At 33.7% G+C, this 68526-nt stretch overlaps 13 protein-coding genes across 20 annotated transcripts in view; 7 read left to right on the top strand and 6 right to left on the bottom strand.

Moving 5' to 3' along the window:
- Positions 1–5229, top strand: part of LOC107959175 (ATP-dependent zinc metalloprotease FTSH 7, chloroplastic) — a 6381-nt gene extending 1152 nt beyond the window's left edge. The window contains exons 1-15 of one of the 5 annotated variants that reach the window (XR_005927029.1): positions 1–5; positions 778–843; positions 926–1060; positions 1167–1232; positions 1586–1771; positions 1855–1941; positions 2028–2141; positions 2257–2381; positions 2485–2593; positions 2937–3062; positions 3806–4129; positions 4232–4355; positions 4563–4836; positions 4912–5007; positions 5134–5229. The exon at positions 1–5 is cut by the window's left edge and continues 1006 nt beyond it. Coding sequence is in view for 2 of the 5 variants with exons in the window: in XM_016895164.2 (XP_016750653.1) it covers positions 1–5; positions 778–843; positions 926–1060; positions 1167–1232; positions 1586–1771; positions 1855–1941; positions 2028–2141; positions 2257–2381; positions 2485–2593; positions 2937–3062; positions 3806–4129; positions 4232–4355; positions 4563–4690 (1595 nt within the window). In the remaining 3 variants the exon portion in view is untranslated. Of the gene's footprint in view, positions 6–777; positions 844–925; positions 1061–1166; positions 1233–1585; positions 1772–1854; positions 1942–2027; positions 2142–2256; positions 2382–2484; positions 2594–2936; positions 3063–3805; positions 4130–4231; positions 4356–4562 lie in introns of all 5 variants that reach the window. The other 4 variants (XR_005927026.1, XR_005927028.1, XM_016895164.2 and 1 more) reach the window with 4 other exon arrangements.
- Positions 5230–6088: 859 nt separating this feature from the next.
- On the top strand, positions 6089–7071 carry LOC107959176 (josephin-like protein). Its single transcript, XM_016895166.2, has 2 exons — positions 6089–6401; positions 6484–7071. The coding sequence occupies exons 1-2, from the start codon at positions 6318–6320 to the stop codon at positions 6943–6945; spliced, it is 546 nt and encodes a 181-aa protein (XP_016750655.1). The 5' UTR covers positions 6089–6317; the 3' UTR covers positions 6946–7071.
- Positions 7072–9515: 2444 nt separating this feature from the next.
- Positions 9516–10742, top strand: LOC107959177 (josephin-like protein). Its single transcript, XM_041113199.1, has one exon. The coding sequence runs from the start codon at positions 10211–10213 to the stop codon at positions 10592–10594; it is 384 nt and encodes a 127-aa protein (XP_040969133.1). The 5' UTR covers positions 9516–10210; the 3' UTR covers positions 10595–10742.
- Positions 10743–11874: 1132 nt separating this feature from the next.
- On the bottom strand, positions 11875–12679 carry LOC107959178 (uncharacterized). The gene has a single exon (XM_016895168.2). The coding sequence runs from the start codon at positions 12332–12334 to the stop codon at positions 12044–12046; it is 291 nt and encodes a 96-aa protein (XP_016750657.1). The 5' UTR covers positions 12335–12679; the 3' UTR covers positions 11875–12043.
- Positions 12680–14851: 2172 nt separating this feature from the next.
- On the top strand, positions 14852–16829 carry LOC107959180 (cytochrome P450 86A1). Its single transcript, XM_016895169.2, has one exon. The coding sequence runs from the start codon at positions 15006–15008 to the stop codon at positions 16539–16541; it is 1536 nt and encodes a 511-aa protein (XP_016750658.1). The 5' UTR covers positions 14852–15005; the 3' UTR covers positions 16542–16829.
- A 7134-nt stretch (positions 16830–23963) lies between these two features.
- LOC107959181 (uncharacterized) lies at positions 23964–25799 on the top strand. 2 transcript variants are annotated; one of them, XM_016895171.2, is made up of 2 exons: positions 23964–25427; positions 25617–25799. In XM_016895171.2, the coding sequence occupies exon 1, from the start codon at positions 24254–24256 to the stop codon at positions 25415–25417; it is 1164 nt and encodes a 387-aa protein (XP_016750660.2). In that variant the 5' UTR covers positions 23964–24253; the 3' UTR covers positions 25418–25427; positions 25617–25799. The 2 variants fall into 2 exon arrangements, with proteins under 2 accessions (XP_016750660.2, XP_016750659.2); XM_016895170.2 differs by having other exon boundaries at positions 23964–25431.
- A 1285-nt stretch (positions 25800–27084) lies between these two features.
- Positions 27085–30735, bottom strand: LOC107959182 (probable LRR receptor-like serine/threonine-protein kinase At3g47570). The gene is made up of 2 exons (XM_041113197.1): positions 28022–30735; positions 27085–27946 (listed from the first exon to the last, which is right to left on the bottom strand). The coding sequence occupies exons 1-2, from the start codon at positions 28713–28715 to the stop codon at positions 27522–27524; spliced, it is 1119 nt and encodes a 372-aa protein (XP_040969131.1). The 5' UTR covers positions 28716–30735; the 3' UTR covers positions 27085–27521.
- Positions 29024–30727, bottom strand: LOC121203348 (putative receptor-like protein kinase At3g47110). Its single transcript, XM_041111849.1, has one exon. The coding sequence runs from the start codon at positions 30725–30727 to the stop codon at positions 29024–29026; it is 1704 nt and encodes a 567-aa protein (XP_040967783.1).
- A 1448-nt stretch (positions 30736–32183) lies between the features above and the next one.
- LOC107959183 (pentatricopeptide repeat-containing protein At2g29760, chloroplastic-like) lies at positions 32184–34872 on the top strand. Its single transcript, XM_016895172.2, has one exon. It carries the CDS (start codon positions 32414–32416, stop codon positions 34613–34615), a length of 2202 nt encoding a protein of 733 aa, XP_016750661.1. The 5' UTR covers positions 32184–32413; the 3' UTR covers positions 34616–34872.
- A 668-nt stretch (positions 34873–35540) lies between these two features.
- On the bottom strand, positions 35541–37803 carry LOC107959184 (zinc finger CCCH domain-containing protein 25). Its single transcript, XM_016895173.2, has 4 exons — positions 37485–37803; positions 37266–37375; positions 36973–37169; positions 35541–36353 (listed from the first exon to the last, which is right to left on the bottom strand). The coding sequence occupies exons 1-4, from the start codon at positions 37655–37657 to the stop codon at positions 35706–35708; spliced, it is 1128 nt and encodes a 375-aa protein (XP_016750662.1). The 5' UTR covers positions 37658–37803; the 3' UTR covers positions 35541–35705.
- Positions 37804–41795: 3992 nt separating this feature from the next.
- Positions 41796–56673, top strand: LOC107959185 (villin-1). Of its 2 annotated transcripts, none has more exons than XM_016895175.2 (23): positions 41796–41950; positions 42153–42252; positions 42342–42441; positions 42561–42629; positions 43101–43337; positions 43845–44022; positions 44093–44222; positions 44572–44737; positions 45667–45817; positions 45953–46038; positions 46140–46295; positions 47052–47120; positions 47595–47663; positions 47792–47929; positions 48691–48819; positions 49013–49160; positions 49311–49321; positions 49886–50026; positions 50257–50382; positions 51216–51278; positions 54942–55167; positions 55701–55858; positions 56215–56673. In XM_016895175.2, exons 2-23 carry the CDS (start codon positions 42197–42199, stop codon positions 56326–56328), a joined length of 2721 nt encoding a protein of 906 aa, XP_016750664.1. In that variant the 5' UTR covers positions 41796–41950; positions 42153–42196; the 3' UTR covers positions 56329–56673. The 2 variants fall into 2 exon arrangements, with proteins under 2 accessions (XP_016750664.1, XP_016750663.1); XM_016895174.2 differs by having other exon boundaries at positions 41897–42068.
- Positions 56674–58559: 1886 nt separating this feature from the next.
- LOC107959186 (E3 ubiquitin-protein ligase AIRP2) lies at positions 58560–60988 on the bottom strand. 2 transcript variants are annotated; one of them, XM_016895176.2, is made up of 5 exons: positions 60635–60988; positions 59708–59858; positions 59480–59546; positions 59102–59336; positions 58560–58913 (listed from the first exon to the last, which is right to left on the bottom strand). In XM_016895176.2, the coding sequence occupies exons 1-5, from the start codon at positions 60700–60702 to the stop codon at positions 58703–58705; spliced, it is 732 nt and encodes a 243-aa protein (XP_016750665.1). In that variant the 5' UTR covers positions 60703–60988; the 3' UTR covers positions 58560–58702. The 2 variants fall into 2 exon arrangements, with proteins under 2 accessions (XP_016750665.1, XP_016750666.1); XM_016895177.2 differs by lacking the exon at positions 60635–60988 and adding an exon at positions 59932–60589.
- Positions 60989–64091: 3103 nt separating this feature from the next.
- Positions 64092–67985, bottom strand: LOC107959187 (vacuolar cation/proton exchanger 3). The gene is made up of 11 exons (XM_016895179.2): positions 67600–67985; positions 67355–67422; positions 67233–67261; positions 66948–67144; positions 66659–66871; positions 65588–65713; positions 65381–65497; positions 65186–65239; positions 64982–65098; positions 64796–64892; positions 64092–64594 (listed from the first exon to the last, which is right to left on the bottom strand). The coding sequence occupies exons 1-11, from the start codon at positions 67882–67884 to the stop codon at positions 64542–64544; spliced, it is 1356 nt and encodes a 451-aa protein (XP_016750668.1). The 5' UTR covers positions 67885–67985; the 3' UTR covers positions 64092–64541.
- Positions 67986–68526: the final 541 nt, after the last annotated feature.

Genomic DNA, 68526 nt, shown 5'->3' with positions numbered 1-68526 from the left:
CATTGGTAAGTTGATTTTTTTTCTTTGTTGTTATGAAGTTGAGTGACACTAGTTTAATTCGCATGCGCTTTGAAGTTTTTTGAGTATGGTCAACGGTAACTGGATGAATTGTCTGGGTTATGCTGGGGGAACTGGTTCATTTTCGGAAGCTGCTGGCTGGATACAATGCAATTTAGATTTAGTTGAGGGTATCTTCTCTTGCCTTCATTGGCCTTGACTAGGTATCTCAAGTAGTAATCTGATACCTGTACGAGGTGGCGGGAATGTAACAATAGTAGTTGGTTCAACTAAGGTTGGCTATGATTTGGGGAAAAAGATAACTTCAGTCACTCAAAAGTTGACGGAACGGAGATTGCTCATGGTGACACAAGAAAGGATATTTACAAACAATTGGATGTCTTATACACATCAAGTCATCAACTACCTAGAAACAAAATGTCTTTCTCGATTCCTGAAACCAAATATACCAAAGTATCAGTTTGCTCGATGATGACTAGTGGAGGAGGATATTTATGATGAAATGTTGTCTCAAAAAATGGCTAACATTGTCATAGCCTTGATTAAACTGCAAGTTTGGCTTCAAATATGCCTAAAGATTGGTTGTCAGAGCGTAGATGATAGGCAGTTTTCCCGAAGTTCCTAAACTTGTAAATAGATGGTAACCTTAACAAGGTGTGGGGTAACCCCCCCCCCAAAAAAAAAAAAACTCTCTAAATCATGTATTATTATATATCTAAAGCATGAAGTTTTAAATATCTGACTTCCTCTCTTTTGCAGATAGCTTTGTTTTATGTTGCTGTCCTTGCAGGACTTCTCCATCGGTTCCCTGTGAGCTTTTCTCAGGTTTATATTTTCTTGCGAGTTATATGAATGCCTTGCCTAAGAGGCATTGATATGTTCTGATTTGAACCATACATGTATGCAGAACACAGCTGGTCAGATCAGGAATCGCAAGTCTGGGGTTTCTTCGATTTCAAAAGTGCCTGAACAAGGTGAAATAGTCACTTTTGCTGATGTTGCAGGTGTTGATGAGGCCAAGGAGGAGCTAGAAGAAATTGTGGTATATCAAATATTCCTCTACTTCATATGCTACCAGCAACTGATATTTTGTAGTAAATGCTTTTATGATTTCTGGTTGTCTTTATATGGTTATGTTTACTGCACAGGAATTTCTTAGGAATCCAGACAGATATATACGGCTTGGTGCTCGTCCTCCTCGAGGAGTTCTCCTGGTGAGTAGATCGTAAGAAAACTATACTTCATGATGATGTTGACGCTTTTATTCTGTAGAAATCATGCCTTATTTGCAAAACATTATTAATCTTCAGAAATTAGGTTGTACTTCCCGGTTCTGTCTCTTATTCTTTAGAATACCTTCTCTGCAGAAAACTTTGGTTCTCTTAATGCTTCCTACTAGTGTGTCTTGTTATGATAAGCTCAATAAGTTTATACTTGGAATTCAACATGTTCAATGTCTCCACACAGTGCTTAGATGCTACGAGCATGTGATGGTTTCTTTGCATCAGTACCTTCTTATATAAAAATGGAAATAACTTTGGTTTTTATGGTTTTATTTGTGTTATAGGTAGGTCTTCCTGGGACAGGTAAGACTCTTCTAGCAAAAGCTGTGGCCGGTGAAGCAGAAGTTCCCTTCATAAGTTGTTCTGCCAGTGAGTTTGTAGAGTTGTATGTTGGCATGGGTGCATCTCGAGTTAGAGATCTCTTTGCTCGAGCAAAGAAGGTGGCACCATCAATAATTTTTATTGATGAGGTCAGTCTTATCATTTTGCTGGAACTGTCTGTTCAACTTATAGATTTCCAGTAGAATTTTCTGATACCTCTCATTTTGCACAGATAGATGCTGTGGCTAAAAGTCGTGATGGTAAATTTCGCATTGTTAGCAATGACGAACGAGAGCAAACCTTGAACCAATTGCTCACAGTAAGTTCCCTCTGTAATTGTTTTTCTGCTGTGTGGTTCTCTTGGCCTTAGATCTCTGAACCTTGTAGTTTGGGACTGCATTGTAGGAGATGGATGGATTTGACAGTAATTCTGCTGTGATTGTTCTTGGAGCTACAAATCGCTCTGATGTCTTAGACCCTGCACTTCGACGACCTGGGAGATTTGATCGTGTTGTTATGGTCTGTATGGAGCATTGTATTTAGTTAACTCTCTAGATGTCGGAATCTGTTATATAAACCAGCTCCTTGTTGCTAACTATTATCTCAAAGATATCATGTCTCATATGATTTCCAGGTAGAGACTCCTGATAGGATTGGCAGAGAATCTATTTTGAAAGTACATGTTTCTAAGAAAGATATTCCCCTTGGGGAAGATGTTGATCTTTGTGATATTGCCTCTATGACTACTGGTTTTACTGGGTATTTTCTCTTTTAATTTGCCGTATTTAAATGACACTGCTTGCTCATCCTTATTTCTTGTTGATGCAGAGGAAATAACCGTGTCATCTTTTATAATATGCAGGGCTGACCTTGCGAATCTGGTAAACGAAGCTGCCTTACTTGCTGGAAGAAATAACAAAATTATTGTAGAGAGAATTGATTTCATTCAGGCAGTAGAGCGATCGATAGCTGTAACTCTCTCTCTCTCTCTCTCTCATCTCTCTTTTGTCTCTCCTAGAACAACTTTGTTAGTGTATTTCTTACAGTTTTCTGCCATTATCATTTATTCATATTTTGAAGAATTTATTTAAAAATTTCTTTGCCACGAAAGTTCTATCCTGTGATACAATTTTCTCAAGTCTTCTTTTTGGCTTTAATTATCGGTTTTATTGTATACCACACATTTTCTAGTACCATTTAAACAAAATGCAAACTGATAACTAAAAGGAGCTATTATGTTTTCATGCAATGCATTTATATTATGATTATACATTGGATTGCAAATTGAGTGACACAAAGAACTAAATTTCTTAGGGCATAGAGAAGAAAACTGCCAAATTAAAGGGAAGTGAGAAGGCTGTCGTTGCAAGGCATGAAGCTGGTCATGCAGTAGTAGGTACAGCTGTTGCTAACCTTCTTCCTGGACAGCCACGTGTTGAGGTAAATTATGACAATATTTACTGAACGTTCTCAATTTATTTCTTTATTTGCATGCCCTTGTTATCTCAGTATGAAATGTGGAAATGATAAAAGAAAATTATGAAGTTTGAATGGAATCTCATCCTGTGGCTGTGTAGGGTTTGACTTTGAAGACTACATACATGCACTGCCCATGTCGTGTACCATAGATGGTGACAGTGCAATCATTTTTATCAGGTTGTTATTTAGGAGGGGATTGTGTGTATTTATCTATCGCCCTTCTTAGTTGTTAGTTTCTCTGTTTTTAATGCTTGGGAAGTTCAGCCAAGACCTTGAGACATTAAAAGGCTGACCAATTGGTTCTCCATGATTTCCGTTTATGGATGTCAAAACCGGATTAATCTAGTATGCGGTGTCTGAGATTAAATATTTGGATGGTTTTGGGAGTTGGAAATCATAATGTTTGTAAATAATACCATCTTCACCAACATCAGCATACAATGAAAATTTCAGGCAATAATCCTAAACATAAAAATGAAATCTGAGTATTAGGTTCTTTACATGTTATACAATTATTCTTTCTTTTGGTATGTGTGGAGGTTCACTTGGCCTTGTGCCACACTGGGAACTTTGATTTATAAGGTTCAACTCATTATTGTTGGGTTGTTCCATGGATACTCGATTTTCCTAGAATGAAATTACATTATCCTAGTTTCTTTTGTTCACATGAAATTGGTAATCAATTGACTCCTTTGTGTTTGCAGAAACTGAGCATATTGCCAAGATCTGGGGGAGCACTGGGCTTTACTTATACACCTCCTACCAATGAGGATAGATATTTACTCTTCATTGACGAATTACGTGGCCGTTTGGTTACCCTCCTTGGTGGGCGTGCTGCAGAGGAAGTTGTCTACTCTGGTCGTGTTTCTACTGGTGCACTTGATGATATTAGGCGAGCAACAGACATGGCATACAAGGCAGTAGCTGAATATGGTCTAAATCAGACTATAGGTCCTCTGTCTTTAGCTACCGTGTCTGGTGGAGGCATGGATGAATCTGGGGGATCAGTTCCTTGGGGACGTGATCAGGTCCAATTTTACTCTTCAATAAATTTAATTTTATCACGTTATCCCTTTTTTGGTTTCCAATTCCTGCACTATCTATATCAAAGACTGATCCAGAACATACAGGGACATCTAGTTGATCTTGTTCAAAGAGAGGTGAAAGCATTATTACAGTCTGCACTAGAAGTAGCCCTTTCTGTTGTTCGTGCTAATCCAACTGTTTTAGAAGGGCTTGGTGCCCACCTGGAAGGTAATCTGCTGCATCCTGTTCTTTTTTCATTTCTATGTGGTATATGTTCCTTGTTTTGTTGTGGGCATTGCATCTTTTTCATATCCTAGTTTACCATAACATCCAAAATCTTAAACTTTTGAATCTAGTTGTGAAGTAGTTGTTCGGTATCCTTATAAAGGGGAAAAGAGAATAAATTATTACTTCATATACTTGCTTTTTATTCAGAAAATGAGAAAGTTGAAGGTGAAGAGCTGCAAGAATGGCTGAAATTGGTTGTTGCACCGGAGGAACTAACAGTCTTCATCGGTGGCAAGCAAAAGTCTCTTCTGCCAGTGCAAGCAGGCTCTGGATAAAGCAGTTTTGCTCATTTCTCATCAGCATATTGAGCACAATACAGTGTCCACTGCAGCCAGCTTTCTTAATGCTTTGAACCATGTCAATGAGCATGTCCTGGTTACCATCATCATCTCCCCTGCAAATTTTTGTATATTCCAACAAGGTGAATTTTAGCCTTTTTTGTTTTTTCAACACTACCAAGTTTTTTCATTGTTTTTATTCTCATGGCACTTACCAGAAGAAACGTAGATAAAGTGGTAAAGCTGAAGATCTATTTCCTTGTGATCACTTTGAAGCTTGTCTCCGCCATCCTTGACATTATGTCTATATCCAGGTTGGTCTCCAATGTTATGTTGTACATTGACTATTATTTCCATGGAAAAAAGGTATAGGTAGTGGCAAGTGTAACAGTACTTGAGTTGTACACATAATTATTCTGTGAAATATAAGATTATTGCAGATAAAACAAGCTGCGTTCAAAAATGTTGTCTTAACAGCATTGTACATATTTCGCCACAAACAAACAATACATGGTGTTTACAAATAATTTTTCCGACATGGAACCTGAGAAATTGTGTACTCAAATGTCAAATATGTACTTGTACTCTTACATATCCGAATCTGGATAACATAATATCTAAAAGGAATCAATGGAATGCAGGCATGGCAGCTTATATATCTGTTCTGTCGATTTCCTCTTCCTCTTCGGTCTACTGTTACAATGATAGTTTCTATGTGAATTGTTAGAATTCATTATAATGGAGAACCATTTCTGGAAAAGCCATGTACTTATTATTTATCTGTTGCTTTCTGAATTTGCTACTTAAAAAACGGTTGGGTCGCAAAGCCAACTTCATATTGGATTATTAACTCCATGTATTGTATATACGGAATCTAGACTAAAATTGGGCAATGTTGATTTCATCCAAGAAATAAAAAAATATTTTTTTTTTATTTTTTTTAACGTACATGGATGTCTAGTCTATATTTTTTTTAAAATAAAAAAGTAAATTGTAACTCGAATATCATTTTAAAGATAAATGATTTCACTAATCACCTCTTTTAAATTTGATCTATTATGTAATCTTTCATCATTGTAGGATTATTTATAAATAAAATAAAATAAAAATTATCATCTTATCATATCATATTTTTAAGTAGAAAATTTATATTCGAAACCGTGAAAGTGTTATCTCATAGATATTTGATAAAGAATGACATGTTTGAAATCCGAAGATCAGCAATATCTCTAAGGCAAAACTTAATGGAATTTATCATATATATTCCTTTAATTCGAAATAATCCCGAGCTATTCTAGAAAAAAAAAATTTGCAATTAAATGAAGAAAAATATTTATTTACTTTTCAGCAAAACCGTCCAACTACTAAAAGGCGATTTTCAGTGAAACTTAAAACACGCACAAACAATCTCAAACACAAAGACGCTGCTTTTATTTATTTATTTATTTTTTGTTGAAAAAAAAAGGGAAATGGTTTAATCTTTTTTTTGAATTAAGTAAAACCAGCTCAGCAACTCGGGGAAAGAGTTGAACTTCTATTCAGAAGCCATAACCCTTGATTTCGAAGAGCCAATCTGCTATTACGGGTCCCTTTACCAGAATCAAATTTCAACAGCCTTGGATTCATGGCAAGCGAGCAGAACCAAATTTGTCACGAAAAGCAAAGATTACAATTTTGCCTCTTACATTCCCTTAACAATCTCTTCCAGGTACCTTCTTTCTCTCTCTTTTCTAGTATGTTCTTGACAATGGGTTTTCGTCAATAATTTGTAATATTTTGTTTCAATTCAGCAAAAGGATGCATTCACTCGAGCCACTTTGAATTCTATAGCTGAAAGACTCGTTCTTGATGACCCGGAAAAGGAAATTTGGACACCCTTTTCTTTAGTCTTTAAGCCTCACCATAATTCAGTTACTGGCAACTATGATATAAATGTCCTAATTGCTGCACTTGAAGGGAGAGGGAAGACTGTGATTTGGCATGATGGTCGAAATGGGGCTTCGGCTATCGACCTTAATGATGGATTGTTGATGGGAATCGTGGTTAATGTTCCTGTTAGACGGTATGGTGGACTTTGGAAAAGTAGGCATTGGATTGCGGTGAGAAAGATCGATGGAGTTTGGTACAATTTGGACAGTGATCTTCAGGCACCTCACTGTTTTAAGGATTGTGGAGAAGTTAGGGAATTCTTGAATTTTATCATCAATCATGATGGCCAGGTTTTGCTTGTAAAAAATGATAATACACAATGAGCTTTCTTCACCCTGAATTATTTGGAAATTGGAATGTAAACCTTGAAAAGCTGTGTATTTATTTTGTACTTTTGAAAGATTAAGATGCAGTTTACTAGAGAAATTCAATGCATTTACTATTATTGATCTGTTTATGCTTTTTTTTTGCTGAATAACCAATGATGATGAGTAATGGATGTTTGGTTCTGGAACATCTTGTTTGAAGAAATTGTAATGACAGTTGAAGAGGATGTGAGAGGAGACATTGATGTGATGATTTTGCAATTATATATTTGTCATTGAACCATATTTGACTATGATCTTAAGTTTTGGTGCTAAATCGCTGTTGGTACACCAGTGTAATAGAATTCTACTTCAAATTAGACTATGTTCCTGGTTTGGATTGTGTGTCACTTTTAGAGGAAATCTGATTAAAAGCATAGAAAATATGTGCAGACCTTGAGAGCAAATTGCAAAATTTTACTGGTGTATACTCCCTTGGCCTCAAAACAGATGGTTGAAGATTATTAAATTATAGAATCCCACATCAGCTGGAATTTGATTAATTGAAAGTGCTTAATTTTTCAGTGAGCTAGCTTTTTTTTTTTGTGAATGTGGCTTTATATTTAATCGTTTGATTATCTGCTAGTTGTCGCATAGTGCTTCAAATCTGACAGGATCGAAATAGGAAAAAGTAGCTAAGAGTTGGCAAACCAGAAAAACAAAATGAAATGAAAAGAGAAGTGCCTAGGCAACACGTTTTAAGAAGTCTTAGTTAGTGTGTTGCATCATTGCATGTGTCTATTCCTATGCCTTCCCTTTTCTGGTTAACCTATAATCCCATCACATGGACTTTCACCCTTTACTCATCTTTCCCCGCTCTCATCATTTGTGATCTGGTTTCCTTCTATCCTCAAGCATAGGTATACCGGTACCTGCTTCAGCTTTGCTTTATGCCTAAACTTGTGTCCACTTGGTTGAGTGGTTAATTTATAATCTCAAGAAAATGGAAGGGATTGCAGATTTTGGGATTCGAATTTCAGAATTCAAACTTATCAAATATCACACTTTTTAAAAAATAGTAGAGCCTTCTTTCGATAAACTAAACTCGGGGTTCATCAAGAACCTTATTTTAGGAACGACCATCAAACCCTAGAGGAGCTACACCATCATGAGATCAACCTGGTTTGGTAATCACTAAACCCTGATAGAATCTTCTCATTCATGCATCAAGATAGCCAAGAAGTGTAGGGTTTTTTAATTCACCACTAACAAATATTCCACTACTTTAGTCTTGACAAATAATCTCACACTAATTGGTTTTCGGTCATTCGAAATCTGAGTGGACTTGAAATCATGACAGCAATTTGCATGTACCAGAAATTAGGCTTAATTCGGTACTTCTGAATTCCAAACTACATAAATCAGTGAAACGTTTTGAAAGAAAAGGAAGTAGGAAGATTCTATCTTAGTCCAGCTTTCAGCATAGCATTTTATACCCATTAGTTACACTTCCATCTTCAACCCCATCAAGCTTAATAATCTTTTAACTTAATGAATGCTTTTGCATCCAATATTTCAACTGAAAAAGATAATTTCTAAAAGTACAGATGTAAATATAACTTAAAATCAATCAATTAATTGTAGATGAAAATACTGAAGCTAAATATATAAATCACAAATAAAACATGAGATTTAACACTTTTAACATTTCTTTTTGGCATTTGAGATAATCATAATGCTACATTGTAATCATGGTGCATCTTTTGTCATGTCTAATCATACTTTATCCTTTCTTAATGAATTATGTATTTGTCTAAAGGGTTTGGGGGGTTGGGAAATTGAAGCCTGTTATGTCTTTAGCACATCTGGTTTTCTATGGCTTTGTAATTTTCTTTCTATCCAACTTTCACATCTATTTTGTTAGATTTTGGTCCATCCAATTCAATTGATGGAACATATGTATACAAGAGATTGGAAATAAAGAAAAAGGTTGCAGTTATTATGATTGAGATCTATAAATAATGGTTATTTTAACTAATGTCAAAGATTTACCGAAAGGTTATCTCATCTAAAACTTCTTTTTCTAAAGGGAAAATTAAACTTAAGAAAATAGCACAAGGGCCCCTTAGAAAAAAGAATATCCAGTTTAAATATGCCCACCTCTTTTTCCCTATGTGAAACATCCCTTTTAGAGATTCCAATTGGAAAAGAGCAGTGGATAATCATAGAAAACTCAAAGGAGGCTACCCTAACTTGTGCCTTGTTTTTATTTTATTTTATATACTTTTCCTCTCATCTAAAAGCTTATTGCCAACTTCTTTGAACTTGTTTTTTTTTTTAATGGATACCATGATTTGATGTTGGTTCTAGTTTTAGTTTATAGCCCCTCGTGTGTGTATATAAGAACTCCAGGTCCCCGCCAAATATAGAGGACAATGATGGCTACTCATCTTTCATTTGTAGCCTTGCATAGAGGCCCTTCTTTTTAACTTTATTATGATGTTAGCCTTTTGAAATCCAAAAACTACCGTTCATACATACATAGAATTTGATCCTAAAGGCCAGAAGTATGAGACCCCTAATCACTTAATTCGAAATAGTTCCATCAACTTGGAATCAAAATGCTTAAAACTAATTTAAAATAACCTGCAATCTTTAGGGATATCTGTCCCGTTTTTCTTTGTATAACAAGACGTCAGCTTAATTCTTCCGAAGTATCCCACCATTTGAGCCGAAGAGCTAGCGGCGCACTTATACCGTAACTCGAATTTGGCCCAGCAGCCTGGCTGAGTGCTTGCAAACTTTAATTCAGATGTTGCTTGCAATATTTACTGTTTTGCCCTATCTTAGGCTTGGGTGTAAGTGTCCAATGTGAATACATTAAGGGTCGTGTCTTAATATGTATCGAATGTGTACTTAAAAAAAAGAGTCAAAGCAACATAGCTTGAACCTAGATTCTTTTCTTTGATCATTTATCATCATCATGCTTCCCAGGGCATATAAAATGGAAAAATGAAAAAAAGCAAATTTCAGATAGTATCCCATTACAAAAGGAAAGTCCATGATTTTGATTCTGATTACAAAAATCTTTCACTATTAAGTGTTGGGTCATATTTATTCATAACTCTATTATTTTTTTTAATTGCTTTCTCCCCCTTGCCTGGGCCTTTTATATTTGTCAAGCTCTCCCACCCACACCACACCCCATTTTCTATCATCTGCTTTAGCTTCAACTCTATAACCAAATTACCCTTTTCTCTCAAAGTGCAGCTAACTGAAGAAGATGGCAACTAAAGGGATCAACCAAACCACTCAAAAGGAAAACAACAAGCCAAATGGTTCCATTTTGCAGAATTCTAATGATACCACGGCTGCTGAGAACATAAGTGCTATCAGGAGTTGTGGCTTCATGCGATGCAGATCATCGGAATTTTCGCCGGTAAGGTTTTTCAAACACCTCGGTGGCAAAGCAGCAAAAGGTTTATATGTGGCAGTGGTATCCATGAGAATTAGGCCTTCCCATAAGGTTTCTTCTTCTTCATTAGGAAGACCGAAACCATTTGAAACTCCTGTTGATTCTCATAGAAATGCTGCCATTGAAGACTGCATCGAATTTATCAACTCTTCTGCTTCTTTGCCTAGATCAAACTCTGTTTCTGCTTCATAATTCTCACTGAACTCTGTAGTTCATGAAGATATTAAGCAACCTATTCCTAGCAGTTACATGTACATTATCGTTTTCTTTCCAGATGATCAAAGTAAAGGCTTGTTTAATTTACTTATGAAAAACAATGGAGTATCTTATGGTTTGGTTTATCCTACTGTGTACATTCTGTTGGAGGTGCATATTTCAGTGAAGCTTACCAGCAAACTTGCTGTGTTTCATAGGTTTCCAAATCAGTCCAGTTCTAGCTATATTTTATTCGTTTCTACCACTTTTTTTACCAAAAAAGCTTTCTAAATAAAGTTAATAGAATATTCAAAGAGGACGACTCGAACCAAGTGCAAAACGCTTAAGTTGAGACAGCAATCACATGGTATGTTTTTCCAATACCACATGATATTAGAATTTTTAATTAGCTTTTTGACATAGACTTGGCTGAGGAGGAGAAGCTATGTTTTCTTCAAGGCAAATAGTCTATACCAACAGCAGGTGAATATATTTGTGCTACTCTTTGTTGGTCCAGAGGGATGGAGGAGGCTAGGTTAGTCGAAAAACCAATATCAACATGCCAAGTTGTGTCACATACATCCTTATCCTTTGTCATTTGGCACCCAACAATCACAACCTACGTATCCATCACGTTCTTTTTCAGCTAGTCAACTATGACAGAAATGAGTTAGAAATCAGATGTAATAGAATGTAACAAGATCGTAACAGATACAGATCATTGTTTGTTTTATACTTGCGGTTGCATATGTGTGTATATATATCGAGTTAAACCTTACAACTACTCGGAAAGAGGGCCAAGGCCAATCATTATTTATCTTTTCGGTTTTCACCGAATCTTGTTTATTGCTTGGAAGCTATCCATTTCCCATTGGTCGAAATGGCTCCTTAATTTGTATAACCAGCGCCAGCTCTGGCTGTTTCTCTAACTGAATTGTTACATCATTTGTAATATGTTATATTCCTACGAGGCATGAACTTCATTGTCTTCAGGTTTATGCATTAACCATGTAAGAAAACAGAAACAGCAGTTCCTGTTTTAGTCACTGATGCATGAAAATGATGCCGTATACAGCTTGCTTTTTTGCAGATAAATTTTTTCATCAGATACAGTAAATCAAACATTCCAATGTTCTAAATCAAAGAAACATAAATTAATCACTAAAACTTTTATGAGACATTCATCCAAGAAACACCCTGATTTACTAGGTAGAGGTGTTCAATTAAATTTCTTATTGGTGGAATGGCCAAAAATAAATTCAGTAAAACCAAACATCTAACTTCAAATGAATTAGTAATTAATAAGATTTTTAAGTCGTGTGCATTGAAGGAAATCGATAACAGCTTAGTGTTCAAGAATGAAGAAAGGTTCATAATATTGAAGATAGAAAACATGAATTAATTCCAAACCAATGAAACTTCCCCAGAGGCTGATTATAGTATCTTTCATTTCTTGAAAAGCCCTCCAAGCCCAAAGCCACCATTGCCCTTCTTCTTCTGAGGGATTGAAACAGAGTTCTTGCGACCACTGGTAGTGCCACTGCCACCACCATTCTTTTCTTCAACTTTCTTGAGGATAGGGTCAGTTTCATAAAACTGCTCTTCCTTCTGCAAGTTCCCAAGAATCCAATCGAAAAGCCCTTTCTCTTCTTTGCCTCCACCTGCACCTTTTGCAGCTGCTGTTGCGTAAATCCTTGTTTTTGAAGGAACAAAGGAAAATATAGGGAGAGAAGCCATTGTTACTTAGCTTAGAAATTGAACTGGTGTTTTTCTTTTCTCTTCCTTCTACTGAAATGATGATGAACAATAATGTTATTGCTGAAATATACACTTTTATGGGGATAGTGTTAGCAGTGAAATTTGGACCGCTGGATTGGGATTTTAAGATATGATGAGTGGGAAAACAATGGAGTGCGAGTGTTTGTACCACGAGCTCGCCACAAGTGGCTTATCTTCAGTACTGGATTTTCAAAGGTTCTTTTATTTATTTATTTTGGTCTGGGCGAGAATTGATCTTAGCAGATATGGATATGGGGTTTCACGCGTGGCAATTTTGTAACCTCAGCCCAATGAGCCAAATTTTTAGTAAATTTGGCAATTCAACAAATCTAACCTTTTTTATCCTAATAAAGACGAATCTAGCTTTGCCCCATTTTTATTTCAACTTTTACGTAACTTTGGGTTTTTTTCTTGTAATGAAATTTGATTTTATAAATGTAATTGGTAAGAATACGATTGTCATGTTAGCAGTCCTCCTCCTGGCAAATACGGTATTCAGCTATCTGTATAAGTGGTTCTTCTTCGTCGCAGGAACCTTGTTCTTCCACTTCCTTAACACCAATAGCACAAGCATTTTGTCCAATACCATAAATTATTCCCGTCGCTAACCTTCATAGGTTTTGTCTCCTTGTAAATACCCTCAACGAAACTATACCTCCGCTTCTTACTTGGTCTCAAAATCTCCTCTTTCCCGGAATTTCTTCAATCTTTGCTCAAGTCATCTCATATTGATTATGTTTGAAGAATCTCTCTCTTTCATCATCTTTCGCTCTGATTTTCTTGTCGTTCTTATTCCCATTGCTGCTGCTGATGCTGTTGTTATCTTCATCGCTGAGTTGCATCAGCTGTTGAGCGGCTGCAGCCATGTCCGAGTCTGTCATCAACATCCGTTGCAACTCAACAGAAGAGTACTCATATCCCGGCATTGGGCCTCAACGAAATCAAGGGCTAAATGATTTGCTCTCTTCCTTCGGTCTTCTTCTTCTTGTTTTTCAGATTGGTTTGGTTAAACTACTCTGCCAGTAGTTTCCCTGTGAATTGAAAAAGTTTTTTGACCGAAGAACGGAGAAAATGAAAAGAAAAAAAAGTTAAGACACCTGTGGTTTAGGGTAACTGAAACAAAGAAACAAAAACAAAAGCTAACATGAAAATTTTAAAATAATTTTATTATTTGGAAAAAAACTGCATGTTTCCCTTTTAAACTATATAACTTTATTGGGATGTTTAAAATAAAAAACTTTTAATAGTTAGATGATCATATCAGTAAATTATTCTTTTTCTTAATAGATTAATTTTTAAAAAATAAGGTTAATTTGGTTTTTAATAATTTTTTAAAATGTTTTTATTTACTTTTTCATTTTTTATAAAAAAAATTGACTAATTTTCATTATACCAAACATTAAATTATAAATATAATTAGATTTTTTTTTTCGAGACAGGACAAAAACATCCAATTTTGGTAAGAATGATTTTCTTTTCTCATATGTAAATGTAAATATTTAAATATATATATATAGTTAAAATTTTAAATTCAGTATTAAATCTTTTCATTTTATAAGTTTATATATTTTAAATTTACATTTAATTAAATGGATCTGTTTAATTCAATCTAAACTTAACCTACCTCTTTTTTAAGAAGTTTGATAATCTTAAATATACTGAAAAAGCAAATATAAATCAATATTCTTTCAAACAAAGCAAAAAACGGAGTCCAAACAAATCCCATCGGCCATCGCCAAAACATAAATGGATACTCTTACAATAATTGGGCTATAAACCTGGGCTTTAAGCTCACAGCCCGTTTGGGGTTATTTGCAGTTTCCCCCTTATATTTTGTAATTCCTAACTCCGAAGAGAGGAGAAAATCAATAGGGGGTTGGTGAGTTCCTTTTTCCTCGAGGAAGAAAAGTGCAAAAGAGAAAAGTATCTTAAACCCTAGATGATTTTCTTTTCTTTATCCCAAAGTTTCCCTTCTCTTTTCTTTTCAATATACATATATTATAAGCTTACATGTTTTATGTGTAGGTTTTGTGAACAAAAACCCATTTTTCTCAGTGCGGGTAAACGATCTCCAACCACTCGTCTTTTTCTTATTGGAAATTTAGGGTGGGCAGCAATGTATGAATAATTCCAAGAAAAGTAATGTCATAACTGTCAACTTTTGTTTTGTGGGAAAACAATGGCTTAATTACATCCTTAGTCCTTTATAACATCTAGATTCGAACACAAATATGGAATATAAATGCATTTAATGAAAGTATATTTTAAAATCCATACTAATAAATGAAATTTTTACATAAAAAAATCACTCTCATCATCTAACAAACCAGTACCAATATTAATTCTTCCAGAAGGCTAAGCATCCGGATGGGAATTGAATAAATTAGCTTAATTCTAACGACTGCAAATGTAATAAGTCTTTGATCTATGGTACCTACTTGAAAACCTTTTGCATGGTTTTCGTGTAAATTACCTCACGTACGTAGTTCATATCAACCCACCAGCAAACCTCTCTTCAATGGACTCAAATTTCCTAACAACTCTTCCTAATCTTTTTCTCCTTTTCATCACTTTATATATAACATCTTTCTTATCAGTCACTCTCAAAAATTAGTTTCTGTAATACCCCATGGAAACCCTTCAATTAGTCTTCAGCTTGGCTGCTGCAATTTTTGCTTACTCAATCTGGTTCCATTTCCTAGCCAGGAAATTAACCGGTCCAAGAGTATGGCCCCTGGTCGGTAGCCTACCGCTTCTTTTCATGAACCGGAGGAGAATCCATGATTGGATTGCTAATAACCTACGAGCCACTGGTGGTTCAGCAACCTATCAAACATGCACCATTGCTCTTCCTTTCCTGGCTCTCAAGCAAGGGTTCTATACCGTCACTTGTCACCCCAAAAACATCGAGCACATTCTTCGGACGCGGTTTGATAATTACCCGAAAGGGCCTCATTGGCAAGCTGCGTTTCATGATCTTTTGGGGCAAGGAATCTTCAATAGTGATGGAGAGACGTGGCTTATTCAAAGGAAAACAGCAGCACTTGAATTCACAACCAGGACACTCAGGCAAGCTATGGCTCGGTGGGTGAATAGGTCCATCAAGAACCGGCTATGGTGTATTTTGGACAAAGCAGCCAATGAGAAGGAATCAGTGGACTTGCAAGATTTGTTGCTTCGCTTAACGTTTGACAACATTTGTGGCCTTACCTTCGGTAAGGATCCACAGACACTGTCTCCTGACTTGCCTGAAAATACATTTGCTATCGCTTTCGACGCTGCCACTGAAACGACTCTATATAGGCTTCTTTACCCTGGTTTTCTATGGAGATTGGAGAAGTTTTTGGGCATCGGGGCTGAGAAAAGATTGAAGAGTAGCCTCCAAATCGTCGAAGACTACATGAACGGTGCCATTGAAGCACGAAAACAAACTCCATCAGATGATCTACTATCCCGTTTCATGAAGAAAAGAGACGTTAAAGGCAACCTCTTTACAAGCGATGTTCTCCAACGCATTGCTCTGAACTTCGTCCTCGCCGGAAGGGACACCTCTTCCGTAGCCCTCAGCTGGTTCTTCTGGCTCATCATGAACCACCCAGAGATTGAACAAAAGATCATCAACGAAATATCAACGGTTCTTCGTGATACACGTGGTCCAGATCCCAAGAAATGGGTTGAAGAGCCTTTGGCATTTGACGAAGCCGACAGATTGATATATCTGAAAGCAGCATTAGCTGAAACACTACGTTTATACCCCTCAGTTCCCCAGGACTTCAAGTACGTAGTCGAAGACGATGTCTTACCCGACGGCACATTCGTGCCGGCCTTCTCAACGGTGACTTATTCCATATATTCAGTTGGAAGAATGAAGACTATATGGGGAGAAGCATGCATGGAGTTTAGGCCTGAAAGGTGGCTATCACCAGAAGGTGACAAATTCGATCCACCGAAGGATAGCTACAAGTTTGTGGCATTCAACGCTGGACCAAGGACTTGCCTGGGGAAAGACTTGGCTTACTTGCAAATGAAGTCAGTGGCCTCAGCTGTGCTGCTGCGTTACCGGCTCTCTCTAGTTCCTGGACATAAGGTGGAGCAAAAGATGTCTCTCACACTGTTTATGAAGAACGGCCTCCGAGTTTACTTGCAGCCTCGTACACTTGCATAGAGATGGGTTGTCTCAACTGTGTATTTGCTCTTATGGGGATACAAGGAAAGGCATGGAGGATCGTTGTTTCAAGTCAGATTTTGGGGGATTATAGTTTGATTTGTTTTAGTTTCATAAATTTCATAGAATATTTGTTTGAGTGTTGAAATTATTGGATGCGGTAGCTTAAGAGTACACTAAGTTGTCATTCAAAAGAGTAAAATGTATTTGTTATATGTTTATATTCCATATCACATAATATGGGTGTCTATATGCTTATTTAATAATTTCAATAAGTTATACCCTCAATTTTCAGCTCACATCAAATCTAGAGATTTGAAGCTTCAAACTTATCTTTTTGCCGATGTCATACCATGTTCATATATTTATATCGACTATAAATATTTTTAAAAAGTTACACATAGAAGCCTATATTCTATGAACCATCTGATCAAATAATTTCATTGTTATTAATTGATTTGTTTGGTGTAAACCACCGATTTTATAGGATTATTATAATTTATGCTATAGAATTAAACAAAACTTCATAATTATTTTTTTACAAAATATTTTAAATTCATGAGCATCACCAGGTTTAAGAAGGCTGTCATTTATCCTTGTTACTTTTTCTTTTCCTATCTTCTTATACTTGAATTGGGCTGTATGAAGTTCAATGAACTGAGGTCCGTCATGGAAAACCCTGGTGGGCTTAGGTTCATCTAGTTTTGTTCGGCTAATGAGTCTGATTCAGATTTAAGAATAAAATCCATTACGTTTAAGACTTTGCTGTTTTGGGCTAATACCGGCCAGTTTAGCGCACTTTTGAGATAAAAGTATTATTAATATGATATTTTTGAGTTTTTCAAATGTATTTTTAGTACAATAAAAATATTTTTTTAATCAAAAACTGAAGCAAAAAATTTTAACTTTTGTTTAAAAATACTTTTTGAGTCAAAAGCACTTTTGAGAAGAAATGTTAAACTAAACCTAAATTATACTTAAAATAATTAATAAAGAATACAATATATAATAACGGGTGACATTATTTTAAATAACTTGTAGATTTTTTTTACTTTATTAATAGTGGATAAGATAATAAATATTTTTTCAAGTTATCAAAGAGAATCGATCATATTGGACATTGTGGATACAAGATAACAATTCTACACATTAATTGTATACAAAAAGTAACAAAGAGGTTGGAAGCGGTTGAGTAAGAGCTACAAGTGATGTTAGGATAATAATTACCTTGATGATATGCTGTAAAACAAGTTTCAGTTGAAATTTACAATTTGTTCATAGCCTTCTTAGTTGACTGATTATTTAGCTATCAACCAAAAAAGATGGCAATGAAAGTTGGCATTAAAGAAAAAGGAGAAAGGCAGATGAGTAGCATGAAGAATGCTAGCTTCATTTTTCAACCGTTCAACCTTTTACTTCTCTTTAGCTGATCCCACCACAATTATTCAACCTTTCAACACTCTTGCTTCTCTAATTCTTCCTTGCTTATCATTTTCATACATTATCCATCCATTTCTATTAATTTTATATAAATTTATAGGATCATTTATATTTGTCTTTTCATTTATTAATATAAATTGTACACATATACATTTTTTTAACCAACCCAATGTTTTTTTTTTCAATATACTGATCGGTTGTTGTTTTTTTATATTTTAAATAAATAGTTAAACATTGTTAGTTTGCTCGAATTTTAAATAGACATAAAATCCGATAATCTAATTTAATAAATATAAATCTATAGAAAATTATAGGATTATATAAAACCAATTTAAATTTCCAATAATGTAAATAGATATCTTTTTATATAAGTATGTATATTGATTAATATTCATAGACCCAGAGCACAGCATGGCAGAGCCTCGTTTTGTGGGTCATCGGCATCAAACAGGACCAGCAAAACTACCCACCTTTAAAAGCTGCACTAAGTATATTGTATTATTCAACTCATTAAAGCTAATGCAATGATATAAATGAAACTAATACTCCATCATATCAACTTTTCCTCATCCTCAAGGGACTCTTCATTAAATTTATTAAACTCATTTTTATATAATATTAGAAGCTAGAAATAGGGTTATATGATCTGAACTCGTATTAAATAAATATATGATAAAAATTTTAATTATTATTTTATTTAAGTCAAAAAATACTTAAAACTTCAAATTTTGAGATTTTATATTTAAAACTTAAAAGTAAAATGAATAAATTTATAGTAGAGTTTAATACGCGGGGTAAAATTATTTTTTATATAATTTATATATATATTTTAAATAATGATGGCTAAAAGATGAGACTATTATTGATGATAGATTATAAGACAGTAGGTAGTTTTAGACCGTTGTTTTAAAAAATAAATGATTAAATATAGAAATATTATATGAAAATTTAGATTATATAATTACTCTTAAATTATTTTTTGAAAATGTAATTATTTGAATATTATTATCATTTTATCAATTGAGAGTAGCACCAATTTCAATAAAAAAAAGTTTACAAATAACAAAAGAAAAAAATAACTTTTATCATATAACCCCAAACTTATAAACACAACTATTTTATTTAAAAAAAAGTATGTATTACAAATGCAACCATTTGATGTTTTAACTTAATGCATTTAATATTATTATTCATTTACATCTTTTTAGAGATAGATATAAATTTGACGTGAATTGAATGAGCTTAAAAATTGTACTTGAGTCTTCAATAGTTTTACGATATAAAAATGAGCTATGAAAGTATTAGAATTTGTGTTTAGAAATATTTTCCCGATATTTAATTCGATGAAAAATTCATCAGAAAATGAAGATTTAGAATAGAGAGATGATAAAATTAAAAGGATATCTAACTTTTTATACCTGACTTGAAGAATGGTGTGGAGCTACCTTCGAGCTAAAACTATGCGCAAAGCACGACGCTAGGTTATGGGTACATGGAAATTGACTAATGTCTTTTGTCCTTAATCGAAAAGCTAGTGAGAGGACTGTATGCAAGTTTTAATAGGGTGTCCCTGCATCAGTCTTGACTCCTGACCTGTGGGGTTGAAAGTTACGTTTTGATGGCTGATATTCTTACCACAATTATGCCTGCTATGTAATTCTTGAATTTTATCCTTAGGTATAACATTATTATATAACTAATAGTTTTAAAATTTTAAAATTAAAATCATTTTTCTAAGGAGGTCGAAAGGTGATGGGCAATTAGGCATTTAATGCCAACCCCATGTGTTACCCAACCACAGGATTGGAGACTGGAGAGAACGACAATTAAATGTACGAATCATGTGGTTCTTTACTTTTTCCATTCAATTAATTTTAATTTTTTCTAAAAATTCTTTATAAATATTTCAAGCTCATCTCAAAAGCTTTCCATTTCAATGATTTTATACAATTAATAATAATGAATTGGGTGACCTCTTTTGTTAGCCATGGGGATCTTGAGCACAAACGCCACGCTCAAGAAAATGCATTGAAGGTGGAGAAATGAAAAGAAAATTCCACATTCTTTTCCCTTTTGTATATTTTTAATCCAGAGCAATCTTTTAATCTTATCAAATTAATTCACTTGAAGAAATATTATTTTTGCTTAACGTTAATTCAACCACGTAACTAATCATGCCGGCTTATTTTATTTATTTTGGTCACGCAATTTACTACATTAATTTGTCAAAATATAAACAAAATATAACCAAAGTAAAATTATCCTTTTTTCTCAATCAGTTTTCACGACTTAAAACGGGTAAGAGTTTGTGGTATAACTATATTGTATTTTAACTCTTGGTAAAGTTAGGCTCTGTTGGATCATCCATTTAAAATGAAAATTTTTTTATTTTAATTTTTTATAATTTATAAAATTTTAAATTAATAATAATAAAATTATATTTTAATTTTCAAAAAATAATAAAATTTAATTTAATACTTAAAAAATTATAAATATATAAATTATAAAATAATAAAATTATATTTTTACTATTATAAAAATATATAATTTAAATCCGGCCTGAATTTTTTTAACTTTCCCTCATATATATTAATAATAGTTGCAATATTACATATTTTAATTTTTAAATAATATTTTATTCATATAACCCTAATATATTGAAAGGTGTGCCGACAAGCGATAATTAATTAACCGAATAGAAAATGAACTTGAGGACGGGACATGGATCATCAGAAAGTTGCATCGGCCAAAGAGATCATATGGCACACTGTGTCCAAAAAGAAAATTCATATGGGACCCACTTTGGTAACAAGATTATAATAGGCAAAATGACTCTCAAGTCTCTCTCCATATCAAAAATAACAATTTGATCCTTCTAAAAAATCTAGTAATTTAATTAACTTATTAATTTCGAAAATGAAAAAAATAAAGATAATTACGCCATTAATGATTTATGTCCAACTTATTTTATGTGAAAAAAATAAATTAATTTAAAATAGAAAATTCACGTGACTTTTATACATCATTCTATATCTCGAACTCATAAATTGAGACTATACAATATTAGTTTATAAAATTTATAATTAAGTTTCAATGTTCGAACTTTAAAGATAATGTTGACAACTTCGAATTTTTTTAAAAATAAGCTTATATATCAAAAAATCCTTAAGAAATTACAAAAAGACATCAATGAAAAATAAAATTAGATGAGTTCAAAATTAAAAGATTTTAAAAATTTTAAAAACAATTATTTGAAAATTCTAAAAAAGTGAGAAAAATCAATAATTTTATAAATATATACCATTCATATATTTTTATATCACATATAAAAATTTTCAATATTTTTTTATTAATTATTTTTTAATAATAATTTATCTATACAAATTCGAATATAAAAATTATTAATTCAAATTTTCAAATTGAATATTTTAATTTTGAATATAATTTTTTAAATTGAAAATTTGAATTAATAATTTTTATATTTGATTTTTTATATATAAATTATTATTAAAAAATTATTTTAATTTTTATATATATACAATATAAAATTATTGGAATGTATATAAATTTAATAAAATTAATGGTTTTTTTCAATTTTTAAAAATTTTAAAATAATTATTATCAATTATAATATATATTTTAAAATTTTTTTAGTTTTAAACTCGTCTAAAACGAATCGTGGGCCACATGCCGAGATTTATTCTGGAGGTAATTTTTGTTAATTATTTTTAAATTGTTTTTTATAAAATTTTTTTATTACTGCACCAGAATTTTGTCTTACGTCTCATAACATGTTATGGGGGTGGGTTATAGCTTAACTTTTTCATTTTTTAAAAATAAAAATCAAGTGAAAAATAAGGCTCGTAGATAAAATTGTTTCCTATTGACACGTAAGATAAATGCAGAATTCATTAATACCGTAAAATAATGATCTTTATTTGTTTTCCAAATATAATTGTCCATGGAAGATCATGTGGCCCACATCATCCTCATCATCACTATCACCACCGTGGATAATATTTTATGTACTATTTCTTTCAGGTTTCCAGCTTAGCGTATAGAAGATTCTGAAGCAAAATTAGAGAAATTAATTAAGATGCTTGGCGGTATAATTACTTTTTTTTTATATATAATTATCATGAGAAATAAAAAAAATCAAATATTTTATTTTTAAAAAAACTAAAATTGTACAAATGTGCATTATTTTATCAATCTCAAAATATAAAAATTCAATTTCTTATTAACAAAAAAAAATCTATTTTCTCTCTAAGATTGATTTTAAGTTTGGTTCAAGAAAAGAAGCATCATCTTTTTTACCGTCTATATCAGATTCCAATATCTTAGATTGTCGTGATATCTGGATTGTGGAATCTGAGTCAAGTTCTGAATTTTATTTACATTTAACTGAGTTATTTTTTATAAATATTAAAATAAAAATGTTTTTGAATATTATTTTATGGGGTTTTTCCCCAATGGGATTTTGTCCTTAAATTTAAAAAGAATGCCAACTGCCATTATTGTCCTATACATATAAAATTGGTTTCAGGGTAATGTTGAAAAGACATGAAGGATAAAGAGGAAGAATTAGACAAAATCATGTGTTAAAGTTGTTCAGAAAATGTTCAAAGTTCAAAGCAAACATCAAAAGTTATATAACGCAGCAGTGAATAACTTTGGATTCTTCCAAGGGGCGGACCAATTCACCGTTTCCTCCGCCTACTACGCAATGCATATTCAATAATTTATATGAAAGAAACAGTACTCAAGCCCCCAATCAAATCATATTTGTGTACATATATAAAAGTAAATAATATATTTTTTAAATATATCAAAATTTTGGTTGAACAGACAAATAGATATAATATAAAATTAAAATACTAAAAAAATAATAATAACAACATAAATATGAAAAATTGAAAAATCTGAATGCATGCACGTGATGAGGCACGTCTATGTCATGACCAGAAATTTTCAATCTTTTTTGCATGAATTAACTGGTTAAGTTTAATCAAGAGCCGCCCACCACATGCAAAAGAAATTCATAATTTCCTGCTAATATTTTGGTGCAATTTGTGATGGTTTGACGTGTTTAAGGCATTAATTTTTTTTTACTGTAGCGAGAAGAAGAGAAAGAATTTAAACTTTGATCATTTCAAGTTTGTAAACGAGAAATAAACGGATAACACTAATATCAAAAGCACAGTTAAGGTTATAAAAAATATAATCTACGTGTCAAAAAGATATTGGAGGGGCACATAAGGAGCATCAAATCAGGGAAGAGGATTATTGTTCGAAATTATTAATTTATTTAGGTCCAATAAAGCTATTTATTTAACTAGTTTTTTTTTTAATATTTGAGATGATATAATATGATTGAGATTGATATGTATAGAGTTTATGGGTTTGAGGAGATTTAAACGCTTAAAATTTTTGAGAAAATGATTACAATTTTAATATAAATACAATTATATATAAGTAGTCGATTCTTACATAATATTTTTACAGGATTATTTAAATGATAAAATTATTTACTTTTTATAATATAAACTAATATTTCATGAAATTAGAGCTTTTTTTGTACAAATGTCGGTTGATGGCCCCTGGCCATAATAGCAGAAGAAAATTAATTTATTAATTTTTCTAATGGGAAAATTCTTGAACCAGTATAAGCTTATTAGTTAATCAACTTTGAATTCTTCTTTTCTTTTTCTTTGCTTTAATATAGTATAAGCTTATTAGCTAACATGGAATTTCAATTTATTCACCAATATAGTAATTACTTTGTTAAATACTTGCGAATTTAACATTTTTAGACTCCTAATTAAGTTATTGGTCCAACACAAAAATTTATCAATAGTTGAGAGGATTTGTAATAAAAAAAACGTTAATTCAAACTAAAAAAATTATATATTAAATATAAAAATTAATTAGTCATCAAATAAAGAAATCTGGTAATTATATTTAGACTGAAACAAGTAAGAAATTATAAGAATATTATCTTATAAAGATATATGGAAAGTAGAGGAGGAGAGGGCATATGGGAATGTGGCATGAAGTTGCGTTACACCTACTTCTACAACTTTATTCTTCTATGCCCCCACTCTTACAAAATCATCTTCTTCCTTTCCCTTTCCTTTCCTTTTCCGTTCCATCATTCCCTCCAACACCTCTCTTTCTCTCTCGCCAACGCAATTGACTGCTTGATGGCCTGAATACTTGAACCACAAAGCTATCTCACCTTGTTATCAAGCTCTCTGAGTGCGCGTCTATCAATGGCGAAAACCAATATTGGGTCATTCTTCAATAAGTTCCTTTCTCTTTTCATCCTTCTTCTCCACCTTGGTTGCTTCGTTTTCACCGCCGCTAAAGACAACCATAAAGCAACCAAGAAACGCAAATCCTCACCTCTTTCTCCTAACTCTCACAAACACCGCAAAGCTCTTTCCTCCACATGGACTTTTCTCAAACGCATTTTTTCTTCTAAAGCCAACTGCATAAACACCATCCAGGCCGCACACCCTCCAACATCAGCAACCACACCCGCGTTAACCTTTGCAAGAAACTCCCAACATTCCCTTGTCTCCATGTCCATGATCAATCCACCTGAAACTCACCTATCAGACAGCCCTCCCCCACTTTCTCAAATACAATCCGGGTCTTGTCCAGAATCCGATATCTCATCCGACTACCCGTTTTTCCCTCTACGTAACGATATCTTCCCATGCACAGCTTGCGGCGAGATTTTTCAGAAACCCCATTTGCTCGAACAACACCAAGCAACCAAACACGCCGTATCCGAACTCGTTGATGGCGATTCAGGTAACAACATAGTTCGGATCATACTCAAAACCGGTTGGACCGACAAAGTTAAGAGCCCTGAAATCCACCGTATTTTGAAGATCCATAACAGCCCAAAAATTCTAACCAAGTTCGAAGAATACAGAGAGGTTGTCAAAGCGAAAGCCGCTAGAAACGGTGCGATGGGGAGGCGAGACGAGAGGTGCATAGCTGATGGGAACGAGCTGTTGAGATTTAATTGCTCAACTTTCACGTGTGATTTGGGACTTAACGGGAGTTCAAGCATTTGCAATCAACAATACTGCAGCATTTGTGGGATAATTAAGTCTGGTTTTTCACCCAAGATGGATGGAATCTCCACCCTATCGACGAGCTGGAGAGCGCACATGGCGATCCCCGAGGATGTAGAGGAAGAGTTCAAGTTCATGAACGTGAAACGGGCCATGCTTGTGTGTCGGGTGGTGGCGGGTCGGGTTGGATCAGAAGGGGAAGAAATAGACAAGGAAGATGGTGGGTTTGATTCGGTGATCGGAAGGGGAGGAGGGAGTGGCGCATATACCAAGTTTGATGAGGAAGAGCTGTTGGTTTTCAATCCAAGGGCGGTGCTGCCTTGCTTTGTCATTGTGTACACCGTTTAAGCGTGAGATCGTATGTATGTAATCTTTTTATGCACTTTTTTATTTTTCCTACCCTTGATTTTCAATTTTTTATATAGTTTTGACTCTTATTTAGTTACTTGGGGACTGGGGTAATGAAAATATCGTGAGATGCAGTGACGTTGGTGACGATGATGATGATGGTGGTGGTTAATTTATGGTGTTTTTGTTTTTTTAACAGGTTTTTGTACCTTTCTGCCTGTGACCAAAAAAGGGTTTACAGCTTAAATTAACCATTTGATCATGGAGATTGATGTGAAGCTTTGATAGATTATTTCTGCTGTGTTAAATTAGGATTTAACTTGTGTATCTGAGAATGTAATGTAAATTCTGTGTTTGAATAAGAGATCAGAATTTTCTTTTCCACCATTTTTAATAACTTAAGAAAGTCACTGGGATTCATACCCAGAACCAAATTGCTCTACAAATTAACTTGGCGAAGTAGGGTTTCTTGTATTGGGATTCAATTTTCAATTTTCAATTTACAAAATATTTTCTCTTAAATCATTTACACTAAATCTTGAGCTCAACAAAATTGCTAATGTAAATCGTACGATCTGCTATGCTTCTGTAACCTTAAATTTTAAGTGGTTTCATCCTGAAGGCGATTTTTTTTTTGGCAGTAAAATTCCTTACGTTTCTGCAGGGAATTCCAATTCAAGGACTGATTAATTAATATCAAAATCTTCAATAAACAAATATCTAATTCTCAAAAAACTCCATAAACAAACTGTGATGATGAAATGTTAATGTGCTCCAATCATGAAGTCCATTCAAAGCTGAAGACAAGAACCATGGCAGAAACAAAAGGCCCAGTACTCGGCTACACCTGCGTTCCGCATTCTTTTAATTTCTCTTGGTCCTACACTTAAAGAGCAATGTTTTATATAAAGGGAACCATTAATCAGTTCATTTGGACCCATCTGAGTTTTCTAGAAAGTATGGGTTACTGAGTTGGACTTCCAAAGTTGTAACAAAAGATACCATCTTGTTAAAAAAAAATTTAAGTAAATGAGTCCAACGTGAGTATGAAAATAAACATTTGAATCGTTTGAACTTGAAAACGATGGATTAGGTTATTACACCTAAATTTTAGCCTCAGCTGGCTGAAAGCGACTAAATGGGTTTTTTTTTGGGCCTGTCTGAGCTCAATGTTCCCATAACTTTTCTGGTATGATCAAGCACTGAAGCTAACTTTGAAGTGGATAACCGGGAACCGACCCACCTCCATTTCCGTGCCAAAAGCTAGGCAAACATATCGTAGGACTGAAAAGGAAAAACACCTTCAAGGCTTCCGTCAAAATCAATCCAACGTCAAGAAAAAACATAATTCAGTTTAATGGCCAAATTCAGACAACATTTGACGTTGGGAAACCTGGGGAAGTGTTCACCGATATTGAAATTCTTATCTTTGAACTGCATGCAGGTCAATTCATTTCTCTCATATCCAAGTTAGATCAGGATGAAGCTAAAGTGACATCACATGAAAAGGTTGATAGAATCCATAAGCAAGGGCTCGGGAACATTAGCCGTTAGAAGCCAAACAAGATTTATAGGATCGAATAGATTATTTCCATTAAATGATATCTATTGACTTGGAGTCAAATTACAAAATCGTCCACTACAATGCTTTGACGGGAAAAGAAGACTTGAGTCAACGGGAATAGAAAGAAGTCAACCGTTATTAAATGTGGAGTTACATAGTTATACTGACAAAAAACAAGTAATATTAATGTTTTTAGCTAGAAGAAGAAAAATAAAGTAGCGACTGGAAATTTAAAACAAAATATATTAAACAAGGCTTAGATTTAGGAGAAAGGATTGTATGAAATAGTGAGGGCATGTTATCCGTATCCCTTTTTAATAGTTTTATGCCACAACAATATTTTTATTCTGAATTTTAGGATTTTAATTTGAATTTAATTTTTTTCAAAATAAAATGTTAAAATTCAAAATAAGAATACTTATTTGGCATAAAATTATTAAAAAGAGAAACAGATAATGTGACGTCAATGTTTCATGCAATACTTCCCTAAATTTAGATACAAGTACTGCACAAATATCAAAGACATGCAAACTCCATTTTCTAAAGATGATTTGCTCTTTCTCTTTCTGTTCGGATTCTGGTCCCTACAAATTTGTCCCTGATAAAATGCAGTTCCTTGGCTGCATCCACAATGTCCATCCGGTCTGTAGGTGATTCAACCGAACAAGCGATTCCAACTTTCAAGATGGAAATGAAGCACTCTTTCATTTTGGTTTCTTCCATGTTTGCTCTCCTTTGGTTCCGGCTGCTGCTCGCGCTTTGTCTTTCGTTATCCCCAGGTAAAAGCAACGGATCAACAGCTTCAAGCACTTGATCCAGCAATGCCATCTTTGAGAACAGGTGAAGTGTTAGTCCATCTTTAAACATGTCATCGGTAGGTCTCTTCCTAGTGAATATTTCAAGCAGTAGAATTCCGAAGCTGTACATGTCTCCGCTTGTTGTTGCCTCCGTTCCAATGCCATATTCTGCTCAAAATTACGAGGTTTAAGACGAACAACATGAATAATCCAGTTTTAAGATGAAGAGCATGGACAATTTACCTGGCGGAGCATAGCCGATAGTTCCTTTCAAACAATGAGTGCTTGAAGAGTTTCCAGATAAACTGTTCATTGATTTTGGGAAAAACCTGGCTAGTCCAAAATCTCCAACACGAGCAACCATGTCATGGTCAAGCAGAATGTTGCTTGGTTTCAAATCACAGTGAACTACGGGCACCTCACAGTGGTGATGGAGGTAATCAAGTGCCAAGGCCACATCAATTGCAATGTTTAGCCTTTGAAGGAAGTTTAAGATCTTTGGTTCTCCGTGTTGGATGGTATCATGCAACCATTGATGTAAACTCCCGTTGGGTATGAACTCGTAGATGAGGGCTTTGAAAGGATTGCCTTGAAAATCAATACTGGAGCAAGCAGATATGATCTTGACAAGATTTCGATGCCTCACATTTCTCAAGGTTTTACATTCTGTGAGGAAACTCCTGGAAGCACCTTGCACTTGTAGGTTCATCACTTTCACCGCAATTACGTTTTGCTCTTGGTTTTGATATAAATTTCCTTTGTACACATTACCAAAGCTTCCTTGGCCGAGCAAGTTGGCTGGAGCGAATCCATCAGTAGCTTTGAGGAGCTGGTGGAAAGAAACCATCATAATTGAATTTCCTAAGCGGAAAGCCAATGAAGGCTTTGCTTTTACTCCTCTTTTCCTCAACCAACAGAAAAGGAGTGATGAGAGCATGAGAATTCCAAGAACCCCACAAACAATCCAGATTAATTTGAGCGGAACACTTTTTTTTGGATCCTTAGGGTGGGTGAAGGGGCATGATGGAAGATGCAATTCAGCAATTCCCCCACAAAGCCTGCCATTCCTAGTTAGTGAAACCGCTGAGGCGTTATTGAAAACCCCTTTGGTCGGCACTGGCCCTTCAAATCGATTGTGAGAGAGATTCAAGTATTTCAAGAAAGATAACTTTTCTAGGTAGTCTGGAATTTGACCGGACAAATTATTGCTGGACAGGTCTAATTCTGCAATGCTTCTCAAAGAACTTAAAGAGTCTGGGATACTTCCATCAAAATGATTCTCCCCAAAGAAAGAGTCTCCAAGGTTGTACAGCCGCTGAGAGCAGCAGGAATGTGGCCAGAGAAGTTGTTGTTAGAGATATTTAGATATACCAAATTTACCAAGTTTCCTATATCTGAAGGAATGGAGCCTATTAAAAGGTTATCGGACAGATCTAGGGCAATTGAAAGTGTAGGTATACTAAATATCTCTTTGGGAACTGAACCCGTTAGCTTATTGGAGCCCAACGCCATCATTATTAAAATTTGACATCTTCCGAATTCGGCAGGTATGCTTCCCTCTAATAGGTTTTCTTCTAAAGTCATCCGAGTTAGTACTGAAAGATTTCCTACAGAGGCAGGGATCGTCCCTGTTAAAGTATTTCCACCCAAGTACAAAGTTTGCAGCTTTTTAAGCATACCAAGGGAATCAGGAATAGTACCGGTGAGGCGGTTCTCGGCCAAACCAATTCCGATTAGATTTACAAGGTTTGCTATCCCCAAAGGAATGGAGCCAGTTATATGATTCTCACCTAAAGATAATTGTTGGAGTGATATGGACAGGTTAGCTATAGAATTTGGTAGCAAACCACTAAATTTGTTGGCAGCAAGGCTAATCACTTCCAATTTGCTACAATTAGTCATGGTGGTTATAAAATCTAAATCAGTAGTCCCACCACCTAGATCATTGCTTTCCATGTTAAGCCATGTTAGATTATGGGCGTTTCCAAAAGAAATGGACACACTGCCACTGAAATGGTTGTAAGAAATGTCAAATCCCTGTAACTTGGAAGCGTTGGATAAAGATACGGGTAGAGTTCCACTAAAATAGTTACCTCCTATATAAATTCCGCTTAGGTTTGGCAAACTATAGCCTAAGCTAAAAGGGAGGCTCCCAGAAAGTTGATTGTCTACTAGAGATAAGAGTCGGAGTGAAGAGAGATTAAAAATTGAAGGAGGAAAGACGCCAGAGAAGTTGTTAGTATCAAGCTTAAGCACAGCTAACCTCTTTAGAAAGCCTAACGTAACTTGCAATCCTCCTTCCAAGTAGTTTCCTTCTAAGTTGATGTCTTGGAGAGTAGAAACGTTCCCAAGAGAAGTCGGCAGATGTCCTGTTAGATTGTTGTGAGCAATCTCCAAATTTTCAAGCTTCACCAATTTGCCAAGCTCCACTGGGATGTTCCCGATCAACTTGTTCGAGGAAGCTCTAAACAGAATGAGGTTAGAACAATGGGTCAAATTGGGTGGTATTCTTCCTCCAAATGAATTGTTATATAAACTCAAAGTTTCCAGCCTTGGAAGTCGGCCAATTTCAGGGGGGATGACACCATGGAAATTGTTGTCCTGGAGGATGATGAACCTAAGGAAGCTGAGGTTCCCTACGTAGGGAGATAAGCTGCCTCTCAACCCTTTCTGGCTTAAGTTCAACTTGGTGACCCTTTGATGCCTTGGGGCACAAGTTATTCCATGCCAACGGCACATGGCCACTGATCTGTTCCACGACTTAGTTACTCCAAATGGATCGTGATTAATTTGTGACTTTATGGCCAGCAATGCTTCCTCATCGCTCTCGTGCCCCTTGATTCTGATTCCAGTAACAAGGGTCGGAAACCATCCTACCAGCAACAAACTGGCACACCAAAATATGGTGGCCACACTGCTGAATGAACAATTGCTGCTTTCAAATTTCATTTTGCTAAACAAGAAAATGGCTGCTTTTCAATACATATGGCGAGTTATATGTATATAATAAAACCAGTAAGAAAAGAGGCTAGACTGGTGACCTTTCAAGCTTGGGTAAATCGGTCTTTGGTCTCCTAACAAATTGCGTGGCACCAAAGCATATGTATTCATTTTGCCACTTTTTTTTTATTCCTTAATATATCTATTTTGACGTAGTGAATGATCATATTGAAAATCAAAATTATTATTTAGATATTAGATTTAAATTTAAATTTGTATCTAATGAGAAATTAAAATTATTAAATATTTATAAAGTTAATAAATAATTAAAAATGATTTTATTATATAATATGGGTAAAATTTTTACTTTTTATATTAAATAATGAAAAACCGAATTTAGCAACGCACGGATATTTCAAAATGTTAAATAAAACTTAAAAATAAAAATTTTGATAATAATAATATTGGATTTTATCACTTTAGATAATTACAATTTGTTTCAAAAAAGAAAAAGAAAATAATAAATAGATAAATCCCAGTCCACACGTAGGTTTGTCATTTCAGTGGACAGCTTTTTCTAGGTCTCCACTGCAAGAGAAGGGAAGGTCGAATCGCACTAAAGGCGTCAACTCCTGCCCATATGCAACCGGCAACCCAGTGTGGACCAAAAGGGCTTCCCGAAATAAAAACACCTTTTAATGCGTATTAGTGCATTCCCATTTTCCGAGAAATTATTGTATAATCGTTTTCTACCACCTAACATGTTGTCTGTCTTTTCTTCTTGCTATATGATCTTGATTCCTCCTTTCACACCTTCACAATCACCGTGATTAACGTTGCCAGCCCATCGTCATAAATGATTTCATAACTTTAACCCCATCAGCTGATAACAAAGAGAAGAAAGGCGAGACAATCTTAAGTTCTCAATTGAATCTAATATACTAAATCCCCCAATTAATAGTTACTGTTTTCTAAAACTGTTTTGGTTCAATATTGATTGTAAAGATCTAACACAATATGCCCAATGAAAAGTTATTAATTTGTATGCAAAATATATTTAGTGGCATTTAGTAGAATTATAGAAGCAAGAACTGAAACATCGAATCTTTGCTTTTACCACTACGTTGAATTACTTAATGGAGGTCAAGATTCTACTCTCATTCCTTTGCTATCTCCTGAATTGACTTTTGCTGTACCCCTCCCAAAGCAAGTAAATATAAGCACTCAATATAGTTACAATAAGAGTCTTTTTTGAGTTTGGTACAGACCCACTGTCAGTCCATAAGATATGCATTTTGAGTATGGTTCTTGATTCCAAGCTCACTGCTATATAATTTGCACTGTTTAGACCCAACTAAACAAGCTTGTCTTTCTCACAATGACCATCCAAGTATAGTTTATCCAGCTGTACTTTGCACAATTTATCTGTTTTAAATAGTTTAGAAATTGTATAGAAAACTTAATAGTATTTCTTTTTCTGAATAATTGAAATTTTACAGTTATACATAACTTCCTTTCAGAATTGATTTAATTTTGGCCTTTTTTTCCTAATATTAAATTTTATTTTTCAACATGTCTGAAAAACTACCGAATATATATATCAATGGGCTTTGGCCTATATTCTTGAAGCCTCCTTCTCACAGGCCTTTTAAGTAGATAAGTCTATACTAAATCAAAATATCTCCCAACAAAAACATGGAAACTCTAAGCACCCCTCTTCCGTCTCTTCCGCGTTACTCAACTTCCCTAACTGTCAATAACGACCACGACCACCCAGTCTTTTTACATATCAAGCAATGCACCAATTCAAGCCAACTCGGGCAAATCCATGCCCAAATGCTCCGAACAGGACTTTTCTTTGACCCATACTCCGCTAGCAAACTCTTTGCGGCCTCTGCATTGTTGCCTTTTTCGAGCTTGGAGTACGCTCGTAAAGTGTTTGATCAAATTCCCAAACCGAATCTTCACACATGGAATACCCTCATTCGGGTTTATGCTTCGAGTCCTGAACCTCTCCAAGGAATTTTAATCTTTCTAAGGATGGTTCATGAGAGTCCTTATTACCCCAATAAATTCACTTTTCCCTTTGTGATCAAGGCTGCCGCTGAGATTTTTAGTTTATGTGTTGGCCAGGCTCTTCATGGGTTGGCAATTAAGGCCTCGTTAGGGGCGGATGTTTTTATTTCCAATTCATTGATACATTTGTATTTGTCTTGTGGGGATTTGGATTCGGCTTATAGGGTATTTACGATGATTGGTGAAAAAGATGTTGTATCTTGGAATTCAATGATCACCGGCTTGGCACAAAGGGGTTGTGCTGAAATGGCATTTCAGCTGTTTCAGGAAATGGAGGAAGAAGGTGTGAAGCCGAATGATGTGACAATGGTTGGTGTTTTATCAGCTTGTGCAAAGAAGCTGGACTTGGAGTTTGGGAGATGGGTGTGTTCGTATATTGAAAGGAAAGGGATAAGGGTGGACTTGACTTTGAGTAACGCAATGCTGGATATGTATACAAAATGTGGAAGTCTTGAAGATGCAAAAAGATTGTTTGATATAATGGAGGAGAAGGATATTGTCACGTGGACAACTATGCTCGACGGTTATGCTAAATTGGGAGAGTACGAGACAGCAAAGCTAGTTCTTGATACAATGCCTAGGCAAGATATTGCTGCATGGAATGCCCTTATATCTGGCTATGAACAGAATGGAAAGTCAAAGGAGGCTTTGTCCTTATATCATGAATTGCAACAGAGCCAAATTGCTAAACCTGATGGGATCACTCTTGTTAGCGCTCTATCAGCTTGTGCTCAATTAGGAGCAATGGAAACAGGTGAGTGTATCCATGCCTATGTCAGAGAGCAGGGGATTAAGTTCAATTGTCATCTTACAACCTCGCTCATTGATATGTATTCCAAATGCGGAGATATAAAGAAGGCACTTGATGTATTCTATTCTGTGGATAGGAGGGATGTGTTTGTCTGGAGTGCCATGATTGCAGGTTTGGCGATGCATGGACAAGGGAGAGATGCAATAGATTTGTTCTCTAGGATGCAAGAAGCTATGATCAAGCCCAATTCTGTGACCTTTACTAATGTGTTGTGTGCTTGCAGCCATGCGGGGTTGGTGAAGGAGGGAAAAACCTTTTTCAATCAGATGGAACCAGTTTACGGGATTCGGCCTGGTGTCCAGCACTATTCTTGCATGGTTGATATACTTGGTCGTGCAGGCCTTTTGGAAGAAGCTGTTGAAATCATTGAGAAAATGCCAATACCTCCTAGTGATTCTGTGTGGGGAGCTCTGCTTGGAGCTTGTCAAATTCATGGAAATGTTGAGCTTGCTGAACTGGCTTGTAGGCATTTGCTTGAGTTGGATCCTGAAAATAATGGAGCATATGTTCTTTTATCTAATGTGTATGCCAAAACTGGGAAATGGGATGGTGTTTCTAGATTAAGGAAGCACATGAGAGTAACTGGACTAAAGAAAGAACAAGGTTGTAGCAGAATTGAGGTCAATGGAGTCATTCATGAATTTCTTGCAGGAGATAACTGCCATCCTCTTTCCAAGGAAATATATTCAAAATTAGATGAGATTGTGGTGAGATTAAAATCAGCTGGTTGTGTACCCAACAAGTCCCACCTTCTGCAACTTATTGAAGAGGATGAGATGCAAGAGCATGCTCTTAACCTTCACAGTGAGAAATTAGCAATTGCCTTTGGATTACTTTACGTGGAAGTGTCTCAGCCAATCCGAATTATAAAAAATCTTCGTGTTTGTGGGGACTGCCACTCAGTTGCTAAGCTTGTATCGAGTCTTTATAATAGAGAGATAATACTGAGAGATCGGTATAGGTTCCACCATTTTAGTGGAGGAAATTGTTCTTGCAAGGATTATTGGTGAATGTTATATACCATCCAATAGAAATTACTCCTCAAACATGTAACTTATGAGTCTCTTGTAAGTTCTGTGTAATGTCTGCCATAGATCTCCGAGAATTTTAAGCTTAGAATTTACATGCTATTGTTTCCGGAACTCAATTTACAGCTTAAGGTGGGCATATCTACTTGTTCATATTTTATCTTTGTACTTGAGACTTGAATCACTTGATCATCCGATCATTCTGTTCATTCTTCAAATGGTAACTATTTTTGCGTCAACTATCTTAGTTTTTGCTTTTGCTTTACTCTCTCCGAGGATGATTCTACTCCTATGATCCATAACCTGCTTTACTCTTTAAGGGGGAGATACCAAAACATTGAAATTTAACTAACTCCTTCACTAAAATCCTTTCAGAGGACCAAAGCACCGCCTCTCAGTCTAATATCAACGATCTTCACATTCCACTTTTGGATGTCTAGGAGAAACAAATCAGTCAGGCTGGTTCCTTCATCTCATTTAAGTAGGTTTTCTTTGCAATATTCGGCTGCTTAAGTTAGCTTAACTATCGAATTAGGAATGCGCATAATAAATTACTTTTGAAGTTCCATAAAGAATAAATTTCTTTTGTTCCTTTTGCAACGATAAGACACATTACACTTCCAAAAAAAGAACACAGGTTTGAATCTTAAAAACGATATTATTTTTAACATTGTTAGAAAAACAACCACAAATCCTAAACATTAACAGTAAAACCGACATAGAAGATTAGAAAAAAAAAAACAGGTTTCCTTCTTTCTTATCCCTCGCTTTTGGCTTAGGTTGGAACTTGGAACCAGCCTGATAGTTTTGCCGTGTAATTCAAATTGGAGCTTCTTGTTTGGTGAATTGTAAGGCCTTGAAGTGCAAGAAACAGGTAGGTAAAATTCTCGTTTAAAACAAAGGAATATGAATGTAAAAACCGCTCTTGAACTTCGTCAAATTTAATCATCGGTTAAACAAGAAATTACCTCAAAATAACAACAATTGTTTATCGCCCATGAACTATTTAAATACAGATATTTGAAACAAAGCTTAGGGTACATCCAGGCAAATTAAGCAAAGCTTGGCTTTTCTAAAAGTTTTTATTTCTCTCCCCATGTCGATGGGAGGATGAATCCCTGTTATAGCCTGTCCGTCTCTCCCCACCTCTCTTATCACGCTCTTCTCTTGGATGAGATTCTGATTCATTCCTTAAGATTCGTTTTTCTCCTCTCCTGTCATGGTCTCCGTTAGGCCTTGGATCAAACTCATCATTACCATGCCTTTTTGATCTACTTTCGTCCTTCCTATCTTCTTTGAGCCTAGCCCTCTCTTCTCCATCGTCACCATGCCTTCTTGATCTATTTTCATCTCTCCTATGACGATCTTCTACTGACCTTGGCTCAAGATCGCTATCATTGTGCCTTCTAGATCTTTTTTCTTCCCTTTTATACCGATCATCATCATTATGCCTTGTTAATCTCTTTCCTTCAATACCACTATAATCTTCTCTAGATGCTGGTCCAGCATCTTTACCATCGTACCTTCTAGACCTCTTTCCTTCTCTCCCATCTCTTTTCTCTAAGGCCTTCTCATCACCCCTTGATGATCGAAAACCTTCTTGAACTGTATGCTCCTGCATGCCGGAACTTTTGTCGCTCTTTTTTGAACCCTCGTATTTGTCATTTCCCCATCTTGAACTTTTATTATCCTGAGGACCCCAACCAGTATTGGCAGCTCTCTGGGTACAAAACAGAAAAAGATATAAATAGCAGAAGCATAAAAGACTAGGTCATGCACACAGAGGTTATAGTATATTGAAAACTACATTCTGTACATGAGACATTTAAGACACTAACCCTCGCACAAGAGAGTAAGATAGCCAAGAACAAAGAATAACAGAGGAAAAATGGTATATTTCTCGAAAAGCGACTACAAAATTTACAAAGCATGACACAATCAATTGGACAATAGCATTAGTTCATTTGGATGGAAAATAATCCACATATGGTAGCAAAGTCTAGTAGTAAGTCACCATGCAATTTTATTTATTTATTATGATTTACAATCCATAAACTGAGTTCCATAGATTACTTCATAAAAAATAGCAAAAAGCTCGTACATTTGAAACCATGACATAATTTAGTTCATTCAGTTTACTATTGCATAAATAGATTGTTGAACAAACAAACCAAGGCAAAAAGGTAGTGAAATTACTACCTAGAATATGCCATTCAAGCTTTAAATTCATCTGGACCTGGCACGGTGACTTAAAAAGCTTGTTCATGATTATTGTGATATAGGCATCCAAATGAATTACATGTATAAAAAAAGCAATACTAAATGGAGATAAATCTTACTTGCTCATTGTGGGAAAATTTACATCCAGCGCCGCGAGTACATTCACCTCTCTGGAAAGCATAACAAACCCCCCGGGCCTCCTTTTTTTTCTGCTCTTCCTCTTCCTCTTCCTCTTCATCTTCTTCTTTCTTCTTATACTTTTCGGCATGATCAACCCTTATAATTCGACCCAAAATCTGTGCTCCGTTAAGATTATCTTCAATGCCAAGAAAAAGAAAAAATAAATAATTATATAATTTTCATCGTTATATGTGTTTCAGATTTGAACAGTTGAAGGGATGTAAATCCTAACCTACAGCAAGAATTGTACTTCTCTGGTCCTCATAAGCAAGAAAAGCGAAGCCTTTTGATTTCCCAGTACCCTTATCTCTAACAAGATTAACGTCTACAATTTCTCCATATCTGAAAAAAAAAATTAAATATTCAAGTCAGATGCTGATGAAGTAAACCTAAACCGATAAAGTATCCCAAAGTGGGGAAAAGAAAAGGAAGCTTGAGAAAGAAAACGTACTGGGCAAAAACAGCGAGGAGATCACCTTCGGTGAGGTCATACGGAAGGCCACCGACAAAGATGTAAGCGGAATCTTTGTACTTGGCGTGCCATGATGCTTCCTCCGATATGCCTAAGTCTGCTTCTTTCGCATTAATGTTTTGCAATCGCTTGACTAACGTTAATGGATTCATGATTGCCCCCCTTTTTCAACCAAAAACCCTAATTTTTTGAACCCAAAAATTTAGCAGAACTTTGGGGGGGTGTTTCAACTTCTTTTTTTTCCCTAAATGGAGTTAATTTTGACCGTTGAGACCATGAGTATTGTTATTTTGAGTGTGAGCGGCCCAAGTTCTTAGCCCATTAGTTATCCATAATTTGGACTAATATACTCTTAGTTCGCTTTTTCCATATGGATTTTTCCTTTTTCTATATATTTCGAAAGCAAGGTTAAGAGATTATATTTTATTTTTAAATTAAGTAGCAAGTGATATGTGTCAATGTCATTATTTTATATAACTCGAAAACTTATTTGATAATATATAGATAATTAAAAAAATGTATGATTAAATTCTTTATATCTATTTACCTCAAATGGTTTTGCTAAAATTAGATTATATAAGTGGAAAAAATTATATAAAAAATGTATTTGTTAATTAAATTATAGTGAAGCTTTTAAGGATTTCTCGGGTTTCATCCTTCAACATTTGGTTTTTTTTATATAATTTTATGAAAAAACAAAAATATTTTATTACACAGAATTTGAACAATATCAGCATGCTCCGTAAATTCTTCCAACTAAAAATCCTGACTATGATTTGAGCAGGTGTTACTGTAATATCAAAATATATTGGTTGAATCCTCCAAATCCTTACTTCATGTTCCAATTCACGATTCTCCCCATTGCCTTACACATTCTTCATATCTAGAATCATTAAAAGCCATTTAACTATTCACCAAACATCATCAATTTCACAACTTTTATTCCCAATAAATAAGACCTTTTTACTTATTTATCTCCTCTAACTTACAACAATCAATCATTGGACAAACATTATGGAAAAACAACAACTAAAGATTAATTATTTATTATCTCAAATAAATAAATATCCAACACAAACATCAACAATCAATAAAAACAAATCAAACTTGTCTTACTCAACATGGGTAATAATTAATATAGTAGCAATTTATGGGAAAATGGTTTTTTTTTTTAACATAACTGGGGTTGAGAATGAAATTATTGAAATTAAATTTAAGTTTTCATACCTCACAACAACATGATACTCTAGCCATTATTTATTACTAATTATTTTTTAGTTACAAATTTTAACTTCTCATTTATAAAATTATATATACATGACAGAAACATTGGTGGAATATTAAAATATTTAAATTTAGGCTTTTGAGTTTGATTCTCAAATAACTCATATCCTATATAAAGGAAATCATTAGGATGATTTATTGTTCTGAAATAAAAATTATACATGTTTTCAAAGTAATCAATAAATCATTGATTCAATGACAAGGACGAAATTTAAAGTTTTTTAAAATTTTAATTAGAAGTTTTAAAAATTCAATTCAAATCCACATTATATATAATTTAGTGAGTTTGGTTCTAAAATACAACTTCAAAGTAAAGTACTAGTAGTAGTTCGTTCTTATAGTATAAAATTAAATTATTAATTTTTTTTAAAGGTGTTGATGAGTTGTGTTAGATTAAATTTTTGTGTGATGCCAAATATCAATACATTTTATTTTTGTTCAAGTTTAATCTGATCCAAAATATGGGTTTAAAGATCTGTTCAAGCCTACTCATGCTTGTAAATGATTATTTTGAACCAATTTTAATCCCAGTCATATTATTGTTTTGGTTAGTATATGTCATAAGTATCTGAACTCTTCATATTTTTTGAATTTAGTCCCTATACTTTTAATTTTTAGTATTTAGTTCTTATACTTTTTAAAATTTAATATTCAACTTCAACTATTAAAATTGTTAGAATTATTTAGTTAAATTTAGGTTTATTACAATATCATTTTTTAGTTACATGATTACCAAGTGAATAATTTTTTTTTCTCAAAATGTCACGTGAATAAATTTAATAAAAAATTTAACAATAAATTTAATAAAAAATTTAACAATGTTAATCATTTGACTTGAATTTTGAAATCTGAAAAGTAAAGGGATTAAATTCTTAAAAATAAAAAGTAAAAATACTAAATTTCAAATTCCAAATTTATAAAGAGTGAAGGGACTTATTGCATGTTTAAACTTTTTTAAATATACGTTGTTTTTAATTTAATATTTAATACCTTAGATGGTTTCTCTTTTAACAAAATTTTAATTTTATACAATTAAACACATTTTTTAATGTTTACATATAAAAATTGATATCATATGATAAATTTTGTAATACATAAAAATAAAATAAACAATATCACAAATGTATAAAATGAGTTAGGTTAGTTTAGCTCAAACGTTGAATGTTGAAACATTCAAGTTTAGCTCATATTTCAAATAGATTTTTTTTATCCGAACGATATTTTAAACCTTTTACTTTTATTCAAATCTTCTTATATTTTAAATGGGTAACTGATTCATAAACACGTTTAATTCATTCTTACTAAAACTTCATGTAATTAAATTACATTAATAACTTATTTACACAATTTTATTTTCGATTACATAAACATATAATAGATTATGTTACTTTCACAAGGTGGGTGAATAATAATTGTGTGATAAAATTATAAAAATGGGTATATAAATTAAATACGATTTTAATTGAAATGATAAAATCGAGGGAGTAAATGTCACAATGTTTTAAGTCTAAATTTCATCATATGTATGCACTCTTTTGAGATTTTGTGCAAATATAAAAGATAAAAATACACTCAAAATAATATTTATTGATTTGTAATTTTTTTTATCATTTTACAACTTATGAGTCACACCAATTGAATTAAACTCCCCTCGAAAATTTTAAATTACATTTTTATCCTTTTCTTATAACCTATAAGCAGTAATTATACTTTATCTTATTCGTTGTAATGTTGTTAGTCTCTATACTTTAATAAAATTTATGATTTAGTCACTGTGCTTAAAAAAATAAAAATTAAGTCTCTTGCATTTTTTATTTAAAAACCTTAGTCTAATATTCATTGTCCTTGTTAATTTTCGTCAAAATTTGTTAACTTAGTATGTTTATTTTTTGTTAATCATATGTCACATAATATAAAAACAACCTAATGAGTGTGCAATGTTGATAATTTTTTTATGAGAAATACTATCAATGTTAATGATTGATTGAGATTTTTAATCCAGAAAAAAATAAGAGTACTTAGTTTTTAACTTTTTAAGCATAAAGATTAAATATCAAAATTTGTTAAAAGTGAAAGGACTAACAACGTATTTTCACCGAAAATACTCTAAATAAGCATAAAATATCTAAGGAGGCACAAAAACGTGCCAAATTCTCGTTCCTTCGAAAACAAAATTTTAAAACGATTAATTGCAGTTTGACCCCAAAAGGACAAGCTGGCGACAGACTACCAGAATGTTAAAAGAATTCATAAATTATAAATATTTTTTCAAAATTATCAACTAAATTAATGGTACAATATAAAGAAATTGCATTGGTTCAAGCACTTAATTGTTGATTCAAACATTCAACCCGACTCTGGTAAAAAACACTTCCTCCTTAAATACACTTCTAGATGTATTATATAAAATATTTGAACACATATTATATAAGTTTTAAGTTATGCAAACTGTATTTTACAATTAATACCAAAATTTTAATAATTTTTAATATATATATTTTTGCACATTTATAATTTTTGGAATTTCTAATTTTTTAAAATATTCTTTTAGAAATTATATTTTTAAAAATTATTGAAAATTCTATTTGTTTTCACAATTTTATTTATGTTTTTAAACATTTTAAGGGAAATTAGTAGATTTTGCTACATGGCACAACCTGGGCATACCATTGTGAAATGTGACGAACTTAACGGGCGTCAGGGCTTACATGAAAATTGGTTTTTTAAGACTTAATTGTTTTCTTATATTCGATTAAAAATTCAATTGGGTGTTGTTTTTGATTGAGGACTCAATTGATCATTGAATTATTTTACAAGTGCTTTTTGAATATTAAGCCTTTATTTACCCAAATCCTAACGGAAAAAAAAAGCATCCGCGACGTCGTTTTTTGACTTTTGATTACAATCTTGAAATTCAGAGCAGGCGGGAGTGGGAACCAACAACCGGCCACTACCTTCCCTCTCCTACCATTTTTTAATGTATTTTTCTTTCCTTTCGTTTTCAAGTTTAACAGATAAAAAAAAAAGCTTCCACTTTTGAGAATGGTGGGTCCCTGGTTAGCTGGACGATAAAGCCAAGCCTCTCATCCTCCTCTCCCTTTCGGCTTCCGCATCCGGCCAACCCCAATCTCTCTCTCTTCCTATTCATTTTTAATATATTGGTAACGTTAAATCTCCAGTTTTAAATGCTAATCGAATATACTCTTGTTTTAATCTTATTTAGTGATATTTTAGTATTTTTAAAAGTTTCTCTTCATCTTTTTGCTTGGTCAGCTCCAGGTTTGCCTTTCTTTTTACCTCAAATTCTTGCTTTGAACTTTTTGATCAACCTTTCAGATCTAACATACAATGCCTGTTTTGCAGATTTGTATTTTTTTTCTCACTGTTTTCTGAAGTGATGAGAGATAATGGCTTTTTACAGTAAAGACGTCGATCCAGTATTCTACGGAGCAGGGGCAAAACCGTGTGTTCTTAACTCTTAACAGTATATTTTTCCTTTCCTTTTATTTATTTTGTTTTCTGTTTTAAATTTTCTGTTTTTGATTTATTCAGTGGTTTAGAAATCTGGTGCATTGAGAAACTCCGGTTGGTTCCAGTTCCAAAATCCCCGATTGGAATATTCTACTCTGGAAGTGCATATGTCGTTTTAAGCGTATGTTTTCAGCGTTTTATATATTTTTATTGGTTAAATTAGTGAAATGGAGTAGATGACAATTGTTTTTAGATTCAAACAAGATTTACATGTTTAATTTTTGGTTTTTCTCGAGACAGACAAGTGTGCTAAAATGTGGTCCTACACAGCACGACATACATTATTGGCTTGGAAATGATGCAAACGAGGTTATTGATTTTTTTTTCCTTACCTTATTGTCTTTCTTTTCATGGACAAGATCATGTTCAATATTTTTGTTGAGTGTTAAATTTAATAGTTTCTTCTATATCAAGGATGCCAATATATTGACAAGAAAGTGGATTGAACCTTCCAAAAATTTCTAAATGAAGAAAGTTGTTTGGTTAAATATCACTCCATTTCGAGCTTTATCATAGAAATACAATTGAAGTATTTTATTTTTCGAAAAATGGTTGTTGGAATTCTTTAGGAAGTTTTTGTTAATTACATTTACTGTACAGAAGCATAGTCAAGTGCACTTAAATGATATAATTCAATAAAGTGAAACCCCAAATTATCGAGTATTGATGCATTCATCATAAGGGATAAGTTTCTATATAAAATATATAAAAAAAAATTATCTACTATTTTCAGTATCATGTCACTACTGGATGTTTTAAGAATGGCTTATGTATTGACAGGTAGACTCAGCCTTGGCTTCAGACAAAGCGCTGGAATTAGATGCAGCGCTGGGGTCTTGTGCCGTTCAGTATAGAGAAGTTCAAGGCCAAGAAACAGAGAAATTCTTATCATATTTTAAACCTTGTATTATTCCTGTTGAAGGAGTGTTTACAACACAGGAAGGGGCTTCGAATGGGGACACATACCAAGTCACCTTGTTAACATGCAAGGGAGATCATGTCGCTCATGTTAAAGAAGTAAGTTCTATTTTGAAGTTTGGGAATGATTTGATATGCTTTAATATTCGAGTTAGCATCTTAAGTTCTTGACACAAGAAGCAAAATGAAAAAAAAGAAGATACCCCAGATACAGGCTTTAAAAACAGTTACCAAAAGTGGAAAGATGAAAATTGAGTTGATGAAAGATCCAAGTGGGTCTTGTAATCTATCCTACAAGAAAAAGTCAGTTCATCTCACATAATACACTTATTTATGGATTAACTGTTCTATACCACGCATGTGTTGGTAATTATAGATGAACATCTAACTTACTTGTTAGTTTGTAACTATGTACAGGATTACTGGCTGTATTTATAATTCATGCAAACAAGTCCATACAAAGTCCAATTTGATGATTAGGCTGCATTTATAACTCATTATCTCAATCTTTGAAGTTATGCTGTTCTGTTACTGCACTATTTTAATAACTAGATTTTATTGCTTAATATTAACTAAATTTCTTCATTTGTCATGCTTGCTGACCAGGTTCCTTTTTCTCGATCATCCTTGAATCACAATGACGTATTCATTCTTGACACTGCATCAAAAATTTTCCTCTTTTGTGGTTGCAACTCTAGCATCCAAGAAAGGGCTAAAGCTTTGGAGGTTGTTCAGTATATCAAGGAGAATAAGCACTCTGGAAAATGTGAAGTGGCAACTATAGGTTGGAATTTTCCTTTTAACCCTTATGCAAGTAAAAGTTATTGCAGTTATTAAATGGTTCCTTGTTGCAGAGGATGGAAAATTGGTTGGTGATTCTGATGTTGGTGAATTCTGGAGTTTATTTGGTGGCTATGCACCGATTCCCCGGGACTCAGCTTTGGGTGGTCCGCAACAAGTTGATCGTCCTGTAACATTATTTTGGTGAGTTTGACTCTGAATTTGCTAATATATCCTTGTCATGTTGCTTCTTGAATATTTGTAAGCTTGTATTAGTACTCTGAAACAAGTTTATTTTGCATATGTAAAGCTGAATTGATACGGTATACCTGTCAGTGATTACCTCCAAATTTTTACAAATACCTGCTCTTTTTCAACTGTTCAACTAGTGGGATTATTATTGATTGAATCAACTTATCCCATTAGTGTGTGGGTGATACCAATCAAGTCATGCTTATTCTCTTTCTTTTGTTTTAAAAGAAATTTTTCGTTCTTTCTTTAAATGAAATAACTTACATATATTGAGTGACACTTTAAGGTCTTTCATCAACAGGATAAGTCTTCAGGGGAAACTATCTCAAATCGGAAGTGATTCACTGGAAAAAGATATGCTTGAGAAAAACAAGTGCTATATGCTAGATTGTGGTGCTGAAGTTTTTGTCTGGATGGGAAGAAACACCTTAATAACGGAACGAAAGACATCAATTTCAGCTGCAGAGGTAAGAATTTTTTTTCAGCTTCTTTATCCAACCTTTCCATTCCACTTTTTCTTCACACACATGCAGACATAGAGAAAGAAAGTTAGATTGACCAATCACTTGGGGGGGGGGATATCAATGAAGACATCTGTGTAGTTAGAAAAATTAAATTACTGCTTCCCTCTTCTCCCCCTAACCTTTGACCTGTTCAAGATGCTTTGGCTTCTTATGGAAAGATTGGTGCAAGTTGTCTTTATCAAGAACATTTAGTAAATACAATAAGCTGCTGTGTTCCTGCAATGTTCCTCAATCATCTAAGCACTATTTAAGATACATTCTGCAAGTCAGAACTCAGAATGCTGTTCTAAAAAGCAATTTACTTGATTTATAATCTTATTAAGCCTCTTTGATCTTTCTTTTTCCTTTGGGTAAACTTACTATCTATGCTAACATGGAAAATCAAAGAGGGTGCTCTGCTTGGACAGTAGAAGGATACTCTCTAATTAAATTACATCTCTTAAGTATGATGTTACATGCATTTGTTCCTTTAACATATTCACACATAGTAACCTTGGATAAACAAGGCAGGCTCCTGTATCACTTTATGGCTCCCTCAGGCTAGGTAAAATCCAGAGGAGAAGATCTAGTGGTAAATAATTGCTTTCATTCTCTTTAAGAAGATGGACATCTACGGATACTATGTTCCATCTTTCTGTTAAACTTTGATCTCCTGGAATTCACATTCATAGGTTTCTATCTTTCTGAATTTACTGTCTATGGTTTTACAATATTTTCTCTCATATTTATAAAAGTGCCAATAAGGCATAAATTATATGAAGAAGTTGATGAATGTAAGGAGAATCTGTGACATTTAGATGGAAGAATTTGTTGATGCTAGGAGAAGCTTAATTGCCTTCTTTCTCACTAGATTGCTGGCTATTCTTTTACAGGATTTCCTCAGAAAACAAGAAAGGTCAAATGGGACTCACTTAACATTTTTAACTGAGGGATTAGAAACTTCGATTTTTAAATCCTACTTTAATAGTTGGCCACAAACTGCCGAGACCAAGCTGTATGATGAAGGGCGAGAAAAAGTGGCAGGTTTTTACCTATTGCAACAAATTAGTTGAAAAGGGAGAGAGAGAGAGAGAAGGCGGAGGGGGGAGGGGGAAGAAGGGAATCAATTATACATTGCTAATTTTATCATTTATGCATTTCACTTGTTTTCTTTTTCAGCAATATTCAAGCACCAGGGTTATGAAGTGAAGGAGCTTCCTGAAGAAGACGTCCAGTCTTATATAAATTGCAGAGGCACCCTGAAGGTAGCATCAATGGCACTAAATATTGTCTTTTTTTTTTCCTGGCTTATGGCTTAAACCTTTACTGTTTCACATTTGTTTAACACAATGCTGTAATATGTTAGGTTTGGAGGGTAAATTGTCACGAACTGTCTCTACTTCCAGCTTCAGAACAGACAAAGCTCTACAGTGGGGATTGCTATATTGTGCAGTATACATATCCTGGAACTGAAAGGGATGAGAGTTTATTTTATGCATGGCTTGGTCAGGGCAGTGTACTGGTAAGCATTGCTCATTTATACATGATTTTTGTTTTTGTTTAAATCTTAAGCTTTTGTCTGGTAAACCTGGATATGCTTAAGATAGAGGCATTATGATCCATCCTGACCCAGCATCTCACATTTGGAATCGTAACATGTAAAATATATCAAAATATCTGCAGATAAATTGATAGTCACGCCAGAAGTATTATCCTTTTTAATAGAAATCCTGTATGTGTATTTCAATGTCCTCAATGCCAACAGTGGATCGGGATTTTTTATCAACCACAAGTCCGTTATGAACAATTAGAAGAGCTTTACGTTGTAAATCTTCTAGGTTGTACCTTGCTTGAAGTGTTTTTGCCACCTTACTGGGCAGTTATTTGACTAATAAAACGTGTACTTGGAAGTAACTTTTCCTTGAGAAGCTAAGTATAAAGCGTAAATGTTATCATTGTTGAAGTGCAATCGCAAAGGCTCTAAATATAATTTCATGGCAAAGGCATTAAAGGAATAGAAAAGAAACTATATCAATGAAAATTTCTAATTAGAAGTGATCATGTTGAATATATACCAACATGCCTTTTTCTTCTTTACTAAGTTGTATTTTCTTGTTTGGACTAAAACCTGGCTGTTAATTTCATGTGATACTGTTTCTTTTGCAAGTGTAGTATCTGATGCTGCATTTTGGTTTAACATGTTCATTTTTAAGACTAGCACTTAATCGGCTTTCTGACCATGTCATTTGTCTCCTTTTTCATCTGTTTTTTGTTGCAGGAAGACAGAGCTGATGCTGTCTTCCATATGGATGCTATTGTTGATTCAGCCAGAGGGGATCCAGTAATGGCAAGTTTTCTTTTTCCTTCTCCAACACTTTGCGCAGTTGTAGTATTTACTGCCTCAATTTGGCTAACCCGATGGTACTAGTTGACTTTGGGATATTCAAGAAATAATCAAGTATTTTGAAGTCATTTTCTGTAATCCTACATAATTTGTTTCTAACTGATAATATTTTGCTTTATGAGAGAAACTAATGATTTTAATCATTCATGGCGTTGAAAATAACAAGCTATATCATGCAGATAAGTTTTATCGTGAATTCTAATTTTGCTTTTTGTGACCAGTTGAATGGGTCTTTTACATTTCCTGATTTAAAGGACTTACTTAATGATTCCTTGTTTTCATGAATTGATGAGGATTAACTATTCATGAATAAGTGTATAACGCTAACGCCTTGTGCATCTCTTAAAAAATGATGTTTCACACTAGGTTAATCTTACACAAATAAATAAACAAATAAATCTAATGCTTCATTTTCAGGCCCAGATTGCTCAAAATAAGGAGCCACTTCAGTTTTTCCTTATTTTCCAGACATTAATTGTTTATAAGGTTGGTTCTTCACAAGATTCTTTTACCTTCAGCTCCCTTGAATATAAATTAAATTTTTTGTAAATCTACTTATAAAATAGGAGGCCCTCTAATACTTGATCTTGCCTTTTTTATTTCATGATATAAAGGGAGGTATTAGTGCTGGATACAAAAAATTTATTGCTGAAACCGGTGTTGATGATGATACTTATGATGAGAAAAAGACTGCTCTTTTTCGCATCCAAGGAACAGGTCCAGAAAACATGCAAGCTATCCAGGTTGATCATGTAAGTTGAAGATCTAACACTTATCCTAAATAGTTCTCTTTCTCTCTCTCTCTCTCTGACACATCCACAGACACCAGACAGTCGCATGCCTGCTTTATTATATCAAACTTTTGCTGATAACCATTTAAAAGTCATGTTTCTGTTTGAGGGCCTAGACCATTGTCATTGTCCTTGTCAAATGTTCTAGTAATTATAAGAGCCTCCTCAACTCTCCTTACCATCCTGTTAGCAGTATGAAAATTATGATTTCTTTATTAGAGAAAATACACTTCCAAGTTACAGAAAATCAGCTATAAGTTTATCCAAATTGTGGTTCCTGTTGGGAGCAACCTATGTTGCCAACATATGCCAAATGTCAACGAATTAGTTGCCTAGTATTCCATTTTTTATTGGAATACTGGTTCAAGATTGAATATCCAGTTTAATTTTCGCCTTGTTGTTTGCTGATATAATTTATATGCTTAAATTGCCAAAGGAACAAAACTTTATATTCAAAGGTTAAGTCAAGCTAAAAGATTGGTTAGTTTTCCTCTTCAGAAAGCTTTGAACTTTTAAGCAGAATGATTAGCTTTGTTCAGCTCTTCTTAATTTGTTTAGCATGTTAGAAATAGATTTTCTATTTTATGATATCTTACAAAAATATTGTGGAAATTGTTGGATTCTGCATTATCCGGAGTCGCTACTCTTTTTGCTTTTTTCTTTCTCCCTCAGCATCAAAATGATCCTTTACATTATGACTCATTAAACTAAAATCTTTTCAGGTTTCAAGCTCCCTGAATTCATCCTACTGTTACATCCTGCAAAGTGGAACATCTATCTTCACTTGGATTGGGAATCTCACCTCAAGCAAAGACCACGATCTTCTTGATAGAATGATTGAACTGATTAATGTATGCAATTATGTTGTTCAGAATGGATATAGTTTAGATGTTATATTTTATTTTTCTATTTTTGCACTAAACCTTCTGTTGGTGGTCAATGAAGACATTGCTACAGATTTATATGGGAATTCCTCATTGTTGCTTTGTGGGCCTAACTCATTTAATTATTATTGATGCTCTATTTTGGTGATGCCATTCACAGCCAGCATGGCAACCCATATCAGTGAGGGAAGGAAGCGAACCAGATAGTTTCTGGAGTTCACTTGGTGGAAAGACGGAGTATCCAAGAGAAAAGGAGATGAAGAAATTTATAGAAGATCCACATTTGTTCAAATTTACCTGTACTGAAGGTAAGCAAGTTATCCTCTCTTTTTTGTTGTTCTCTGGAAGGATAATTTGCTTCTTCCTTGGTTCAGAAGTTTTCTGGCTGTAAATTGCTGCCAAACATTTCTGACAGTTGGTTATGGTTCTTTTGCTGCTTGGTTTGGTTTCCCTTTCAGGTGATTTCAAGGTACATCTTGGTTGGATCTGTTGCCTTGCACATATTTCATAGTTAAGCACCTTTGGATGCAATATAAATGTAGATTTTAAAAGAATTGTATTGAAACTTATCTAGATAAAGGAAATTTCTGATCCCATTAGAATTTTAGAATGTCAAGAGGATCGTATTTATGTGAAATCTGGTTCCATGGACTTTCTTCAAAGGAAGATCTCTATGCTCATGTAGATTGGGTGTCTAAAATGAAGTATAAAAAGGTTATGTCATCTTGGATTAATCTCATCCATCTACTAAAAGAATATATAATGGTTTGAAAGCTTCTCTATGCAAAATTTTGACTTCCTTGAAGCTTTGCTACTGTTGTATTAAATCATCTCAATTTTAGTCACGAGTCTAAATATTGATTGTGGCATCTTATTTTTTCTCCATTAAAAATTTAAATTCCAAAGGCAAAAAGTTGGGATTCTATTCATTTATTCTTCTTCTTTTTTCTTTAGAAAATAAAAAAGTACTACTGAGCTATAAAATAGGTCTTTGGATTGTCTTGAGTATTTACTTTTGGTGGTCTGGTTTCAGGTTAAAGAGATATATAGCTTCACTCAAGATGATTTAACAACTGAAGATGTATTAGTGCTAGATTGCCATAAAGAAATATATGTTTGGATTGGACGCCACTCGACTATTAAATCAAAGCAAGAAGCCCTTAACTTGGGTCTGGTAAATTTACAAGTCTATACTCTTTCAGAGCTTATTTTCGTGAAGGTTGTTTTTGTCATTTTGTGTCATGGATTATTTGAAGGTTGTTTTTGTCATTTTGTGTCATGGATTATTTGGCAGCGTGACATACTGATATCACGATGTTAAGTATTTATAAATGTATTTCAGTATGTGCATATTTTATACTCCATTTCATTCTATGCTTTCATATTTGTATGCTTGATTGGCAGAAATTCCTTCAAACAAACATTCTGGAAGAAGAACTTTTTTTGGAGGCTCCTATATATGTTGTTACAGAAGGGCATGAACCACCATTCTTCACATGTTTTTTTGAATGGGATCCCTCGAAGGCAAATGTAAGTGGGTCATCTGCCTTGGTAAAAGTATCTACTTTAAGGTCCTTTCAGATGATATTGATGTTTTTTCACCGTCTTGCTCAACCATATTTTTATTTAATTTGTTATGATTGTTTTCTAATCAAATTTTCATTCGATCGGATGCTAAATCTTTGATGACTGGTGATGATACGGTTGCACTGGTCACACAATATTGTAAAATGGGTAAAATTACCTTTATAGACTAGAAAGACAGGTATATTGGCGTAGAAAATGTTTCAGCTGAAAAAGGAATTTCTGAGCTGCTGGAATTATCTAAATGTTAAGATCCGATTCAAATTGTTAAAAGACATAATATTATTTTTCCCACTTCATCGGCTGAAGCTTTTAGGTTGATCTAGGCTATCATGATAGTGCAACCCGTCTGAGCTAATGCAGCGGCGGTTGAACCTTGGCAACCTTGTTATGTTTAAAATTAATTCACAATTTGTCAACTGGAAGTGAGGTACCTGTACCCTTTGTAGAGCCTATTAGACTTGCAAGTGAGGAAGTTTCAGGAGATATAATCTTTGTATGATCCCTAGTCCAACCTATTAGGTTAAGCTTTTAGGTCAGAGGCTATCATGACTTGGTCTACCATTCATAGCGACAAATTTTCCTTATCCTTGAATTATCAAAAGCAATACATACAGTGCCCAGCTATTTCCTTTTATGTACTTTTGCTTCCTATCAAATAATACCCTAGTTTTGCTACCTGGGACTTATATTTAATTGGAGTTCTCATGATTTAGTTATGCAATTTTTCTGCAAGAACACGTTAAGTTTAAAGTTTTAATTCAGTTACTACCTTGCAGATGCATGGCAATTCATTTGAGCGGAAGCTAGCTACCTTGAAGGGAAAAACATCGAGTGGAACTGTAAGTGACTGTTGCTAAGCTTTATTTAGATGTATTTGTGTGAGACTTTATGTATTCGGTTTATTATGCTGGTGTTCTTGTTTGCCTTAGTGTAGTTTCTCCCACTCATCTTTGTTCTGGATTTCTGTTGGTCTCAGTCACATCTGTAACTCCCCTTAACCCTTATCCGTCGCCAGAATAGGGTTATATAGCATTACCGGACCTTTCAGAACGATTACAATATTAAACAATTCAATTAGTATACATTTCATAAATTAATCATATTGTCCTTTTTATAGGTTCTCGAGACCATAAATACGTATGAACAACAAATCGGAATTAATTTGGGTTCTCTGAGAATTTTTTGTAAAATTCCAAAATTTTTCCTAGGTGCAGGGCACACATGCCCGTGTGGTTAAGGGACACGCCCGTGTGGCCCCATAACATGCCCATGCCTCAGGTTGTGTCCTATCCCATGTAACTCCATGACTTACCTCGCATGGCCAAGTCACACGCCCGTGTGATAGGCCGTGTGGTCAATTTATTGTTCGAAAATTCAGTGCAATTTTCACCTGGGCAGGGCACTTTCCTGTGTGTTAGGTCGTGTTTCTCACACGGTCTGGTCACACGCCCGTTTGCCAGGCCGTGTGGACTCAAAATGAGTCTTATACACCAAGTTTATCGACCCTGCAAATCTTGAACACCAAGCAATTCAAAAACCATTTATTCAACCACTTCAAAACACAATCAAACACACTCAATCATATCAAAATAGACAATCTAAGTGCCTAACCAATGTGCCTATATAAATACTTCACATATTTCTATCAAAACAATTCAATTATACTTCATTTAAGTAAATTTAATATCATGCCATTTCAACCCAAATATTTGCCTATTTCAAATTCATTTACACATTCACTTAAAAATACCACATTGTTAATTCAACATAACATATATATTTATATATATAACCAACCAAATATCATTTTATAATATCATTTACAAACATTTTCTCAAAATGACCAATATAAAACATCCTAGGTATATGCCATTACAAAAAAAAAATTTACTTCACTTTGAGTTCTGGATCGGCTTTGGATGCTGATTTGGCATTTCGACTTTAACCTAAGCTGTGCATGCTCAGTGTTATTTCTATAATCCGAAAACTTTAAATAAAATGATATAACACAAATATTTTAATCATCTAGAATCCTTAATCATTCAATTAATCAATTCATAGATAAATCATTATCATATATTCAATCTTTATCAATAGCTATCTCAATGACTTTTCTCAACTTGATTCTCACAATCATCTATCAATATCAATAATCTTTCCATGAAACCATGATTCATGTTTTCCATTTAAACAATTTAATTCAATATCTATTTCAATTTCATAATCAAAATCATTCAATATCATTTATATTGCCAAATTATTTATTCACCCCTATTAATAAGACTTGGACTTTGGCGGATACACAGATTCAACCAAAACACACCAGTATGGCACCTAGTGCCTCATCGGATAATTTGAAATAATAGATTGACACCCAGTGTCTCATCGGCTAAATCAAAGTAAATTGGTACCCAGTACCTCATCGAATTTAATAGTTTGACACTCTGTGTCTCATCGACTCGAAGTCGAAGTAATCCCTGAATACTTTCAATTCTATGGCATGCCAACTATATCCGACTTAGCTCGATACAGTTAACAAGGTTTTAAATCACTTTTCAATTTCCAAACAATATATACATTTCAATTCAAATGCTCACAAATACTCATAAATTCAATTCAATTCATTTCAATACCATAATACCAATACTCACCTCTATCCATTTACTGTACACATGAAATACTAATTACAACAATTAATTATTAAATTTGGATTATAGAAATACAAACCGTAATTCCCGAGTTACTCCTCGTTAACCTTGTCTTTTCCTTTCTTAGCCTAAGTCGCCGGCTCAATGTTAGCTACGAAATTAAAACTATTTAAAATCATCAATACACACAATTTCACCTTGAATATTTCAATTTCTATTTAACTTTTGCCTAAATTTCAATTTAATCCCTAACTAAGACTAATTTTATTTTCTTTAAAACTAATTCCATATTTTCATTCTATTCCCACTTTAAACAAATTTTAGCTCTCAAATTTTACCATATAACCTCAATTTCAAAAATTTCACAAGTTAGTCCTTATTGTTCAAAACTTATAATTTATTCTACAATTCAATCCCTTTTCTCTATTCTAACTTGAAATTTTATCAATTTAACCCCTAACACTTCAATTTATTCAATATTAATAACATCTAAAAATTCACTAATTTCTAGAATTTCAACATAAATCAAGTAGTATTTTATTTTAGGTCTCTAAAAACATAAAAATTTCAAGAAAAGGGACTAAATTGACTTGCCAATTTGAGTTTGAACCCTAAAATCCTTAATTCTCCTTCTTTTCTTTCTACTCTTTCTCTATTTCGTTTCTGTTTCTCTCTTTTTCTATTTATTTCTTTTATTCTTTAATTATAATATAATATAATATATTTTAAAATAATAAGTAAGTATATATATTACAAATGTATGTATTTATTACACGTGTATATTATTACTATCATACAATTGTTATAATTTGGTTTATTCATTTATTTAGTCCCTTAACTTTTTTCTATTCTATAATTCAACTTTTACTCTATATGCAATTTAGTTCTTATACCTAATTATTCTTAATTTCAACTAATTCACCTAGCCAAAACTTAATTAACCACACAACTAACTTTGTAAATATTTTTAATAAATATTTACGAATCCGTTTGTCGAAAACGAAGACTCAAAAATACACTTTCCGATCATTGTAAATTTTGGGTCGTTACACCAATAAGGAAAGAGACGATGTCTCCATAAAAAAATTGTCTTTTCTTATGCAGTATGAAATAGTCAAGACAGTCAGCCTGTTCTACCACTGAAGTTTTCTGGGTGTGTATAAACAGGGTGACTAAGTATTGTCTCTAGTTTGGCCAAAAAAATTGTCTCTAGTTATTAGGACTTTTCCATCCTCTCAACAATAGCAATAACAGTTGGCTGTATTTTTTATCCAATTGCTTACTAGAGGAACAAAAGTTTGTAGCACACTTCATTTTTTGGAGTAACCTAAGATTTCATTTACCCAGAACAATAGAACCTGCTACAAAATGGTACAACCGTTAAAAGCAGAACATAGGGTTTAGCTAAAAATCTCCTGATCTATGTTTCAACAGTGGCTAAGTCCATTATTGGCTTGCGCTTTACTGATGTGGTTGTAACAGCCTAGGTTCCCTCTGATTTCGTCCTCAATGCACTTCATTATTTCTGGGATAGATGCAGATGTTTGAGCAAATAACATGCTGTTCGTGATAACCTTCCTGGTGATCCCGATGATATGGGCTCAACATAATACCCAATTTTTTCTCCTGCCTTTAAAAATGTAGTGTTTCTTGACATTCCCCACAGAGCTTTAGTCTTGTGAGGCCAAGACATGGGTGCCATTACCTATAAGGTGGTCCAACCAGTATCTGGGGTTATTACCAAGTAAAAGATACCTTTTCCTTGCTGGAAACTTATGATCAAGCTACCCCTGATTTATCCTTTACTGTAATTCTATGACAAGACTTATAAAAGCTTCATGCAATACCATTCAGGCACCATCCAGAAATGCACTAAAACCGCGCTCCAGGGATGCTACCCCAGATGGCTTAAGAAGCAGATCTAGCAGTTCAAATGGATGGGAAAGAAGTTTTTCTCCAGCATCAACAGCTCCAGCATCAACAGTATCAGGTTCACATTTGAAGTTTTCTGACAACTATAGTATATCCAGTCCAACTCCAGTTGCCAGGAAGCTGTTTACGGGATCGTCTCCTTATCAAGGTGCATGGAAGATAATTGATTTTTTATTGAAATTATTTAGCCTTAAATCAAGCTTTCTTCTCTTTCAAGAATATGCCTATACTTTGTAATGCTATTTCTTGGGCTTCAAAATCTAAACAGGATCCAGCAGATTCAATTACATTAGAATAGGAGAAAAAGTAATGCATCTGACATGTATGTTGAATTTCATTGTCTGTTTTCCTAGATTTAAACGCCCAATAAGTTGCATTCTTACTGAACTGACCAGACAAAACTTGATTTTACCTCCACCCTTCTGGATCAACAACTTGGACAGTTAATTCAGAGAATTATACTCTAAATAATGAATAACCCGCATTAGGCAGGATGATTCTGAGACACACTTGCATGGTTAAACTTCATTCAGATGAATTGATTTGCAACTAATTTACAATTCACATTATATCAGGATGCCTTGTTTTATTTATGTCTTTGTTTTCTACTGACATTTTACTTCTGGTAAACTGCCTGTAATATGTTAATTTTCTTTAAAATTTAAATTACTTTTTCTACAGATTCTCCCGTAGTAGAGCCAAGCTCCCCTTCAACGAATGAGAATTCACACCAGATCGATGCAAACGAGACTAGTGCTAATTCATTAATATATCCTTATCAAAGATTGACAGTGTCGTCAACTGAACCAGTCTCAGGCATAGATGTGACCAAAAGAGAGGTAAGAGCTGAAGTTAAGAGCTTTACAATCTTGCTCCATCTAGTGTTCAAAATGAGAATATTAACAGTACTTCACTTTCAAATAATGATATTTTAAGAACTCCAAAGTTTGATGTTTTGCTATGGTGTTGCAATTTCTTAAGTTCAATATCTAATCCTTTAAATTTTGTTGTAAAAAAAGAACAGAAAAAAATCAAAACTTTGTGCGCGACTGTTGGTGATGCTAAGAACCAAAAATTATTTATTTCAATTCGTTTTCCTTACCGTGATATCTATTAATCACTGGCTCACTGCCATTGATTTCATCTGCCTATCCTTTGTAATGCATATGAAATTTGTGGTTGCATTTTCCTGTAGGCATACTTGTCTGAGGAAGAGTTTGCAGAAAAAATTGGCATGCCAAAGGGGGCCTTCTATAAACTACCTAAATGGAGACAAAACAAGCTCAAGATGGCAGTCGATCTTTTTTAATCCGTGATATCCTGACGATAACTTCTGCTTGAGTAAGTCTTGATTGATGACTATCTTCCGGCACCCCATTTTGTTATTAGCTGGAATGAAGGACCCTTCACTTACCAGTTATGTTCCAAAAATTGCATCTAATCTGTAGTCATTTCCCTGAGCTTATAATCTATTATAGTCTCTGTTTATGCATCTTCCGAGAAATCAAAGTATTATGAAACACTAGTTTTCTATGGTTTTTGAAACATATAAGTTGATCCTATGTTTCTTGTACTTTTAGTTATTGAATTGTACTAGGAAACCAGTTATGGAGGCTTTTTTTTGGGACAACGATAATGATTCTATGTTTTTTTATCTGAGGTTTGCTAGTTTGCAAATAAATTGATGTAATTGAGATCAGATGTTTGTTTTATTAAGCATATAATCAACAATTTCATTGCTTTTCTCTTATGAAAACTACTGGGTGAAGTTCAATTCCAGTTGAACCTAATGAACTTGTTTTAGGATTTTAGCCATTACCAAGGTCAGAGGTAAATCTGATAATACGCAGATTCTGGGTTTTTTCAGTCGTGAAAATAAAAATATTAAAAAAATAGTAATCGTATTTGCAAATACAAATGTGATACATGTAATAAACGTAAAGTACTAATTTTTTCAGTGTTCACTACATAATGTTCTTATTATTAAATGTGCCATGTCATTGTCTCGCATCTATTCTTGTTAGATCTTGTCAGTGTCTAAAATTATTAGACCCAGTTTGTGACGTCTTAGTTCCCAGCCCACCACCGTAGGTGATAATCAGGAACAGTCACTTCCACGAAGCCTGTTTTTCGGAGAAACCCAAAATACTGGCCAAGTGGCAGGTTATGGTTCTTCATAAAAACCAGAATACTGCATCAAAAAAAAACTCTCGAAAGATCAAATACTATTCCATACGGTAATGAAATTTTCCATTCCTAGCTGTACCTATGAATACCCTCCACTCTAGTCTCTCTTGGTTTGCCTTATATTATATATAAAATTAATTATATAAATAAAACTAATATTCTATTTATAATTAAAAAGTATTTGGATTAGTTCTGATTTTTTAAAACTATGAGAGATCCATTGTGCATAAAAGCTCGCTTAAAAGAGTTGAATTTTGAAGTCATTTTCTTCACCCCTGCTATCACAGGCATCTTGATTATGTTAAAGTAAAAGGAAGCCAAAAAAAACACGCAACATGAAAGCAAAGGACACCAGCAGGAAAAAGAAAAAAGAAAAACCAACCTCAGGGGTTCAGACCGATCTTCTAGAGCTGCTACTGGTATGGGAGTGGTCTTGGGGCAGTAAGTGTTGGGTCAACCTCACCTAAGGAAAGGAGGCATATCTTTTCGTTTTCCCACTCATTTTATGAAATTAAAGTGCTTGTTGGGATTTTTTTTTTAAATATCGTCTGTATCCTCTCTTTCTTTGAGCTAATTGAGACTTGAGTTATCCTCGTTCACCGAAAATATGCATCCGCCCAGGTCTTCAAGCTCTGAACATAATGTGGCATTGCACGAAGTTTTAACATTATTTCAATATTAATAAATAGTATCCCTTCATTTAAAACTGGCAATTTTGCTTCTACAAATTCCCACTCCTTGTATCCATGTGTTAAAGTTGTTCACCATGTAGCTTGGCTTTGCCAGGCTATGCTCACAAATGTTGTAGATGGTAGCATTTCTTAATCTCTCTTTGGCTTTGCCTTTGCGATTGGTGATCTCTCTTTGCCCTCAAAGATAATCCAAATACTTCGTATGATTACTCACTGTTTCTTTCTTGCAGTTGCTTAAATTACTAGTTCCGTAGCTGAGAGAAACTAGTTCAGTGTTTACCTGGTGTCCTCATTTTTCCTCGCTGGGTTCGCTTATCCTGTTGTGGTTAATTTGGGTTTGGTCATCTAGCCGTTAGCTCTGTGCCAGTTCCAGCAATCCGCCGTTTGCTTTCTAGTGCTATTGTTTTTGCAAGGAGTGGAGTGGTTCATTTGGTTGGTGCCTAGAGTTCTTTCATAGAAGGTACATTGGTCACTAGTTGGCCATTGGGATGCACATGATGCATGCAAATAACATCTGGCTGAGCGGTAGTTGAACCGTGGGCTGCTACTATTTGTAGCTAACCTGGGTCTTGATTTGGCAGCATATCAAAGCATTAGAAGCTGCACTTTTGCATATCACAGGATTGTTTGTAAACTCAAGCCTATGATGACTCAGGAAGCATTTAATGATAATTATATTATTGTTTTTCATAGCCAGAAAGCATATACATTTCAGAATGGCAAGTATGATTATATATAGATTGATATACAGTCATGCTAGTTTTATATATATACAGGCAATTATGATGCCCTACACTGAAGCAATCACCTAACATGAACATCATAAGGAACAAATACAGGGTCTGGGACAATAAGTGGCAATTTATCAATGTACATGAAGAGCCTATTAGAATTCTCTCTCAATATCAGTGATAAATCAACGATCTCGCTCTTCTCGGTGTAAATCCAAAGGTCACATGAGTTGACCCTTTTGAGACTGTCCCGACAGAAGGGACATGACTGAGACCGGCCGTGCCTGAGATTAACAGGAATATAAAAAACATCAGATCACTTATGAAGCATGAGTGGAAAACCTATAACGATGCAAACACTTCTATACAGTAAAACCGGCTTTGGTAACTGCCAGTATGGATAATTCTACTTTCGAAGAATAAAAAGGCTCAACAGTTCTACGAAGTAGTACTTGGAGAAGAAATAACTTACCAATCCCGATAACACTTCAAACACAGAGAGTGGCTACAGTTAGGCAAAACAACCATGCTGCTCATCTCCAAGCAAATCCCACACTCTTCTTCCCTTTCTAAGTCAATTTCAGAGAGTTTCCCCCTCTCGGATTCATCCTTCTTACGGTACCTCATGGTACACACTTCTTTCTGTTTCCTATCTTCCAAACTGGTAATGCCTTTTTGAAGTTGCAATAAAGACGGGAATATTACCGCTGTTTAAGAAAAACAAACTAGTGAGTCGGATTTCACTGCAATGTGCTAACCATATTGTCAGCCCCAATGATTAAAGAGAATGACTGAGACCGAGAACAAGCATTTCAACTAAAAACTTCAATTTATCAGAAAACTTGCTGACCATAAAATTCTCTAATGCTGGCTTTCCTCTCATACACAGACATGGTGGTCTTGCCATCCGCATAGGTCTGCATCAATTCATGACATTGGAACCCCCATTGTAAGTAATTATCAGGTAACAGATTAAAAATTTGGTCGCAATAAAAGAACAGTGAGAGACTTGGGAGAGAAGGGAGAGTTTGAGGCCTTAAACGTATCTTGGAAAATTGAATGTGGCAAAGAAGCATACCATATAAATAAGTATCCGGAGTAAACCAAGGGCACCAGCTAGTTGGCAGTCGGTCCACTGAACAAGGAAAAGGAAAAACTGAGCCGCAGGGCTGTAAGACAGTCTCATTTGAAGTCGTGCTCCATCTTTCTCCCTCGGATAATCTAAAGCCCTGAAATCAGACCGGAAAAAGCAAGTTAAAAATCAGGCTGTGCCAATAATTAAGCAAAAAAGAATGTCCTTACTATATTGTGCACTCATAATCTTTGACATTAGCATGGACTACTGAAATTTTTACACATTGAGTGGCTCCTGTATTAGCTACAGATACAAGACCCTGTTCATTGTCTATACACCAAATAAAGGAATTGTAAAGCTTAGATCATTTAGAATCAAGGGATACCCTTCACTCAAATCTCATTGTCGGCTTACAAAATTCCATTTGTTTGTGTTTATGCATTCGGAAGCCAGAATTAAGAAATGCTTCGTTCCTTACAATCTATTTCTACAAATTCATAACCATACACATTTTGACTGAAAATTTTAAACCCATTGCTGGTAAACACAATGTGACATTTTGGATTACAACTATCCAGAATACATTTGAGACTTTAGAACTTCAATAATTTGGCTGTGAAAACTTTTATTGTCAAACACTAATTATGGAAACAATCGGCCCCAACAAAGTCAACAACCATAGGAGAAAAAACTTAACCAACAAGTTTTCATTCAAAGTTTGGCCTTTGTTTGAGTAGATAAGCACACCGCTTTATTTTAAGGGAAAAAAACATTTTTCTTCAAAAAAGGAAAAAAATAAAGTTTCAAGTCAACAGTTAAGCAATCAAAATTCACAAGGATAAAAACAGGAAAACCCCATAATTTTTTTTAAAAAAAAAAAGCAAAAGAAAATATAATCCAATAAAAGAAAGGGGAGAGAAAGAGATATACAGAGTATTGGCGTGCTGAATATCAGCTTCGAGCGCTTTTAGTGAATCCTTAAAAGATAACTTTCCCATGACCGGGAATTTTCCCGGAAAATTATTCCCATCAAACAAACACACACAAATCAGACAGCTAAAGTGAAGCCCTCAAAAGGAAAATTCTTCAAACTAGACCCCTCAATTATCCGAATCAAAAGGGAAAATAAAGAGAGAAACAAATTGGTATTATTGTAATTTCGAGAAAAACCTCGTAACTAGCAATACACTATCAGTTACGACATCTTAAAGCAAAGTGAGAACTGAGAGAAGGTGTACGAAATTACCGTGCTGGTCCCTAACTGAAGTATAATCAGGTAAGGGATTTCTGTCAAGCCATTTTAGTGATTCCGTTTTAAAGGCCAATCATGCTGAAGAAAGAAGCAAGATGGAATTGTTTCATGCCACCTGGTCGTAACGTGGCAAAATCATATTGGTCAGGCTCACTGAATATAGTGTGATTGTCAGTAGGGTATCTATTAAAACCCGGTGGTAGCGCCTAAAGTTTTATGAAACCAAGGACATATAAAATAAAATGGTGTACCTTTCTATATGCGTTTTTAATTTATATAATTTTGTCCGAGCTACCCATTCTACTATATTCTTTAGATTATCCGAAATATAAAATTAATATATTTTTTTAGGTTTTAAATTTTTAAAGGGATTGAATAAAATTTTAATTTTTTATAATTTACCACTAAAGTATAATTTTAATTTTAGTAATTTAAAATTTTTAAAAAAATTTAAGGGATTAAATTGGAATTTTTCATTTTAGGGGAGTTGGGCTAGGGCTCATGCTAGCCCCCTATATCCGATTGTTAATTGATATTGTTCTCGATGTAGAAGATAGAGATTTAAATATGTTAAAATGTATTATCTTATTTTTTATGAGTTGGAGAAAAATTGAATAATTTTAAATATTGTATAAAAAATTAATATGAATAGAATTATTAAAAAAAATTCTATACAGCATCTTAGGATTAAGTTATTATTTATAATAATTATTTACATTAAAATGCAGTAGTGGATGGTAATGGGTTTAATAATCTTCAAAAGTGTGCTTAACTTGTTTATTTAAATATAAATTTACTAATTTTTATTTAATATATTATTTTATTGAATTCAAAAATATTAATTTATACTTTTATAAGTATCATTTTAACTGGTAGTATTACTAATTAATATTTCTTAATTTGTAACCTGATTTTATTAACAATTTTTTATTATTATTTATGTTCGAGAATTTGTGATTATCTTTTTCTATAATAAATCTTTAAAATTTAAATTCGTGTTATTTTTTTAATAAATTTTTTATTATTTTTAAGAATTATTAACATATTAAATCATTTGGAGAATAAAATTACTATTATATTGATTTAATACAAACATGCATAAACGCACAATCAAACTCTTATTAAAACATAATAGAGTTAGGAAAAGTGGGGAAAAATTAAACATAGTGGTTGAATAAACATGGAGTATTAGTGCTGCCCCATGATTATTGTAGTTCAATGATTACTATATAATATGTTCTCAGTATTTTAGGTATACTTGAATATTTTATATACATGAATGTATTAAGGAGGTATTTTTATTATAAGGATTTGATTAAATTGATATTTATTATTAAATAAATTAATTTTATTTATGTATTATTAAGAAGAATTAAATAAGACTAAATTGGAATAGAATTAATATTGATTGTTTAATAAACATCATTTACTAATTTAACAAAGTTAGTATTTTTAAAAGATTTTTATGGTTCTGTAAATAAAATCTTTTGTTTGAAATTAAATTGCAATCAGAAAAAATAATTTTTAAGACATTTTTTATACGATAAATGTTAAGGTTGTTATAATTTGGACTTATTTAACTTCTTTCTAATAGAATAGAGATTATATTATTTCATTTAATAGAAGAACTAATTTGATTGAGTTCCTATAATACAAGACCTTCCAAATACTTAACCCATAATTAATCTTAAAATATTTTAGTTAACTTATTATAATAATTTGAAACTTATATATTTGATTTTAAAATATATATGTATCTTTTCATTAAATTAATTAAGGTTTGATGAATTTATATGGGGAAGCACTAAAGGATATGCATAGATAGGGCCAGTTAAAGGATAAGGTCAATCAGCCAGTTTGTTAAGCTAAAGTCCTCAAATTTTGCAACTTGGCATCGTTGATGTATCTTTTTATCTTTTAATTATTGCCTTTCTAAAACGTCCATATCCCGACAAGAATTAAAAATAATAATAAATGAAATGTCATATAGAAAATATCTATCACAGCACTAGAAGATTTTAATCTATATATGAAAGGCAACATTTATGAGTTTTGTTTTCTTATCATAAAGAAGAGTCTGAATATGATTTTTAGTGCGAAATGTCAATAATTTTTATCAACTTTGATGAATGATATCCACAATCACAATACAACAAGCGTGCCTTCATTAATGGTGTATTTTCATATAGTTAAGTTAAGTGCGACTTTTATTTTTATTACTATTAGTAGTAGTTGTTGTTTTAAGAAAACGACTCTTCATAAAACAAATAAAACAACACACACACAATTAATCAAAATTCCTAAGCATCAAATAATTTTCTTCATCTTTTGTTTTGTTTTGTCTCCTAGACATTAACCATTTGACGAAAGATTATTGTTTACATTTAATATCACCTGAAACGTAAGGAAAGAAACTACCAAAATATCTCAACATAAACTAAACATAAACCTTGTTCACTCAAACATGCTACTAAAAAGTAGTTCTAAACTATGATCTCGATCGGTGTAACCTGTGGGGTGTATTTCGTATTTTCAATCGAACAGATTGTAATATCATGACAAGAAGCTTTTCGACTCTGCAACAACAAATAACATTGTGACGACATGAATGAGGACGTATTCCCCACATAAATCGGGTTTTCTCTCCTAATTAAGCTCTGCTATTTTTTCCAGTTAAACTCAAATTACTCCGACAGATATATTTTAGTATGATTAGATTTCTAATCTTAACCTATTTAAAGAGGCCTTATATTTTTGTTTTGAGAGGCTAATTAAGAGACAATTAAAGATGTAATACTAAAGAGTTTTTCTTTTGGGAGCAACAAGATGTAGTTACAAATGAGTTTTTGTGAGAATTTTCATGATAACTATGGAGAGAATTTTGTTCCTAAATTAGTGCTTTTTATTCAGGGTTTGAGTTTGTGCGTTTAGTACATTTAAGTTTATTTTCTTCATATTATACTTTTGTTTGTTTATTTTTTTTTTTTGTGAAAAGTCGAAAACTCCTTTTTCTATTATTTTTATTCGCTTAGGAGAGTTTTCAACATAATATTTAATATTTTCTATTTTACTTATTCTTTGTTTATACAGATTAGTTTCCGACAAATGACTAATGATTTATTACATCACCACAAATAAATGACAATTTGTCCCTACTTTGGCAGCATTCGATTAATGGCATAGTTTAATGAAAACAGCTAGAGAATTAAAACTTTAATCACCCTGATGTCTTCTTTTCTTCCACACACACACACACACACACATATATATATGCTGCCATTATAAACTAAACATCAGAGACAAAAACCTTATTAATGGATCACAGAGACAGTTTATTTACAAACATATAAATATATTTCAAATGATTGGAGAAGCTGGTTGGATTTCTTGTCATATATTGTCTTGAAAATGGCCTCAAGCATTTTGCCACTGTAAATACTCAAAAGCGTCGTCGTTGCTTAATATTCAAAATGGAAACCAGATAGTTTTTCGAGCGTTGTGAAAATGAATGATTGATCGGCAATGTCGTCATTGTGTCAAGGGTAGAATCAACTCCCCCTCCACCAGAGAAGGCGTGGCCGCCACCTAGGCTGAGATACCAGTTGATGGTTTGAGTCCGAGCTTTACATTAGTTTGATCTAACAAGAAAAATTTGCAATTAGTTAGTGTTTAGTAATGAGAAGTTAAGAACTTGGCTGGTAGCAACACAAAATGTATCGGAATCTAAATTAACATGTTAATTAAAATTGTTATCTTAAATATGATTATGTCATAATAAAAATGTGATTATTTGGTTTAATAAGGGAAATGGGGATTTAGGTGGGGGTAGCTTAACTTACCCAAAGGGGCTGGAATTTTATGAACAAAAAAGCATGCGGCAATGGCAGTGTAACAGAGGCAAAGAACTATTCCTTTCATGTAGTGTGAAGTTCCGTCCTGAGAATGAATAATATTGTGTATATATATATTTGTATAGAAATCAGGTAGTATATATAATTTTATGTTATGTTATAAAGAAAAAGAACCTGCAAAGTGAAGGCTACAACAAGGATTGTTAAGGCAAGAGAAGCAGTTTCAAGAAGACTGAAATCAAGGTCCATTCGGACTCTCATTATCCAGCCAACCACAACACATAAGGGAACCTGAAATTCATAGATAAATTGATCAGTCCCAGTTCCCTCTTAACATTCATTTTATAATTAAACCTGTTTTGGCTTCCTAAATCTTACAGCAAACATAGATATTTGAGTTGCAGAACCCAAAGCAACACCCAGAGATATATCCTGAAAAGAAAAAAGTCCCATATTGAAATGATTGATAAACTTTTATTTTATGTCCAAATAATATTATTCATAAACAAATGATACCGTTGCATTCACTTCAAATTAGAAATGAAAATAAAAATAAAAATTGTACGTACGTACCAACTTATTCTTAAAAGCAAAGATGATGGCTCCAGCATGTTCGGCAGCATTCCCCACAATAGGTATCAAAATGATGCTGATAAAGCTAACAGAAATGCCCCAAGATTCTGATGCAGCCTGACATATTAATAAACACATGATATACTTGTTTTGTTTTGATACAAAATTGAAAAGGCAGTAACTGTTTGAAAGGGTATACTTTGGTACCTCAATTGTGCCCACCACATACTCGGATAACAAAGCTATGATGAGAGTCATACCAACCAACCAGCTAAATGCACTCCAAAATCCTATCACTGCCTTTTCTTCCTCCTCTTCTTCTTCTTCGTCTTCCTGCCCGTATCATTCATTATTTAAGTCACTAATTATGGCTTATTTCTCATCATACATCCATGCCACAAAATTAAGTCAAATTTATAATCTTCTTCAAAAATTCAAACTTTTAAATCCAAAATAATTTATCTAAACCCAAATTCCATTGTTGCTACTTATATATACGGTAAAGTCAAGGGACAGACAAGGTCTTCCGCCTTTTTCCTCTCCTCAAAAATTTGTAATATTATTTTATAATCCGTAAAATTGTTTTATATTTGCATTTTCACACCCCAAACATTTATAATTTACTAGTAGCCCCCAAGAGAATTTCTGCCTTTATCCTTGTACTTAAATTTTTTTTCTACTATAAGATAAAAGGAATACATTCTACAAATGAAATCTACCATAACAGTCGGTGATTCATAGAATAATGTTCAGCCACTAAGTTCGGAGTTAATTTTTTAAAAGTTAGTATATATTTAAAGTTTAGTATTAACATTTAAGGGTTAGGGTTTAATATTTATCAAGGTTTAAGTACGTATTTATGTTTTGGGGTATAAAAGGAGAGCAAAGGTCTAAATCATCACAGATTTAAAATTTAATAATTAGTGTTGAAATTTTAGTATTCAATATTTATATTTAATAGTATAAAAAAATAAAATTATTATGGAATAATGTCTATTATTCTCCAATGGGAATCACGGACTATGCAGGGTAGGGGTACCTTTCGAGTTAAATGCAAAATCAGTTGTGAAGTTGGGCGTTCAATTTTTTTAGAGAAATACTTTTTCAGTGCATATTTTTTAACTATGGGAATTAAATAGAAACTCGAGATTCTAATGCATGCATAGACAAAAAGGGACTGTAACGACTGTTACCTAAAAGAAGGCTTTATTTTTTTTCTTTTTCATACTTGTATACCATTTTTTAAGCTTTACTTTATTCGAAACAATTAATAATCACCTGACGAGAGTCGAAAATCTGCCTATGAGTTTTAAGCTGGAAGATGATATATCCGATATAAGCCACAAGCATAAGAATGCCACTTGCTCTTGACAGCTGAAGTGTAGAGTCAGCAATCAAAACCCCTGGCGCTGCCGCGTATCGAGACATCAATGGCAACATGTGGCAAAGCAATCCCAGCAACAGCAGCGAAGAGTTCACATCTGCTTGCTTCTGCAATAATTTCATTTTATAAAATCATCACTATAATATATAACATTACTTAATGAACCCAAACTCGATGTCTTACCCTGTCATATCGTTGTTCCTTTTTGAGGTTGGCTAGGCCTCCACAAAGGAGAGAGGAGCCAAGAACAAGGAGGAGATTGGAGAGAATGGAACCCAGAAGAGAGTACTTGAGAACATGTATTTTGCTTCGGTAGAGAGCAAATAAAGCTATTATCAGCTCTGTTGCATTTCCACATGTTGCATTCAATAATCCTCCAACTGCAACCAAATATATCAATCCTCATCTCTCATTGTTTTCGATCCTCAACATTTTTATTCAGTTATGAGAAAAAAGGAAAAAAATTACCTGTTGGACCGGTGTAGTATGCAATTTGTCTGAGTTATTATACGAAAAAATAAATAAATAAATCGTCAGAAATCTTGCATATAAAAATATAGTAAATGAAAAGAAAATAGCTTATAACTTACTCAGTGAGGAAGCTGACTCGCTCGGCAAGCGGCGTAAGTCCAAGCAAACTCAAAGCAAATATCCAATGCTATTTCCAACAATAATTCGCATTCAAGAAAAAAAAAATCAATTATCACGACACCCTTCTCGTTGCATTACGGTTGGAGTAAAATAATAATTAATGACCATAATATCGTATGTTGATCTTCGAAAAGAAGATACTTCTGCATTAATAATTGAAAACATGGTTTAGGTAAGTACTTACTCTCCCAAAGTTGTAGAAATCAGCAGCAATGGCCAAAGGGATGGCGGGGAAGAGAACAGCAAGCTTCGTACCAAGAATGACCTCCTGCAAATTTGCTAAGAACTGTCGAAGCATCTGAAACCGAAGCTTGGAAACCAGCAAGGGGTCGGATTTCTTATGCAAAAGTGAATTCGACATGTTTTGAGCTGTCCGAATCCCATTGTTCCATGATTCTTTACCCATCGCAGCCTTCTTAGACTGATCTCCTCCATTCTCCATACGATAAAACTCCCCTGCCGGTTCCATTGATATCCAAACAATATAATATGATGAAGAAGAAACTAATTGAAATTACTAACTTTATTTCTTTTCTATCTTACCAACATTAATAAAGCAAATCATGTAAGGTTTTTGTTGTGTTTTTATATGCAAATGGGAAGCGTAGCCGTAGATATCAAATGGTTTATTGACGTCGTTGAAAAGAATCGAAACTGTACCGTTTCATTTTCGGATGTGCAGCTTCCTGGAATTTTCCCACTTGTCTGTTTTCATCCTTGCAAGAGAATTTAGCCTTCCACGTACAGTTTACATATAGATGAAGTGTCAAGCTGGGGCTGTTGTAAATCAATAGTTTTGCACCTCTTGCTTCAAATCAAAGCTGGCTCCCTTATTAATTCGAAACACAGTATTAATAAAGTTAAATTTTGATGAATTTATAAATTTATTATATTGGATATACTATGAAATATGAATGTTTAACAAACATAAAAATGATATCAATTCACATATTTAATTTCCTCATTAACATTACACCACATAATTAAACACAATTAATTGTACCATTAATATATATCAATGTATACATATTCTTTTTCCAGCATTAGAATTTCAGGGCATGGAAGCTTTTATAATATGTAAAGTTTGCATAGAATTTTTTGCACTTTGGAT

Source organism: Gossypium hirsutum, chromosome A05 (genome assembly GCF_007990345.1).
Source record: "Gossypium hirsutum isolate 1008001.06 chromosome A05, Gossypium_hirsutum_v2.1, whole genome shotgun sequence".
Taxonomy (NCBI): domain Eukaryota; kingdom Viridiplantae; phylum Streptophyta; class Magnoliopsida; order Malvales; family Malvaceae; genus Gossypium; species Gossypium hirsutum.
This window is presented reverse-complemented; position numbering and strand designations above follow the sequence as displayed.

Bases quoted from the DNA above. Each gene is read 5' to 3' on its own strand.
- LOC107959185 (XM_016895175.2), top strand. From the start codon at position 42,197: ATGGCTTTTTACAGTAAAGACGTCGATCCAGTATTCTACGGAGCAGGG. The intron at 47,664-47,791 runs GTTGGTTCTTCA...CATGATATAAAG, and splicing joins AGACATTAATTGTTTATAAG to GGAGGTATTAGTGCTGGATA. The intron at 50,027-50,256 runs GTAAATTTACAA...CTTGATTGGCAG, and splicing joins AAGCCCTTAACTTGGGTCTG to AAATTCCTTCAAACAAACAT.
- LOC107959178 (XM_016895168.2), bottom strand. From the start codon at position 12,334: ATGGCTTCTCTCCCTATATTTTCCTTTGTTCCTTCAAAAACAAGGATT.
- LOC107959182 (XM_041113197.1), bottom strand. From the start codon at position 28,715: ATGCTCTCATCACTCCTTTTCTGTTGGTTGAGGAAAAGAGGAGTAAAA. The intron at 27,947-28,021 runs GTAAATTGTCCA...AATTTTGAGCAG, and splicing joins TATCGGCTATGCTCCGCCAG to AATATGGCATTGGAACGGAG.
- LOC121203348 (XM_041111849.1), bottom strand. From the start codon at position 30,727: ATGAAATTTGAAAGCAGCAATTGTTCATTCAGCAGTGTGGCCACCATA.
- LOC107959181 (XM_016895171.2), top strand. From the start codon at position 24,254: ATGGCGAAAACCAATATTGGGTCATTCTTCAATAAGTTCCTTTCTCTT.
- LOC107959183 (XM_016895172.2), top strand. From the start codon at position 32,414: ATGGAAACTCTAAGCACCCCTCTTCCGTCTCTTCCGCGTTACTCAACT.
- LOC107959186 (XM_016895176.2), bottom strand. From the start codon at position 60,702: ATGGGAAAGTTATCTTTTAAGGATTCACTAAAAGCGCTCGAAGCTGAT. The intron at 59,859-60,634 runs GTATATCTCTTT...GTCTGATTTCAG, and splicing joins ATTCAGCACGCCAATACTCT to GGCTTTAGATTATCCGAGGG. The intron at 58,914-59,101 runs GTAAGTTATTTC...TGTTAATCTCAG, and splicing joins TTGAAGTGTTATCGGGATTG to GCACGGCCGGTCTCAGTCAT.
- LOC107959176 (XM_016895166.2), top strand. From the start codon at position 6,318: ATGGCAAGCGAGCAGAACCAAATTTGTCACGAAAAGCAAAGATTACAA. The intron at 6,402-6,483 runs GTACCTTCTTTC...GTTTCAATTCAG, and splicing joins CCCTTAACAATCTCTTCCAG to CAAAAGGATGCATTCACTCG.
- LOC107959180 (XM_016895169.2), top strand. From the start codon at position 15,006: ATGGAAACCCTTCAATTAGTCTTCAGCTTGGCTGCTGCAATTTTTGCT.
- LOC107959177 (XM_041113199.1), top strand. From the start codon at position 10,211: ATGGCAACTAAAGGGATCAACCAAACCACTCAAAAGGAAAACAACAAG.
- LOC107959184 (XM_016895173.2), bottom strand. From the start codon at position 37,657: ATGAATCCATTAACGTTAGTCAAGCGATTGCAAAACATTAATGCGAAA. The intron at 37,170-37,265 runs GTTAGGATTTAC...TTGGCATTGAAG, and splicing joins AAGTACAATTCTTGCTGTAG to ATAATCTTAACGGAGCACAG. The intron at 36,354-36,972 runs GTAAGATTTATC...TTTTGTACCCAG, and splicing joins AATTTTCCCACAATGAGCAA to AGAGCTGCCAATACTGGTTG.
- LOC107959187 (XM_016895179.2), bottom strand. From the start codon at position 67,884: ATGGAACCGGCAGGGGAGTTTTATCGTATGGAGAATGGAGGAGATCAG. The intron at 65,240-65,380 runs GTACGTACGTAC...TTTTCTTTTCAG, and splicing joins TTGCTTTTAAGAATAAGTTG to GATATATCTCTGGGTGTTGC. The intron at 64,595-64,795 runs GTAAGTTAAGCT...TTTTCTTGTTAG, and splicing joins TAAAATTCCAGCCCCTTTGG to ATCAAACTAATGTAAAGCTC.